The sequence below is a fragment of the Bos indicus x Bos taurus genome, chromosome 1, assembly GCF_003369695.1.
Source record: "Bos indicus x Bos taurus breed Angus x Brahman F1 hybrid chromosome 1, Bos_hybrid_MaternalHap_v2.0, whole genome shotgun sequence".
NCBI lineage: Eukaryota > Metazoa > Chordata > Mammalia > Artiodactyla > Bovidae > Bos > Bos indicus x Bos taurus.
The window spans coordinates 117,806,673-117,866,494 of record NC_040076.1 but is presented as its reverse complement, the minus strand read 5'-3'; the positions used below and the strand labels follow the sequence as shown (position 1 = coordinate 117,866,494).

Genomic DNA, 59,822 nt, shown 5'->3' with positions numbered 1-59,822 from the left:
AAGCAGGGTGACAATATACAGCCTTGACGTACTCCTTTTCCTATTTGGAACCAGTCTTTTTTTCCATGTCCAGTTCTAACTGTTGCTTCCTGACCTGCATACAGATTTCTCAAGAGGCAGATCAGGTGGTCTGGTATTCTCATCTCTTTTAGAATTTTCCACAGTTTATTGTGATCCCCACAGTCAAAGGCTTTGGCATAGTCAATAAAGCAGAAATAGATGTTTTTCTGGAACTCTCTTGCTTTTTCCATGATCCAGCGGATGTTGGCAATTTGATCTCTGGTTCCTCTGCCTTTTCTAAAATCAGCTTGAACATTAGGAAGTTCATGGTTCACGTATTGCTGAAGCCTGGCTTGGAGATGAGCATTACTTTACTAGCACATGAGATGAGTGCAATTGTGTGGTAGTTTGAGCATTCTTTGGCATTGGCTTTCTTTGGGATTGGAATGAAAAAAAACTGACCTTTTCCAGTCCTGTGGCCACTGCTGAGTTTTCCAAATTTGCTGGCATATTGAGTGCAGAACTTTCACAGCATCATCTTTCAGGATTTGAAAGAGCTCAACTGGAATTCCATCACCTCCACTAGCTTTGTTCATAGTGATGCTTTCTAAGGCCCACTTGACTTCACATTCCAGGATGTCTGGCTCTAGGTCAGTGATCACACCATCGTGTTTATCTGGGTCATGAAGCTCTTTTTTGTATAGCTCTCCTGTGTATTCTTGCCACCTCTTCTTAATATCTTCTGCTTCTGTTAGGTCCATACTATTTCTGTCCTTTATCGAGCCCATCTTTGCATGAACTATTCCCTTGGTATCTCTAATTTTCTTGAAAAGATCTCTAGTCTTTCCCATTCTGTTGTTTTCCTCTATTTCTTTGAATTGATCACTGAGGGAGGCTTTCTTATCTCTTCTTGCTATTCTTTGGAACTCTGCATTCAGATGCTTATATCTTTCCTTTTCTGCTTTGCTTTTCGCTTCTCTTCTTTTCACAGCTATTTGTAAGGCCTCCCCAGACAGCCATTTTGCTTTTTTGCATTTCTTTTCCATGGGGATGGTCTTGATCCCTGTCTCCTGTACAATGTCACGAACCTCATTCCATAGTTCATCAGGCACTCTGTCTATCAGATCTAGTCCCTTAAATCTATTTCTCACTTCCACTGTAGAATCATAAGGGATTTGATTTAGGTCATACCTGAATGGTCTAGTGGATTTCCCTACTTTCTTCAATTTAAGTCTGAATTTGGCAATAAGGAGCTCATGATCTGAGTCACAGTCAGCTCCCGGTCTTGTTTTTACTGACTGTATAGAGCTTCTCCATCTTTGGCTGCAAAGAATATACTCCATCTGATTTCCGTGTTGACCATCTGGTGATGTCCATGTGTAGAGTCTTCTCTTGTGTTGTTGGAAGAGGGTGTTTGCTATGACCAGTGCAATCTCTTGGCAAAACTCTATTAGTCTTTGCCCTGCTTCATTCTGTACTCCAAGGCCAAATTTGCCTGTTACTCCAGGTGTTTCTTGACTTCCTACTTTTGCATTCCAGTCCCCTATAATGAAAAGGACATCTTTTTTGGGTGTTAGTTCTAAAAGGTCTTGTAGGTCTTCGTAGAACCGTTCAACTTCAGCTTCTTCAGCATTCTGTTGTTCTGTCGTTTTTGAGATTGCATCCAAGTACTGCATTTCAAACTCTTTTGTTGACCACGATGGCTACTCCATTTCTCCTAAGGGATTCCTGCACACAGTAGTAGATATAATTGTCATCTGAGTTAAATTCACACATTCCAGTCCCTTTTAGTTCGTTGATTCCTAGAATGTTGATGTTACGTTCACTCTTGCCATCTCCTGTTTGACCACTTCCAATTTGCCTTGATTCATGGACCTGACATTCCAGGTTCCTATGCAATATTGCTCTTCACAGCATTGAACCTTGCTTCTATCACCAGTCACATCCACAACTGGGTACTGTTTTTGCTTTGGCTCCATCCCTTCATTCTTTCTGGAGTTATTTCTCCACTGATCTCCAGTAGCATATTGGGCACCTATCGACCCAGGGAGTTCCTCTTTCAGTATCCTATCATTTTGCCTTTTCATACTGTTCATGGGGTTCTCAAGGCAAGAATACTGAAGTGGTTTGCCATTCCCTTCTCCAGTGGACCACATTCTGTCAGACCTCTCCACCATGACCCGTCTGAGGAGCGGCGGCTGTGTGGGCACAGGAGGGCCGAGAGGAGCTACTCCATGTTCAAGGTCAGGAGGGGCGACTTCATCCAAGGTAAGGAGCAGCAGCTGTGCTTTGCTGGAGCAGCCATGAAGAGATACCCCACGTCCAAGGTAAGAGAAACCCAAGTAAGACGGTAGGTGTTGCGAGAGGGCATCAGAGGGCAGACAGACTGAAACCATAATCACAGAAAACTAGCCAATCTGATCACACAGACCACAGCCTTGTCTAACTCAATGAAACTAAGCCATGCCGTGTGGGGCCACCCAAGTCGGACAGGTCATGGTGGAGAGGTCTGACAGAATGTGGTCCACTGGAGTATATATTGTACAATTCTACTTATTTGAAACATCCAGAAGAGGCAAATCTGCAGGAAGTAGATTAGTGGTTGTCAGGGACTAGAGGGAGGAGGAAGTGGGGAGTGATTCCTCATGGATATGTGTTTCTTTCTGGAGGGGTGAAAATGTTCTGTGATCAGATAGTGGTGACCATGGCTGCACAACTTTGTGAATATTCCAAACCGCAGTGAACTGCACTTTGAAAGGGTGAATTTTATGTTATTTAAATTATTTCTCAAAAAAATAATTTTTAAAAGGAGGGAAGAACTTCTCTGGTCATCCAGAGGTTGAGAGTCCATGCTCCTAATGCAGGGGGCACAGGTTCAATTCCTGGTTGGGAATTGAACCACACCACATGGCCAAAGAAATAAAATTTAAATTAAAAAAAGGGGTGGGGAGGAGGCTTTCGAGGTTTGGCATGAAAAGAAATTGTTCCAAGTGCCTAAGAAAGGCATGGAATTTGGTATTTATGTCTAGGCAAAGAGTGGAAGAATAAAAGGCACGGGAAGGGATACCAAATAATTACACCCTTAAGGTCCTAAACATTAAAAAAAAATTTTTAATTATATTGCTCATATTGTGAAACAAATAATTTTCTCCTTTTGGAAAGTACATGGTGACTCGCTCATTTTTTTAAGTACGAAAAAAGTTATCTATGGCCTTTCTCAGTTCTTTTAGTTTATGTATTGTGGAACAGTCTTGCTGCAAATCAAGTAATTTTATTTTGCTGCAGGACTTACACTCACTTGAGCTTTGTAAGGGCTTTTTATTTATTTGGACTAAAAGCATATGGTTTGCAGACCATGCCAGAAAATCAAATCCTAACCATCTATACTTGCTCCAGTGAAACTCAAAGACTTCCCTGGATTTTCTTTTCCTCATTCTCTGAATTTTAATCTGTGTGATTTTAGCCTTTGAGTTAACTGAGAAGCCTTTTCGTTCTGTGCACTAAGCACATTCCTTCAAAGCCACAGGCATCCACTTCTCATTGGATTTATGACAATCACAACATCGGCACGCAGGTATTAAAAAAACTCCATTTGCTTTGCCCATCACACCTCTGGTTACCTCAGGAAACCCCTCTTCGGTAGAAAAGGAGTAAAGATAATTTCTGCCATCCAAACCATGTCCAAGCACTCCAGAGCATTCTGCAGTCATGTGCCTTTTCTTATGCACATTTCTGCAGCTCTAGCTATTGAATCATACTAGGAGTTTTGCTTTCCAGAAGAAGGTGGACTTCCAAGGAAAAATGGTTCCAACAGACAGCCACCCAAAGGAACTTCCCTTCGGCAGAATAGCCCCCTGCCCCCTAGGATACTCCTTTCTGTAGCCTGATGAGTTTATGAATTAAATGATTTTCAAGGATGGAATGGCCTGAGAGCATTCTAAACTTTACAACTTTACCCTTTGTTCAACACACAACACAGATCATTCCAAGTATTTAATATTTAACACAACGGAGGCACTGACTTTGTAAAAAGAGCTAGAAAAGGTTTTAAAATTTGCTTTGTTTTCCTATCAGCACAATGCCATACATAAATGGGTGGATCAGAGTTCAAAGTAAAAGAGTAAAGACTAAGAAAAATAAAGAATAAAAGAGGTAAAGGATCTCACGAAGTTTGTGAGAAAGGGCAAAAACCCTTCTCTGTGTTGCCTCTCTTTGTAGCTGGTCATTGGACAGACTGTTCTGTGAGACTAGAGATGATAATGGCAGGAGAGGAAGATGAAAATTGTGGTCTTTGCAACTAAAAAGCATCAATTTAGCTTCAAGTACAATAAAAGTGCATGGCCTCTCATTCTGACAGTTACACAATTATTTCTAATGAAACAATTTACACTACACTTAAAAAATTATCTTATAAAAAGTTGTAAATTGATTAATGCAGATATCTATATTCCTGATGTTCCTTTTTATTTTAGGCCCATTAAGAAAATGAAATGACTTTTCCCATGTTTCCCTATTATAGTAAGTAGACTCTTATGGACTCATGGCTACCAAACATAATTAAGTCATTTGAGTTCCTGGGCAGAGAAGACTAGAACTATATAAAGAGCCATTAATATTCAAGTGACAAAGCCACCCAATATATGTGTTTTACTGCCATAAAGCATATCATTGTTTTCTCATCTTGAAAGAGTATACACTATTTTGCAAAGCCGAGAAACAGTGGGTTTCTTCTGCTTTTATAATTAAAACATTGTTCTCAAAGTTTGCAAAGCTCACTGAAGTAACCACACTAATGGTGAAGCTCGGCTTGCTCGTTTTGCTGTAAAGGAAAGTATGTAGGTTTGAGCATAACTGTCACGGTGGTTTTAAAAACGAGTATGTTTAAACTAGAGGCAATATAGTACTACACCCTTGTACCAAAGTATTTTCTACTTGTAGGGAAAGAAAGGAAAAGAGATGACAGTTACCAATCACTGTGTAAACCATGGAAGGGTAAGCTAAAGCGAGATTTAAACATATATTAAAAAAAAAAAAAGTACAGAGAACAGTATGTAAAGTATAGTAGGAAGGCTTTAATATAACAGTGGACAGATCTTCCTAATCATGAAGGCTGTGAGAACTACAAAGAAGTATTATGTTTTCCTGTGGAGATTAAAAACTCCATTTAGATATAATATTACCGAGAAAAAAGAGAGCTGGCTTAGCTAGTGCCTTGAAATTCTCATGTTTCTTTCCCTAGCATGGAGGGAAAAGGACAGAAGAAAAAAAAAAAAAAAGGACTCTGGACCAAGCCTATCGGTAAAACCCTCAGCCTGTCTACCTGAGTCCTTTGGGGACTAGGCAGTTTTGAATAGCTGAGTTTTCTGGAGAGTTATGTGTGTATCATTCTGAGAATTAAAATTTTGTTTTAATTTTTTTAAACTTTTGGTTGTGCTGGGTCTCTGTTACTGAATGGGCTTTTCTTTAGTTTTGAAGAGTGGCGGCTACTCTCTAGTTGCCCTGTGTGGGCTTCTCATTGCAGTGGTTTCTCTTGCTGTGGAGCAAGAGCTCCAGGGCACTTGAGCTTCAGGATTTGGGGGTCCATAGGCTCAGTAGTTTCGGCTCCTGGGCTCTAGAGCACAGGCTCGATAACTGTGCACAGGCTTAAGTTGCTCCAAGGAATTTGGGATCTTCCTAGATCAGGGATTGAACCCGTGTCTCCTGAACTGGCAGGTGGATTCTTTATGACTGAGCCACAATGGAGGCCCCTAAGAATTAAAAATTTTTCAATAAAAGTACTACTAAAAATGTATTTAAGTTCCCTGATCTTTATTCTTCTTTAGACTTCAAAAAAATTTTTTTAATACAAGTTAAACTCAGTAAGAGAAACCCAAGTAAGACGGTAGGTGTTGCAAGAGGGCATTAGAGGGCAGACACACGGAAACCATACTCACAGGAAACTAGTCAATATAATCACGCTAGGACCACAGCCTTGTCTAGCTCAATGAAACTAAGCCATGCCCGTGGGGCAAGCCAAGATGGGCAGGTCATGGTGGAGAGGTCTGACAGAATGTGGTCCACTGGAGAAGGGAATGGCAAACCACTTCAGTATTCTTGCCTTGAGAACCCCATGAGCAGTATGAAAAGGCAAAATGATAGGATACTGAAAGAGGAACTCCCCAGGTCAGTAGGTGCCCAATATGCTACTGGAGATCAGTGGAGAAATAACTCCAGAAAGAATGAAGGGATGGAGCCAAAGCAAAAACAATACCCAGCTGTGGACGTGACTGGTGATAAAAGCAAGGTCCGATGCTGTAAAGAGCAATATTGCATAGGAACCTGGAATGTCAGGTCCATGAATCAAGGCAAATTGGAAGTGGTCAAACAAGAGATGGCAAGAGTGAATGTCAACATTCTAGGAATCAGCGAACTCAAATGGACTGCAACAGGTGAATTTAACTCAGATGACCATTATATCTACTACTACGGACAGGAATCCCTCAGAAGAAATGGAGTAGCCATCATGGTCAACAAGAGAGTTCAAAATGCAGTACTTGGATGCAATCTCAAAAATGACAGAATGATCTCTGTTTGTCTCCAAGGCAAACCATTCAATATCACGGTAATCCAAGTCTATGTCCCAACCAGCAACGCTGAAGAAGCTGAAGTTGAATGGTTCTGTGAAGACCTACAAGACCTTTTAGAACTAACACCCAAAAAAGATGTTCTTTTCATTATAGGGGACTGGAATGCAAAAGTAGGAAGTTAAGAAACACCTGGAGTAACATGCAAATTTGGCCTTGGAGTACAGAATGAAGCGGGGCAAAGACTAATATAGTTTTGCCAAGAAAATGCACTGGTCATAGCAAACACCCTCTTCCAACAACACAAGAGAAGACTCTACACATGGACATCACCAGATGGTCAACACCGAAATCAGATTGATTACGTTCCTTGCAGCCAAAGATGGAGAAGCTCTATACAGTCAACAAAAACTAGACTGGGAGCTGACTGTGGCTCAGACTATGAACTCCTTATTACCAAATTCAGACTGAAATTGAAGAAAGTAGGGAAAACCACTAGACCATTCAAGTATGACCTAAATCAAATCCCTTATGATTCTACAGTGGAAGTGAGAAATAGATTTAAGGGACTAGATCTGATAGACAGAGTGCCTGATGAACTATGGAATGAGGGTCGTGACATTGTGCACGAGACAGGGATCAAGACCATCCCCATGGAAAAGAAATGCAAAAAAGCAAAATGGCTGTCTGGGGAGGCCTTACAAATAGCTGTGAAAAGAAGAGAAGTGAAAAGCAAAGCAGAAAAGGAAAGATATAAGCATCTGAATGCAGAGTTCCAAAGAATAGCAAGAAGAGATAAGAAAGCCTCCCTCAGTGATCAATTCAAAGAAATAGAGGAAAACAACAGAATGGGAAAGACTAGAGATCTTTTCAAGAAAATTAGAGATACCAAGGGAACATTTCATGCAAAGATGGGCTCGATAAAGGACAGAAATGGTACAGACCTAACAGAAGCAGAAGATATTAAGAAGAGGTGGCAAGAATACACAGAAGAACTGTACAAAAAAGATTTTCACGACCCAGATAATCACGATGGTATGATCACTGACCTACAGCCAGACATCCTGGAATGTGAAGTCAAGTGGGCCTTAGAAAGCATCACTACAAACAAAGCTAGTGGAGGTGATGGCATTCCAGTTGAGCTCTTTCAAATCCTGAAAGATGATGCTGTGAAAGTGCTGCACTCAATGTGCCAGCAAATTTGGAAAACTCAGCAGTGGCCACAGGACTGGAAAAGGTCAGTTTCCATTCCAATCCCAAAGAAAGGCAATGACAAAGAATGCTCAAACTACCACACAATTGCACTCATCTCACATGCTAGTAAAATAATGCTCAAAATTCTCCAAGCCAGGCTTCAGCAATACGTGAACTGTGAACTTCCTGATGTTCAAGCTGGTTTTAGAAAAGGCAGAGGAACCAGAGATCAAATTGCCAACATCCGCTGGATCATGGAAAAAGCAAGAGAGTTCCAGAAAAACATCTATTTCTGCTTTCTTGACTATGCCAAAGCCTTTGACTGTGTGGATCACAATAAACTGTGGAAAATTCTGAAAGAGATGGGAATACCAGACCACCTGATCTGCCTCTTGAGAAATCTGTATGCAGGTAAGGAAGCAACAGTTAGAACTGAACATGGAAAAAAAGACTGGTTCCAAATAGGAAAAGGAGTACATCAAGGCTGTATATTGTCACTCTGCTTATTTAACTTCTATGCAGAGTAGATCATGAGAAACGCTGGACTGGAAGAAGCACAAGCTGGAATCAAGATTGCTGGGAGAAATATCAATAACCTCAGATATGCAGATGACACCACCCTTATGGCAGAAAATGAAGAGTAACTAAAAGCCTCTTGATGAAAGTGAAAGTGGAGAGTGAAAAAGTTGGCTTAAAGCTCAACATTCAGAAAACAAAGATCATGGCATCTGGTCCCATCATTTCATGGGAAATAGATGGGGAAACTGTGGAAACAGTGTCAGACTTTTATTTTTGGGGGCTCCAAAATCACTGTAGATGGTGACTGCAGCCATGAAATTAAAAGATGCTTACTCCTTGGAAGGAAAGTTATGACCAACCTAGATAGCATATTGAAAAGCAGAGACATTACTTTGCCAACAAAGGTCCGTCTAGTCACGGCCATGGTTTTTCCTGTGGTCATGTACGGATGTGAGAGTTGGACTGTGAACAAGGCTGAGTGCCGAAGAATTGATGCTTTTGAACTGTGGTGTTGGCGAAGACTCTTGAGAGTCCCTTGAACTGCAAGGAGATCCAAACAGTCCATTCTGAAGATCAGCCCTGGGATTTCTTTGGAAGGAATGATACTAAAGCTGAAACTCCAGTACTTTGGCCACCTCATGTGAAGAGTTGACTCATTGGAAAAGACTCTGATGCTGGGAGGGATTGGGGGCAAGAGGAGAAGGGGACGACAGAGGACGAGATGGCTGGATGGCATCAATGACTCGATGGACATGAGTCTGAGTGAACTCTGGGAGTTGGTGATGGACAGGGAGGCCTGGTGTGCTGAGATTCATGGAGTTGCAAAGAGTTGGATATGACTGAGCAACTGAACTAACTAACTAAACTCAGTACAGAAATTAAGAAGGCAAAGAAAGTCATAATCCTACCACCCAGAAACCACTAGGTAACATTTTCTCTCAGTTCCTTAAATAGAGTGTTTTAGACAGAATTCAGGTTATAAAATAATGAGACCCTCAGACCACATTAGTATATTCTAAAGTCCTATATTATACTGAACATTTTATATGCATGGTTTTATCTGGTCTCTACAAGCCAATGAGATAGGTGTTATAATTCCTATTTTAGAGATGAAGAAAACAAAGCTTTGAGAATTTATCAAGGATCTATAAGAAGCCAGAAAAACTAAATTTAAATCCTTTTGTCCATTCCCAAAGACTGATTTCTCATAGGATCATACCCTAAAGGGCAACATACTATTGTACATTTTAAAGGTTCCCACACAAGTATCTTTTACACACTTTTAAAAAAATTAATTTAATTGGAACTAACTACTTTACAATATTGCTTTACACACTGTTAATGATTTTTCAAACTTTCCTTAGTATCAGGTTCTCATTTTCCAGTTTTCACAAAAGTCTGTTTTCTTCTTATAGTATCCACATCACTTTCTAGTTTGCTGTTTTAAATTTACTCAAGCTTGGAAAATCAATAACAAAATAAACTCAAGGAAATTTGTGACACACAAAGGAGACTTCCAATGGGTGAAGTATATGTAGACTTTGTAATTACATATATTGATTATTCCCTACTCACAGAGCTGTTCTGAGAAATGACATGTTACCATTCTGGCTTTGAGACTTAAGAGCTATTATACTGAAGTCTAAACATGCACCAGCAAATCCTAAAAAATACACACACTCGTAATCCAAAATGTTTTAATAAACATTTAGATAGTTACGGATGGAAAGGCATATCCCAGAGTCAAGAAACTGGTCATATAGGAGAGTAGAATAGTGACTGCATCTGCAGAAAATATCTTCATATACAAACTACAAAAAAATAATTGTTCCATAAAACAAACAAGGCAGAGGACTGGGTAAGGGTGTGGAATGTTCAAACAAGAAAAGGAAGAGGCTCATTAGATGCTCTGTGGGGAAAAAAAAAAAAAAGGTGAGTCCCAGATTCAAAAGGAAGACTGCTCCCAACTCATTCTGGCCCCCAAAAGCAAAGAACATCAGAAAGAATAACAAAGCACAGAGACTGCGGACAAGGGGTTTTTGATCAGTTCACCAAGTCTTGTCTGACTCTTCATGACCCCATGGACTGCAGCATGTCAGGCCTCCCTGTCCCCCACCATCTCCTGGAGTTTGCCCAAATTCATGTCCATTGCATCAGTGATGCCATCCAACTATCTCACCCTCTGTCGTCCTCTTCTTCTCTGGAGAAGGGAACGGCAAACCACCCCAGTATATTTGCCATGAGAACCCCATAAAGTGTAATTTAAAAAAGGGGAGTTTGATACAAATAAGAAAAAGAGACTAACACATGCTTTGTCATTTTGCTTGGGATAAGAATAGTGGATATAGAGGAAGAATAAAAGTTGCCCTAAGAAGACACAAGGATATTATTTCAATTTTGGCTGGAGTCAGCCCTGCTTATCTTCACCCAATGTGGACAAATAAGAAGCCTCACAGAGCTATTTTTATTGTATAAGCTTGGCAGGCATGATGCTTTTAACCTGATGACATATGCTACAATTTCATGTAACATGTAAAGTTTCCTCTTATTTGTGAGGTTGTTAACATGAAAGCTTCATTAATCAAGTTATCACTATAACTAAAAATTATCTGAGTATAGTTTGCTTATAGCTACTTTGCAAGTGCATAACATGTTTTTTCCATGTTCTTAAGATAATTAAGAACTGATTACAGTATGCCTGCATCCATTGTTTATAAATGTCGAATGGCAGTGTGTCTCTTAGATGCTTTGGTAATAGGGAAAAAAATTAATCCTTGATAAACTACAATATATTCACACAAATTTGAGTACTATTTAAGCTTATTAGCATGGCAACTTAAACTTAAACAACAAGGTAAGTACTTAGTATATTCACAGCCAAATAAAATACATGAACTGCCTAAAAAATGTTGCCTTTAAAAAATTCATATTCACTTCCCACTATTCTGTGGCTATTAACATCATGGTGTGCTTTAAAGTCAAAAACATTAAATTGTCTAGAAATACTATGAATAGTAATAGAATTACACTGTGAACTTTAAGTTTAGATCAATAAGGAGGAAAACAATAAACTAGTCAGGAAAAGCATCAAAAAAATATAGTCATTTATATACACAGAGGATTTGAACAGTATAGATTCACTTTCAGTTGATTCAATCCTATTTACACATTTACGACACAAACTACATCTTAACTCAAGAAACTGACCATATTTAGCACCGAGAAAGAAACTTCACTTAGCCTGTGATCATGACCTCAGTATCTTGACATAGGAAAAGAAATTTTATGAAATCTCTATGCATTTATCACTATCAACTTAAAAAATTGTTTTGAAAAATAACTACTGCGTATCATCAATTCACAAGTGATTCCGGAGGAAGAAAACAAATTGGGACTACTTGATATTGCGCACGACTCTCCTACAGTGGTTTGTTTTCATCTCCTCCAAGGCTTGTTCCAACTGCTGAACCAAGTGCAGCAGGGTGGCTGGGTCTGTCTGCAGAACTTGGGTGTTGTGATCTCCATTCTGATTAAGGTGGAGCTTTATAGTCACTGATGGTTTAATCTGTTGCCTGAGGCTTCTGCTTGCAAGCTTAATTTTAAATGGAATAAAAGCATAATGACTATTTAACAATCATGCTGAACATATGAATAATGACATTATACCATACACAAAAATTGAATTTCAGATAAATCACAGACTTCAAAATGAACAGTAAACTTCAAAATCTTTGGGGGAAAAAAAAAAACTACAATGTATAGGTAGTCATACAGTATGCAAGGATTTCTTAAACATGATATAAAAACAAAAATCATAAATAAAAACTGATAAACTGAAATGAATTAAAATTATTAAAATTTCTTGGAAAGATATCTAAAAATAGTGGGAAAAAAACAAGCCACAACCTGAGAAAAGATACTGTGTAACACATAAAACCAAAAAAAAGTATCAAGAATGTATGAAGAAGTGTTCTGATTTAATAAAACCCCCACAAAACCAAGAAAATTGTACAGAAGATCTATGAAAGCACTTTGCAAAAGTAATAAAAATAGATAAACACAGGAAATACATTCAACTTTATTAGAAAATGGCCAATAAAATCATGCTGTTTTATCAGACTGGCAAGAATTAGAAACCTGCCCATAAGGAGCACTGTGAAGTGATGGTAATGAAAACTCATCCACTGCTGGTGAGAGTGATGAGAGAATTACTTTGGAAAACAGATAAATTACCAGCAATTCCACTCCTAGGTACATATCGTAAACTCTTACACATATACACATATTCATAACAGTATTTGTTTCCAAGAGCCAAAAGCTAGACATATCTCAAATATTCTTTACCAACAGAATGGATAAATTGAGAATATTCATACCATGAAATGCTTACTAAATGACGGGGAAAAGAAGTAAACTATAGCAACCTGAACTGTCATCAATAAATCTAAAAAGAAAATGTTTAATCAAAAAAGCAAGTTGCATATGCCTTCAAGGAGCCTGCTGCTGCTGCTGCTGCTGCTGCTAAGTTGCTTCAGTCGTGTCCGACTCTGTGCGATGCCATAGACGGCAGCCCACCAGGCTCCCCCGTCCCTGGGATTCTCCAGGCAAGAATTCTGGAGTGGGTTGCCATTTCCTCCTCCAATGCATGAAAGTGAAAAGTGAAAGTGAAGTCGCTTAGCCGTGTCTGACTTCTAGCGACCCCATGGACTGCAGCCCACCAGGCTCCTCCGTCCATGGGATTTTCCAGGCAAGAGTACTGGAGTGGGGTGCCATTGCCTTCTCCTTCAAGGAGCCTATAATCTGCTTTATACCTTCTCCTGTGTTAATATATATTCAAGCACTCAACACACTGGGATACAATTGCTAAGCTTGTCTAGCTGAATTTCTGTAACCTATTCGGACCACTCAAATCAGAAGAATCTACTATTACAGCGGTTTACAAACGTTATTACACATTAGAATTACCTGGGTGACAAGGGAGCTTTAAAAAATCCTGATGCCCAGGTAAAACTCTGTACCAATAAATCAGAACCTCTGGGGCAGAACACAAATATCAGAATTTTTTTAAAGCTCCCTAAATCATTTCAATGTGCAGTCAAGTTTGGGAACTAGGGGGCTATCCCACATATTCATGTGTTCACTCTCAGATTCATGTGGGCCTTTACAACTTATGCTGTCTCCTCTCTCAATAATATTACCCTGGTTTTCTCCATTCATTTCTTTTTCTGAAATTTACCCTTCTTTTATTGATGCTTTTCTGGAACATGCCAGTGTACACTGAACTACATGAGATACAGCTTTTCTGAAATACTCAGAAGTACCTTTATTTATACAATTATATTCTTTTTTCCTCTCCAGAACCTTATTTCACAACTATCTTTAATTACTAGTTATTTTGAGACATCTAATATGACTAAACAAATAATATCTTTTCTAGCTGAGAAAGTATCTTACAATTCTGGTTCCCAAAGCATTCAGCACAGTCCTAATCAGTGATTGGATGGCATTCAATAAACACTTCTTAACTAGCTTATCTGTCACTGCTTGAGAAAGGGCTGCATGCAATGTCTGAAAATTCCTTTTTGGTTGTGTACGTGGCTTTAAAAACAACCCAATCTCATAAAAAGAAGGCAGACATAGAAGAATATTTATTGAATCATTTCATGAATAGAAAGTTAAAGAACAGAAAAAAATAATCTGTGCATTAAGAGTCAGGATGCTGGTTACCTTTGAAAAGAAGGATGGGGAAGTAACTTGTAAGGCAAGAAGGATGCTTCTGAAGTGCTGATCATGGGTGCTGGTTTCATAGGTGTTTTTACCACATGATAATTCATTGGGCTATATACTGACCTGTGTACTTTTCTATAAATGTGTTTTATTTAGACAGAAAAAAGGTTTTCTAAAAGTTAAGCACCACTTTAAAAATATAGATAACCATCTGCTTTTCCAAAATAACCTATTTCTTACAAAGTTCACAAATTAAACCAATGTGAACATATTAAAAATATAAGAAAATGGGGAATTCCCTGACGGTCCAGTGGTTAGAACCCACCACTCTCACTGCCAAGAGCCTGGGTTCAATCCTTGGTTGGGGAACTAAAAAATCCCACAAATCTTGTGGTGTGGTTAGAAAAAAAAAAAAAAAAAGAAAATGAACTATTTGTGAAATGGTCTAAAAACGGACATTAAAAAACTGAAGTTTCAAACCAGAATTTGGTTAAGGTGGTAAAGAATACAATAAGTGTGAAGACATAGCCTAAAATAAATCTTATATTCTATGTCAGATTTTTTTTAAAAAGTCATACCTGTACATCCAGTCGCCATTCAAGGCTGTGGTAACTGGGAAGGTCTGGTGCCAATTCACTCAGGATAGTTCTGATCTCCTTTCTGTTGTCTAGATAAAGCTGAAGCAACAATTTGTTCAATTCTTCAGGAAATCCCAGAATAAAAACAGAGTCTTGGAAATCCAGTTCAGAAATCTAAAAATGAATCAAGTTTATCAAAATTTATGTGTCTAATAAATGCTGAAATACTGGATATACACAAAAAAATATGAATTCTATTCTGTCTAGTAAAAGAAACAACACTCCTTAGTAAAAGGCAACCTCTGTCCACTATTCCGAGTTTTTGATACATGAAAATAAAAATAAGCAACAAAAGCAAAAACAAACTAATGGGACAACTTCGGATAAAAGTCTTCTGCACAGCATAGGAAAGCATCAACAAAATGAAAAGGCAACCTACTGAATGAAAGAAAAATCTGCAAATCACCTATCTAATACACAATAGCAAAATAAATAAGTAAATAAACCCATAAACAATCTGATTAAAACATGGGCAGAAGATCTGAATTCACATTTTCCAAAGAACACATATAGAAGGCCAACAGGCACATGAAAAGATGCTCAACATCACTCATCACCAGGGAAATGTAAATCAAAATGATGAGATATCACTTCACATCCACTGGAATGGAGAGTATCAAAATGACAAGAAACAAGCGTTGGTAAGGCTGTGGAGAAAAGGGAACTCCTGTACACTGTTGGCAGGAACATAAACTGGGGCAGTCACTATGTAAAACAGTATGGAGGGTCTTCAAAAAATTAAAAATAGAACTACCGTATGATCTAGTGATTCTACTTCTGCATATTTATCCAAAAAAAGCAAAAACACAAATTCGAACAGACATATGCACCCCCATGTTCCTGAAGCATCTATTTACAATGGATAAAACATGGAAACAAACTAAGTATCCATTGAACGATGAATGCATAGGGAAGTTGTGGCACACATACACAGTGGAATATTACCCAGCCATAAAGAAATGGAATCTTGCCATTTGCAACAACATGGATGGAACTTGAGGGCATTATGCTAAGTGAATTAAGTCAGACAGAAAAAGAAATACTGTACGATCTCTCTTACATGTCAAGTCTAAGACAAACAAAAAACAAAAAAAGCCCCTCAAACTCACAGATACAGAGAACAGACTGGTGGTTGCCAGAGGCAGGGGGTAGGTGGAAGAAAACGGTTTAGGTAAATCTTAGTGCGATATTCCGATGCTGACCGGACAGAGGAAAGTCATGTATTTGGTCAGCAAAGGGAGTGGGAGAGAAGGACATGGAGTCACAGATTTTGGCTATCCAATGGAACAACATTATTAGGGACCAAGCAACCCTAACATTGGCAATGACTCTCAGTAGGAAAAAAGGAAACTGCTAACAGCAGGCTTGCTTTTACTCCCTTACTGGATGCCCAACATGAGGAGGGATAAACAGGCGGAGAAAAAGTAGAGGAAGCACAATTTTTTTGTCTCTCTTCCCTTAATTGTATTTACCTCAGCCACTTTAATACTCTACTTTCCTTGTTCTTTTCCAGTTTCTGCATGCCACCCTTTTTGGGAGGGGATGTCACTGTCATTAGACTTGTTTCTATTTGTAATAGCATAGGCTTAGGTTATCTTGTCCCTTTAGCAAGTATCTCCTGAGATCCTACTATGGGATAGGTCCCATGCTAGGCATACAGAACTGAATAAATCAAATGGGCTCATTGCTGGTGAGGAGGGCTTATAGTCTTTTGGGCCAGGTGGGTTAGGTTTGTTGACCAATCACATCAGGTAGTCTGTCAGAAGATTCAACTCGACTAAATCGAAGAGCAAGAGGCTAGAGATCGATTTCGAGGAGAACAGCCAGGAAAGCTCTGAAGAGGGCCAGAAAAGATCACCTCGGGAAGCAAAAATGAGTTCCCCATATCAACTAATGGAACACAGATTTATGTGACAGAGCATTTGCTGTCAAACACCTCTAAGTGTAACATTTTAGGGAGTCTGACAAAAGGAATCTATAAAATATATTTTTATGTAGTTAACCACTCAAATAATCTAATTATTTCACCCTAATTATTAGGGTGAAACACCATAACTCAATAAGCCACACTCTGTCTTTCATCACTTCCAGCGTGACGATTTGCTATCAAAATGTTAAGCCTTTAGGGCAGTTTCCCAAATTTACCTGATCTTAAGAATCATTTAAAGCACCTTGAAAATATATTCTCAAGCCCATCTTCTGGAAAACCTGATTCAACAGGTTTGAGACAGAAACCAGGAATTTGGTTTAAAACGGTCACACAACATTCTCACTAAAAGGTAAGTCTGAGAAACAGGAGAATGGACAATATGTAAATTAAGCCCTGTGTGTGTGTGTGTGTGTGTGTGTGTGTGTGAAGTCACTTCAGTCCTGCTTGATTCTTTGCGACCCTTTGGACTGTAGCCCACCAGGCTCCTCTGTCCATGGGATTCTCCAGGCAAGAAAACTGGAGTAGATTGCCATGCCCTCCGCCAGGGGATCCTCCTGACCCAGGGATTGAACCTGAGTTTCTTATGTCTCCTGCATTGGCAGGTGGGTTCTTTACCACTAGCACCATCTGGGAAATCCCATGTAGCCAGTTGTAATTTTTCAAATATTTTTTCTATTAAGAGCATGGAGAAACAACAACTGGTACAAGATTCCCAGCCAGTATTAAAAAGGGAAAAATGTGGGAAAAAAGGAAAAAAATACTTTATTAAAATACAAAAAGAACTGCTAAAATGCCCAGTTTGCTCAATTCTCCAACAAGCTGCTGCTGCTGCTAAGTCACTTCAGTCATGTCCGACTCTGTGGGACCCCACAGACAGCAGCCCACTAGACTCCTCCATCTCTGGGATTCTCCAGGCAAGAACACTGGAGTGGGCTGCCATTTCCTGCTCCAATGCATGAAAGTGAAAAGTGAAAGTGAAGTCACTCAGTCGTGTCCAACTCGCAGTGACCCCATGGACTGACCCCACCAGGCTCCTCCGTCCATGGGACTCTCCAGGCAAGAGTACTGGAGTGGGGTGCCATTGCCTTCTCCGCTCCAATAAGCTAGATACTACTAATACACAAAAAGTTAAATCATTTCATTCTCCCTCTTCTTAGGATACACATAGTAACATGTGGAATTACAGGCAATTCTAATTTATACTAACAAGAGGTATTCATGCCAGCAGGTCACATTATAGTCAGATTATGTATGCATGGCTTCACTCAATCAATTATAAATCAGTAACATTACTGAAATGAGAAGATCCTAGCAGGACTGATATATAGAGTATATGCACTGGTTATAACAAACACCCTCTTCCAACAACACAAGAGAAGACTCTACACATGGACATCATCAGATGGTCAACACCGAAATCAGACTGATTATATTCTTTGCAGCCAAAGATGGAGAAGCTCTATACAGTCAACAAAAACAAGACAGGGAGCTGACTGTGGCTATGATCATGAACTCCTTATTGCCATATTCAGACTTAAACTGAAGAAAGTAGGGAAAACCACTAGACCATTCAAATATGACCTAAATCAAATCCCTTATGATTCTACAGTGGAAGTGAGAAATAGATTTAAGGGCCTAGATCTGATAGATAGAGTGCCTGATGAACTATGGAATGAGGTTCGTGACGTTGTACAGGAGACAGGGATCAAGACCATCCCCATGGAAAAGAAATGCAAAAAAGCAAAATGGCTGTCTGGGGAGGCCTTACAAATAGCTGTGAAAAGAGAAGCGAAAAGCAAAGGAGAAAAGGAAAGATATAAGCATCTGAATGCAGAGTTCCAAAGAATAGCAAGAAGAGATAAGAAAGCCTTCTTCAGCGATCAATGCAAAGATATAAAGGAAAACAACAGAATGGGAAAGACTAGAGACCTCTTCAAGAAAATTAGAGATACCAAGGGAACATTTCATGCAAAGATGCACTCGATAAAGGACAGAAATGGTATGGACCTAACAGAAGCAGAAGATATTAAGAAGAGATGGCAAGAATACACAGAAGAACTGTACAAAAAAGATCTTCACAACCCAGATAATCACAATGGTGTGATCACTGACCTAGAGCCAGACATCCTGGAATGTGAAGTCAAGTGGGCCTTAGAAAGCATCACTACGAACAAAGCTAGTGGAGGTGATGGAATTCCAGTTGAGCTCTTTCAAATCCTGAAAGATGATGCTGTGAAAGTGCTGCACTCAATGTGCCAGCAAATTTGGAAAACTCAGCAGTGGCCACAGGACTGGAAAAGGTCAGTTTTCATTCCAATCCCAAAGAAAGCCAATGCCAAAGAATGCTCAAACTACTGCACAATTGCACTCATCTCACATGCTAGTAAAGTAATGCTCAAAATTCTCCACTCCAGGCTTCAGCAATACGTGAACCGTGAACTTCCTGATGTTCAAGCTGGTTTTAGAAAAGGCAGAGGAACCAGAGATCAAATTGCCAACATCCGCTGGATCATGGAAAAAGCAAGAGAGTTCCAGAAAAACATCTATTTCTGCTTTCCTGACTATGCCAAAGCCTTTGACTGTGTGGATCACAATAAACTGTGGAAAATTCTGAAAGAGATGGGAATACCAGACCACCTGATCTGCCTCTTGAGAAACCTATATGCAGGTCAGGAAGCAACCGTTAGAACTGGACATGGAACAACAGACTGGTTCCAAATAGGAAAAGGAGTACGTCAAGGCTGTATATTGTCACCCTGCTTATTTAACTTCTATGCAGAGTACATCATGAGAAACGCTGGACTGGAAGAAGCACAAGCTGGAATCAAGATTGCCGGGAGAAATATCAATAGCCTCAGATATGCAGATGACACCACCCTTATGGCAGAAAGTGAAGAGGAACTCAAAAGCCTCTTGATGAAAGTGAAAGTGGAGAGTGAAAAAGTTGGCTTAAAGCTCAACATTCAGAAAACGAAGATCATGGCTCCGGTCCCATCACTTCATGGGAAATAGATGGGGAAACAGTGTCAGACTTTATTTTTCTGGGCTCCAAAATCACTGCAGATGGTGATTGCAGCCATGAAATTAAAAGACGCTTACTCCTTGGAAGGAAAGTTATGACCAACCTAGATAGCATATTGAAAAGCAGAGACATTACTTTGCCAACAAAGATCCGTCTAGTCAAGGCTATGGTTTTTCCTGTGGTCATGTATGGATGTGAGAGTTGGACTGTGAAGAAGGCTGAGCGCCGAAGAATTGATGCTTTTTAACTGTGGTGTTGGAGAAGACTCTTGAGAGTCCCTTGGACTGCAAGGAGATCCAACCAGTCCATTCTGAAGGAGATCAGCCCTGGGATTTCTTTGGAAGGAATGATGCTAAAGCTAAAACTCCAGTACTTTGGCCACCTCATGCGAGGAGCTGACTCATTGGAAAAGACTCTGATGCTGGGAGGGCTTGGGGTCAGGAGGAGAAGGGGACGACAGAGGATGAGATGGCTGGATGGCATCACTGACTCGATGGATGTGAGTCTGAGTGAACTCCGGGAGTTGGTGATGGACAGGGAGGCCTGGCGTGCTGCGATTCATGGGGTCGCAAAGAGTCGGACATCACTGAGCGACTGAACTGAACTGAAACCTCCTTAAGGTTCTGGTAATACAAAACTACCCACAAAAGCCCTTACCATGAGCTTCGAACTTTCAGTGAGGAGGTATATTAATCCTTCCACACCATGTTGGACAGTGTCACTACTCACACTGAGTTTTCCTGAAAAAGAGTAAATATTATCCATTACTCCATGTTTTCAAACACTGCAATAAAAAATAATTTTGGTAATAACCTCCTGTTCATTCGCCATTCCCAGGCAAATGCCTTCAGTTATTTCCCACCATGTAATCTGCTTTACAAAACACAGATGCGTGGAGACAATACCAGGTGTACTATCTCTCTCCTGAGCGCGCAGCTACTTCCAGCCTAACAGAAGAGACAATATCGAAAACCTCCCCTCGTCCATTGGGGGAAAAATAGTTCAGTAAAAGCAGATGTCTGAGCAACGAACAACAGCCAAACAGTTGCGTATTTATGGTTCACCGAACTATTCCACACACTTGGATGCATATAACCATCATAGTGTATCTGGCAGATGGTGTTATGTCCATTACACGCCAAAAACCACAAGCTTTAAAAAAACTCAGTATTTAGAGCACGGGCAGGATCTGCGCCCTGACTTAAGACCCCTTCTGCTTTTATTATGCCACAACGGGGGGGGGGGGGGGCGGATAAAAAACCCTTGTCCCAAGAACCCCGTCCTCTCCAGGGACATAGAGAACGGCCCACACTTCCCCGAGAAGATTGCACCGCTGTGCCTCCCCGTTTCTTACTGGCAGCGCCTTCGTAGATCTTGGGGTTCGAGCCACGCCTCAGGAACTCCACCGCAATTCGCCCAAACTCTGCGACCACTGCAACGGAAGCCAGGAGACCCTGAGCGCCAGGCGCTCCCCCGATCCCCTCCCCAGACCGCAAGGAACCACCCTCCGCCGCCGCGTGCCCTGACCCGCGCTGTCCACTTTCGGCAGGAAGGCCAGGTGCTCCTTATGCTCCTCCGACAGGTCCAGCAGCATCTTCCCTGGGTAGCCAATTTCACTGTGCAGCGACAACCCCACCCTCGCGACTTCCGGGGCCTGAGTCCAAGCGTAAAGAGGCTCCGGCGCTTCAGCGCCCGGAGGTTTGGGTTCCGGCTGAAAGCCGTCCTACACTCAAATGCCTTCCTAGGAGCAGACTGGGAGCAGGAGATCTTTCAGTTTGTAAATCAGATGTCGCCTGCGGGGCTCAGAATGCCTTGATCTGAGGAAGATGAAAATAAGTTTAAAATTCGACTCGCCCCCTTGCGGAGCTTACATTAATAATGTTGCTGCTGCTGCTGCTGCTGCTAAGTCGCTTCAGTGGTGTCCGACTCTGTGCGACCCCAGAGACGGCAGCCCACGAGGCTCCCCTGTCCCTGGGATTCTCCAGGCAAGAACACTGGAGTGGGTTGCCATTTCCTTCTCCAATGCATGAAAGGGAAAAGTGGAAGTGAAGTCGCTCAGTCGTGTCCGACTCTTAGCGACCCCATGGACTGCAGCCTACCAGGCTCCTCTGTCCATGGGATTTTCCAGGCAAGAGTACTGGAGTGGGGTGCCATTGCCTTCTCCGTACATTAATAATGTAAGTAGCTAACATTTATGAAGCACTATGTCAAGAACTGTTCTTAGGTTTATTAACTTGTTTAGAGCTCATAAGAACCTTATGAGGTAGGTACCCTTACTGTCCCCGATAGAGATAAGTAAACTGAGACAGGTCAAGCAACTGAAAGTAACTTTTTTTAGAGCTAAGTAGTTTGCACAGAGCTTCTGTATATATTATCTTACTTGATTTATCTCAATTACCATGCCATCGTTTGTACAGACAGGCCATTTGTACGGCGCTGGTCATCATTTGTGCATGAAGAATCCAAAGCTCCAGACACTGTGTTATCAGCCAGTGATAGAGCTGGAAGAAGGTCAGAGCCCTTGACCACCTGCTCCGAAATACATCATTCTGCACAGCATCCTGAAAGATGAAGGTTTGTAACAAGTTCCGTGAGTGATTATAAATTAGGATAAAGATGAGGAGGAAGACAATGACCCATGCTTGTCTTTATTTTTTATGTGTTAAGGGCAGTGGGAGAATTTGGTTCCTTTACTAACTCATTCTTCTCACCTGCTGCGATTCAAATATAAGAGACTATTAAACAGCTTATTAATAAGAATATGACTCCTTAATTCTCACTCATAGTGAAGGAAAGGGTTGGGGAAAAGACAAATTTCACATCTATGGTTGTTATATCTAGGGATATAGATAAAAAGCTAACTATAGAAGACTCTTGAGAGTCCCTTGGACTGCAAGGAGATCCAACCAGTCCATTCTGAAGGAGATCAGTCCTGGGTGTTCACTGGGAGGACTGATGCTAAAGCTGAAACTCCAATACTTTGGCCACCTCATGCGAAGAGTTGACTCATTGGAAAAGACCCTGATGCTGGGAGGGATTGGGGGCAGGAGGAGAAGGGGACGACAGAGGATGAGATTGCTGGATGGCATCACCGACTTGATGGACGTGAGTTTGAGTGAACTCCGGGAGTTGGTGATGGAAAGGGAGGCCTGGCGTGCTGCAATTCATGGGGTCACAAGAGTTGGACATGACTGAGCGACTGAACTGAACTGATGCTCCAAGATATCTATATGCCATCTCCTGAGCAGAACTGAATATTGGAAATGTTTTTCAGCTCTCCTCTCTGCGTCTCCCTCATCCCTTACATATGACTGAAACTGAAATTGTTTCCTATTGTTGTTGTTCAGTCACTGAGTCATGTCCAACTTTTTTGCTTCCCCATGGACTGCAGCATGCCAGGCTTCACTGTTTCCTACGTGGGGGCACAGAAAGGCAGATCCTTAAACTTGTTAGGTCTTGAAGCAGCATTTGCAGAGAGAATACAATTTTTACTTAGGACTATTTTGCAGATCAGCAAAAATGGTATGTTCTGAAGATTTTATTCATACATTATTGAGAGAATGTCCATTATGGAGGGAATAAGGAATGCTGAAATGAATTTACGAATAGGTATACTATTATGCCAATATAATATAGCATTTCTTCTCTCTGATCTCAGGGACTTCAGCAGGAGAGATGATGGGGGTTGGGGGTGAAGATGGGAAATAAGGATGAACAGAATGGGGTGGTCAAGGAAGGTGGTCAAAAAGCCAAGTTATAGCTGGGGAAACCAGCCTGGGAGTTAGAACTTGCTAGGATAATGTATAGAGTGACTTTCTGGTACCAAGTGTCTTATGGTTGTTTAGAAGTAATTACCTGATTGAAAAATCAAAACTCTGGATTCCAGATCTGAATCTGACACTTAACTACTTGTAGGACCTCCACCAAGTTGTTTTTATATGTTACCAATTTAGCCTCTTCATCTGTAAAAACGTGTGCTTTAATGCTGACTGTCCTTAGTGTGCCATGCAGGGCTGCTATGATGCTCAGGCGAATTAACAAATTCATATCAAGAAATTGATCTTGATGATCAAATTAAATAAATCAGCATTAAGCAAGTGATTTGAAAGTGGAAGTATTTATATTTTATGAGCAGATGTTGTGTGCACATGTCATTGAGAATGTCTTGTACATGATTATCATAAAATTCATTTATTTAATTTAACAAATATTTATAGAGCAGTTATTCAAAGCTCAAGCATATGCTATTCCTTGGCAATTTAGAGATGAATAAAACACTGTCCTTGCCTAAGAGAAGATAGTAAAGGAGTCAGTCAAGTAATTTCAATACAGTGTGAAAGTGGTAATACCTGAGGAAAGAACAGAATGACCCAGAGCAAAGAGAAGGTGACGCTTAACTTTGATTTCAGTAAGATTTAGGTTTGGAATAAATGTCCTATGGTATCCTGTCTATGCTAATATACTGCTTGACAACTGTTTAATATTGTAAAAAAGTAAGACCTTAATATCACTTCATACTATCTTACTTCTAGAGCTAAAGTGAATAAAGAATAAAAACTCAACAGTTTTTCAGTTGATTCTGGCAGGGAATCAATTGTGCTGTCACATTCTTTTCTTATCATCCTCCCCTTCATCTACCTTCCTTTCCCCTCATATTTCTTCATATTTCTTTCTTCTTCATAGGCATTCCCGCCCCAGGAACTTTGTACCAGGCATCTCCTTGGTTATGTTTCAGTAATAGGTAAATAGTTTTCTTTCCAATCCCAAAGACAGGCAATGCCAAAGAATATTCAAACTACCCCACAATTGCATTCATTTCACACGCTAGCAAAGTAATGCTCAAAATTCTCCAAGCAAGGCTCCAGCAGTATGTGAACTGAGAACTTCTAGATGTTCAAGCTGGATTTAGAAAAGGCAGAGAAACCAGAGATCAAATTGCCAACATACATTGGATCATAGGAAAAGCAAGAGAATTCCAGAAAAACACCTACTTCTGCTTTGTTGCCTACACTACTTTAGTTGCTACGCTCCTTTGACTATGTGGATCACGACGAACTGTGCAACATTCTTAAAGAGATGAGAATACCAGACCACCTTACCTGCCTCCTGAGAAATCTGTATACAGGTCAAGAAGCAGCAGTTAGAACCGGACATGGAAAAACAGACCAGTTCCCAATTGGGAAAGGAGTACATCAAGGCTATATATTGTCCCCCTGCTTATTTAACTTATATGCAGAGTACATCATGTGAAATCCTAAGCTGGATGAAGCACAAGCTAGCATCAAGATTGCCAGGAGAAATATCAGTAACCTCAGACATGCAGATGACACCACCCTTATGGCAGAAAGAAAAGAGGAATTGAAGAGCCTCTTCATGAAAATGAAAGAGGAGTGTGAAAAAGCTGGCTTAAAACTCAACATTCCAAAAATGAAGATCATGGCATCTGATCCCATCACTTCATGGCAAATAAATGGGGAAGCAATGGAAATGGTGACAGACTGTCTTTTTGGGGGCTCCAAAATCATTGCAGATGGTGACTGCAGCCATGAAATTAAAAGATGCTTGCTCCTTGGAAGAAAAGCTATGACCAACCTAGACAGCATATAAAAAGCAGAGACATTACTTTGCCAACAAAGGTCCATCTAGTCAACACTACGGTTTTTCCTGTAGTCATGTATGAATGTGAGAGTTGGACCATAAAGAGGGCTGAGCATCAAAGAATTGATGCTTTTGAACTGTGGTGTTGGAGAAGACTCTTGAGAGTCCCTTGGACTGCAAGGAGGTCAAACCAGTCAATCCTAAAGGAAATCAGTTCTGAATATTCATTGGAAGGACTGATGCTGAAGCTGAAACTCCAATACCTTGGCCACCTGATGGGAAGAACTCATTGGAAAAGACCCTGATGCTGGGAAAGATTTAAGACAGGAGGAGAAGGGAATGACAGAGGATGAGATAGTCGGATGGTATCACCGACTCTCTGGACATGAGTTTGAGCAAGTTCCAGGAGGTGGTAATGGACAGGAAAGCCTGGCATGCTACAGTCCATGGGGTGACAAAGAGTCGGACATGAATGATTGACTGAACTGAACTGAACTGATTATCTCCTGCAAGGAATTGCAGTTCAGTTCAGCACATAGTCAAGGGGAAGGTAACATGGTGGCATCCATCACATGAACTGCCCTCTCATGAGTCTGAGGCTGGCATCAAGTAGTTTATTAATTAGCTCCTAAAATTTTTCTCATTATTTTAGTTAACTTTTTTTAACTGGATGATAAAATTCATTCAGAAAAGGGTACAGAGCTGGGGGGTGGGGATGGGAACCACTTCTTGTCGAATTTTCTCAAATTGAACACATCTATTAACCCAGATCAAGAAATAGAATGTTACCAGTACCCCAGAACCTGTGCTGTGCTCTCTTCCAGTTACAATCCCCTCTTACTGTCTTTGCAATGACTAACACTTCTGTACATGCTGCCTACATTTCTTCAGCATCATCTTTCCTTTTTTTGGTATCAACTTTCTATATGCCCAACCCTATAATATCAAACTAGAAGCCTATTTTTAGATGGTTTTAGATTTTAGGTGTCTCTGACTATTATAAGGATCTACCTTATAAACTTTTCTAGCAAATAGAATCAAAAATTTAAAATATTTAAAAAAACATTTAATAAGTGATTTGTAAGACTTCTACACTAAAAAACTTTGATGAGTGAAATCAAGGAAGACTTAAATAAATGGGGACATATACCATGGATGGTGAAATATATGGTGGGTTGTAAGATTCACTATTATTAAGAAGTTAGTTTCGAACAATCAAAATCCCAATAGGCTTTTTTTAAAAATAGAGGATAGCAAGTTTATTTTATTTTTATTATTTTTTACACATTTATTTTAAAATCTTTTTGGAAATGCAAGTGGCTAAGAATAGCCAAAACAAACAAGGAAAAAGAACAAATCAATTGTAAATTGATTTTTGACAAGGGTGCCAAGGTCCTAGGGCTTCCCTGGTGCCTCAGTGGTAAAGTCACCTACTAGTGCAGGAGACACAGTATAGATTTCTGGGTCAGGAAGATCTCCTGGAGAAGGAAATGGTGACCCACTCCAGCATGCTTGCCTAGGAAATCCTATCGACAGAGCAGCATGGAGATCTACAGTCTGTGGGGTCACAAAGAGATGGACATCACTTAGCGACTAAACACACATAGACCTGAAGAACTCTGAAACTTCTAGAAGAAAACATTTGAGAATATCTTCATGGCTTTGGGGTAGGCAAAGATTTCTTAGAGAGGAAGCAGAAAGCATGAACTATAAAAGAAAAAAACGATAAACTGTACTTCATTGGAGTTAAAAAATTTTCATTCATCAAAAGACACCATTAATAAAATGAAAGAGCCCACAGATTAGGAAAAAATGCTTACAGTACATACATCTGACAAGGAACTTGTATCATGAATATATAAAACTCTCCAATAAACCAATAATTAAAAGATAAACAACAGAATTTTTTAAATGGACAAAAACTTAATTGACACTTCACAAAATAAATGGTACAAATAGCCAAGAATCACATGAAAAAGCATTCAATATTATTAGTCATCAAGGAAATGCAAATTAAAACCACAATGAGAAGTCATTTCAAACCTACTAGAATAAAAATCAGAAGTACTAATGACACCAAATTTTGGTGAGTCTGTAAAGTGACCAGAACACTTGTTACTAGAGGTGTAAAACTATAATACTGCTTTGGAGAACTGTTAGGTAGGTTCTTATAATGTTACTATATATTTACTGTATTATCACACAGTTCCATACCTAGATGTTTGCCCCCAAATAAATGAAAGGATATGTCCAGAAAAAGACCTTTACCATAAAGTTTAAAGCAGCTTTATTCACAATATTGCAAAACTGGAGACACCCAATGTCATACATCTGAATACATTGTGATGTGACCACATAGTGAAATACTACTCAATAGTAAAAAAAGATTCAAGGAAGACTTGTATAGAGGAAGTGCAAATATTGGAGTTGTTAGACCTGGACTGGAAAATAGCTATGAATAACATGTCCAAAATATTAGAAGACTAGTAAAGTATTTAATCAGCGCAGCAGAAACTGTAAAAAAAAAATTAACAAGTTAGAAAACAAATATACAATATAAAGAGTAAACAAAAGGAGCAGTCCATTGTGGAAAACTAGTAAAATTGACAAAACCATTACAAGACTGACTATCCATGGCAAAAATAAAAATAGGGCAAAAGATACTAGTAATGATATCAGCAATTAATAAAGGAATATTACTACATAGAGAAAAAGAAAAGAATGTACTACTAATAATGCAACAATGTTAATGAGCCTCAATAGATTAAGTTGAGAAAAATAACCCAGACACAAAGTGAACAGCTGTATGATTCCTTTAATTGGAAAGTGTTATACATGGAGATATATCAGGAAATCAGAATAGCAGTCGTCTATATGGATTAAGATAAATTTAGGAGTTTGAAGGAACTTTCTGAGGTAATGGAAGTCTTTATGTCTTGACTAGGTTATTAGTTACACAGATGTATATGTTTGTTCAATCTGTTGAATCTTACATTTAAGATCTTTGTAATTCACTGTAGGTAAACTCTACATCAGTTTTAAAAAATTAATAGCAAGCAGTGTCTTAGCAGAAATTCAAAAGATATCTGAGACCAGTATTAGACGTAGATGGTGTTTATAACCCTACCAGGGACTTTCCCTGTATCAGTTCAGTTCAGTCGCTCAGTCATGTCTGACTCTTTGCCACCCCATGGACTGCAGCACGCCAGGTTCCCCGTCCATCACCAACTCCTGGAACTTGCTCAAACTCATGTGCATCGAGTTGGTGATGCCATCCAGCCATCTCATCCCTATATAGAATATTTTTCCTATATAGAATTTTTTGAATTAATATTCTACTGTGTACTGCAATCATATGTTTAAAAAACAAAAATCATTTTTAAAAGTCCCAGGAAAGCAAATAATAATAAAAGAGGCAGAGAGAGGGAGAAAATAAACATTCTTGCTCATGTCCTTGTTTCTCACCTTCCCAGTTGCCCTACTACCATAGGCAACTGCTCTTCTCAGTTTCTTATGAATTATACCTCAGACTCTTTGTGTAAAAACAAATGCCCTAAATTTTCACTTAGGGTGATGGAGTTTTTGAAAACATGGTATTGAACTTTAAATATTCATGTAGCATCAGAACTGTTATCAGAAGCCCCAAAATTAAAACAGGTATTAGAAACTTTAGCATTAGAATTAGAAGTTCTGTCTGACCAGGTCTTCATACAAACTGGGGTTGTTGTGACTTTTCAAAGCACAATTTCTGGAGGATTTTCACATGCTGTCAAGCCTCCTTGGGTAGTCAGATTAGAAATGCTCTTTTTCGCTAGGACTCTTGCTATTCCTAACTGCTGAAGCCATCGTTTCTCTTTAAAGGCACTGCAAGAAAACAGGGCATAATTTATAAGGAGGTCCATTCTTGTCCCCATTTATAGCTAAAGTGATGGAAATCTCGGGCTTATTTTGTTGTTTCTGTGGCTGGTTTGTCTTATCCTATGAGGAAGTAAACAGGAAAAAGGAATCTTTCTAAAACCATTTCCTTGTGAAGCAGTGGGAATAAAATCATCCCAAGGCAATACCAAAAGGTGAGCACTCACAGCTAGAAACAGAAAGCCACTCAATGTCATAGAATTTGCTGGGTTGAAGCTTCTTTTTTTTTTTTTTTTTGGCCGTGCTATGCAACTTGCAGGAACCTTAGTTTCTGAACTAGGGATTGAACCCACTTCCTTGGCAGCAAAAACCTGGGGTGCTAACCACTGGACAACAGGGAATTCCCTCCTTTGTACTTTTTATCAAAATGAAACAAAACAAAGCAACATAGAGAGATCTGCTTTTATCAGGAGCATAAGAGCCCATCAGAAACATCTTTGGGGATTGCCATCTATTCTCAGTGCACCCTGAACCTTCTGGACCAGTCCTCCACATTTGGATCTTCACTAAGCTGGATTTCCAGGTTACATCAAGTTCACTGGAATCAGAAAATAAGCTGTAAGGAAGACAGTTTTCTAGGCACACCTTGGCAATATTCTTTGATGTGTATAAAGCTGACACTGTCTTCTGAGGAATGAGACAGTCACTGTCAGCTCCATACCAGCCACCTGCACACACCACCCAAGACCCACATTATCATTGGATCTGAGTTAACTCAATACTCTGAGTCAACCCTCACAAGTATATTTTTGTGAAGCTAAAGATGGCATTCCTAGAGACTTCCCTGGTGGGCTCATGGCTAACTCTCTGTCCTCCCAATGCAGGGGGCCCAGGTTCAATCCCTGGTCAGGGAACTAGATCCCACAGGCCACAACTAAAAGACTGAAGATTCTGTGTACTGCAACTAAGACCGAGCACAGCCAAATAAATAAATAATAATAAATATTAAAATAAATAAATGAATGAATAATGTTAAAAAAAATGTGGAGTTCCTGAATGACACATAGTCCAGCAAATGCTCTCATATGATGCCAGATGAAATGTCTGGGGTCCTGGTTTGGGAGATCACATTTATCACATAGTTGGGAACATCTAATGGACTGTCCCTGACCCGGTTCTCCTGGGTCACCACCACAAAGGATTAGTTAGGCTCTTTCCCATCTCCTGGCTATGATACTAGCTTGATGATGGTGGACCCCACCATCAAGATGGAACGTGTCCATTTCTCACATTTTGGCCCAAGAGCTATAACTGATCCTTCAGCGCAAAGTGCTCAGACCACCTGGCTGCCAGGCTTAACTGCCAGCTTCAGATGGACATGAGTGCTTTCATGACTCCTGTGAGGGGGGACATGAGTCAAACCAGAGAGAGATTTTCAGGGGCAAAAGGTGTGCAGGTTCCCCCGTGCCCTCTGCAACACACCAACAGGGGAATGTGGGATACATCCTGGGAAAGATGCTGTGGGAAAGGGAGAAGACAGATGGGAAGGCAGTCAAGAGTACAAATGCAAGGAAGAGGAAAATATTGGGAAATGAGAAACAATAAGTTTGGAAATAAGATTTCTATTCTCAACCTCATTGTGCTCAGTTTAGTTCAGTCATTCAGTCGAGTCTGACTCTTTGTGACCCCATGGTCTGCAGCACACCAGGCTTCCCATCCATCACCAACTCCCAGAGCTTGCTCAAACTCATATCCATTGAATCGGTGATGCCATCCAACCATCTCATCCTCTGTTGTCCTCTTATCCTCCTGCCTTCAATCTTTCCCAGCATTAGGGTCTTTTCCAGTGAGTTCTTCCCATCAGGTGGCCAAAGTATTGGAGCTTCAGTATCAGTTCTTCCAATGAATATTCAGAACTGATTTCCTTTAGGATTGACTGGTTTGATCTTGCAGTCCAAGGGACTCTCAAGAGTCTTCTCCAACACCACAGTTCAAAAGCATCAGTTCTTTGATGCTCAGCCTTCTTTATGGTCCAACTCTCACATCCATACATGACTATTGGAAAAACCATAGCTTTGACTAGACGGACCTTTGTCAGCAAAGTAATGTCTCTGCTTTTTAATATGCTGTCTAGATTGGTCATAGCTTTTCTTTCAAGGAGCAAGCGTCTTTTAATTTCATGGATGCAGTCATCATCTGCAGTGATTTTGGAGCCCCCCCAAATAAAGTCTGTCACTGTTTCCATTGTTTCCCCATCTATCTGCCATGAAGTGATGGGATCAGATGCCATGATCTTCATTTTTTGAATGTTGAGTTTTTAGCCAGCTTTTTCACACTCCTCTTTCACTTTCATGAAGAGGCTCTTCAATTCCTCTTTTCTTTCTGCCGTAAGGGTGATGTCATCTGCATATCTGAGGTTATTGATGTTTCTCCTGGCAATCTTGATTCCAGCTTGTGCTTCATCCAGCTTGGGATTTCACATGATGTACTTTGCATATAAGTTAAATAAGCAGGGAGACAATATACAGCCTTGATGTACTCCTTTCCCAATTTGGAACTGGTCTGTTTTTCCATGTCCGGTTCTAACTGTTGCTTCTTGACCTGTATATAGATTTCTCAGGAGGCAGGTAAGGTGGTCTGGTATTCCCATTTCTTTAAGAATTTTCCATTTTTTTGTTGTGATCCACATAGTCAAAGGCTTTAGTGTAGTCAATGAAACAGAAGTAGATGTTTGTCTGGAATTCTCTTGCTTTTTCTATGATCCAATGTATGTTGGCAATTTGATCTCTGGTTCCTCTGGCTTTTCTAAATCCAGCTTGAACATCTGGAAATTCTTGGTTCATGTACTGTTGGAGCCCCGCTTGGAGAATTTTGAGCATTACTTTGCAAGTGTGTGCTACTGCTAAGTCACTTCAGTCGTGTCCGACTCTGTGCGACCCCACAGACAGCAGCCCACCAGGCTCCCCCGTCCCTGGGATCTCCAGGCAATAACACTGGAGTGGGTTGCCATTTCCTTCTCCAATGCATGAAAGTGAAAAGTGAAAGTGAAGTCACTCAGTCATGTCCGACTCTTAGCGACCCCATGGACTGCGGCCTACCAGGCTCCTCCCTCCGTCTATGGGATTTTCCAGGCAAGAGTACTGGAGTGGGGTGCCATTGCCTTCTCTGGCAAGTGTGTGAGATGAGTGCAATTGTGCAGTAGTTTGAGCATTCTTTGGCATTGCCTTTCTTTGGGATTGGAATGAAAACTGACCTTTTCCAGTCCTGTGGCCACTGCTGAGTTTTCCAAATTTGCTGGCATATTGAGTGCAGCACTTTCACAGCGTCATCTTTTAGGAATTGAAATAGCTCAGCTGGAATTCCATCACCTCCACTAGCTTTGTTTGAAGTGATGGTTCTGAAGGCCCACTTGATTTCTCATTCCAGGATGTCTGGCTCTAGGTGAGTGGTCACACCATCGTGGTTATCTGGGTTATTAAGATCTTTTTTTGTGTAGTTCTTCTGTGTATTCTTGCCACCTCTTCTTAATATCTTCTGTTTCTGTTAGGTCCATATGGTTTCTGTCCTTTATCGAGCCCATCTTTGCATGAAATGTTCCCTTGGTATCTCTAATTTTCTTGAAGAGATCTCTAGTCTTTCCCATTCTATTGTTTTCCTCTCTTTCTTTGCATTGATCGCTGAGGTTTCTTATCTCTCCTTGCTATTATTTGGAACTCTGCATTCAAATGGGTAAATCTTTCCCTTTCTCCTTTGCCTTTGGCTTCTCTTCTTTTCTCAGCTATTTGTAAGGCCTTCTCAGACAACCATTTTGCCTTTTTGCATTTCTTTTTCTTGGGGATGGTCTTGATCACCAGCTCCTGTACAGTGTCCTGAACCTCCGTCCATAGTTCTTCAGGCACTCTGTCTATAAAATCTCATCTCTTGAATCTATTTGTCACTTCCACTCTATAATCGTAAGGGATTTGATTTTGGTCATACTTGAGTGGTCTAGTGGTTTTCTCTACTTTCTTCAATTTAAGTCTGAATTTTGCAATAAGGATTTCATGTTCTGAGTCACAGTCAGCTCCCAGTCTTCTTTTGCTGACTGTATAGAGCTTCTCCATCTTCAGCTGCAAAAAATATAATCAATCTCGTTTTGGTATTGACCATCTGGTGATGTCCATGTGTGGTATCTTCTTTTGTGTTGTTGGAAGATGGTATTTGCTATGACCAGTGTGTTCTCTTGGCAAAACTCTGTTAGCCTTTGCCCTGCTTCATTTTGTACTCCAAGGCCAAACTTGCCTGTTACACCAAGTATCTCTTGACTTCCTACTTTTGCATTCAAGTCCCCTGTGATGAAAAGGACATCTTTTTTGGGTGTTAGAACTAGAAGGTCTTGTAGGTCATCATAGAACTGTTTAATTTCAGCTTCTTCAGCATTGGTGGTTGGAGCATAGACTTGGATTACTGTGATATTGAATGATTTGCCTTGGAAATGAAGAGAGATCATTCTGTCATTTTTGGGATTGCACCCAAGTACTCCATTTTGGATTTTTTTGTTGACTACGAGGTCTACTGCATTTTCCTGTGGGATTCGTGCCCACAGTAGTAGATATAATGGTCATCTGTATTAAATTCGCCCATTCTAGTCCATTTTAGTTCACTGATTCCTAAAATGTCAATGTTCACTCTTGCCATCTCCTATTTGACCACTTCCAATTTACCTTGATTCATGGACCTAACATTCCAGATTGCTATGCAATATTGTTCTTTACAGCATCGGATCTTGCTTCCGTCACCAGTCACATCCACAGTTTTAGGGCTAAAATTATTCTCACCAGTAGGTGGCAACAATCTAGCTGATATAAAGACAAATACAGAGAGGCCACTAAAACAGTCTAGCTTTGTTTTTTCTTTCCTTCTCATGATATTGAGTAAGGGGGAAAGCCATTCATAAATCTATATTTCCACTGTAATCATGGCACCCAAGAATGCCTCATAAGTCGTGGATGGGTCCTGAGATCTAATTAGAGTTCTGTTTTCAGTGTAAAGTGATGACCCACATATAAAATTTTATCTTATGAAATGAATGTGCCTGAAAAATTTGCTTCTGACACACTTTTTTATGTCTTTAAATGTCATAATGGATTACTTTTTAAACTTACCTTAAATGTTAATGTCAATTCTATTCTCTTATCCAGTATAGTTCTCCCCCAGCCTGTATATCTTATCTGTAAGTCAACTGAAGTCTTATGACTCAGTTTGTCATTAAATTGTTCTTTTCTTCCCTTCCACTTTCACTACCATCTAGGCTTCCATTGACACTTTTGATATCTCCCAGATTGCAAGTTTCCCCCTTCTCCCTTTAATTATAATTAGCAATTCCTTTTAGTTCAAAGAAAATGCAGCAGCAGCAGCAAGGGAACTTGTTCATTGATACAACTCTTCTCTTCATGAAAATTTGGTGAGTAGAATACTACACAGATGGGCCAATAAAATCAGTTCATTTTGTCCTGAATATGAGGTTAGGCTGAGGACCTTGAAGCTGGGGACTGATGCATTGGAACAACCTGTATTACACCATATGGCATGTTAGGGCCTCATGGACCATTTGTTCCCTGTGTGTGTGTGTATTAGCCACTCAGTCGTGTCCTACTCTGTGGGACCCCATGGACTGTAACCCACCAGGCTTCTCTGCCCATGGGATTCTCCAGGCATGCATACTGGAGTGGATTGCCATGCCCTCCTCCAGAGGAGCTTCCCAACCTAGGGATCAAACTCAGATCTCCTGCATTGCAGGCAGACTCTTTTCCATCTGAACCACAAGATTGTTCCCTAGAGCTGCCCAATTAAAGTTCACCTTTGTTTGAAGAGAAAAGCTTACCTGGCCACAGCTAAGCAGTAGATGGCGTTCTGCCTTGGAGTCCTCCCACTATGCTCTGAGAAAGATGCAAAGGAAGATCTGAGTAAAAAGTCAGCACTGGGAGTTGCATAGTAAAAAGATGGGTGTGAATAGCCCACTCTTGAAATTGGAGGGAGAGGGACTTGGGGCATATATGTATTTTTAATGAGCTTTTCTTTTTTCCTAGTTGTGGCAGTAGTTTTTTTCTGGCTTTGTTGTCTTTTTTGTAATTCAGAGAATGTGTTTGCATCTACCAGTGGAGGAAATCTGACTATCTCTTCTCTTGTGTCCTGCTGTGCAACTGCCAAAGGACAGGCAAGTTTCCTGCTCACAGTTTGCTCCCTGAGGGGCGGCAGTTTGCTCTCAATGCCTCCTTGTGAGTCCTTGTCCATAGCCTTCTGCCAGCTCTTGGAGGTCATTTTGGGTTTGGTGAAACCGTCCACCATCACAACATCTCCAACTTTTGCCCCCAAGACCCTTGCCCCGCAAAGCTGGCCTTTATTCAGGTTGTGACTCTGAGCTCTGAGTACCCATTGTTTTATTTTAATATAAATCCTCATGGAGACTGAGATTTTCAGAAAAGAAACCGTGGACCACATTTTACTCAGTAAATACAACACGCAGTCTTTATGCTTGTGTTTGCACGCAATGGTCAGAGGAGTTTGTCCTGCTGCGTTTTTGCAATCCAGGCACAGCACGCTGCAATTGACAAAGGCCTTCAGAATCAACAGTTGGCCAGCTTCCGCAGCTGCATGAATGGGGCATTTAGAGACGTCTGTGTGCAGGGCTTCCTGGCACCATGCTCGGTAGGGGTGCACGCCGACTGTCTCGTGGGGCCGCACACCCTGTTTCAGGGCCCATTCAGTGAGCTCAATGTACCCATAAAAGGCGGCGATGTACAGGGCGACCCTTTTCTGATACCTGAATGAATGAAACAAGCCAGAGCAAACAGACAAATGTAGTTTCACTAAATACCCCTGAAGCATTCTAGTTAAAATATTTATTTCTTCCTAACTTTTACCTACAATGTTTTCAGAAAAGGCCTATAGTAATATACAGGCTTCCCAGATGGGGCTAGTGGTAAAGAACCCACCTGTCAATGCAAAAGACACAAGAGATACGGGTTCGGTCCCTGGGTGGGGAAGATCCCCTGGAGGATGAAATGGCAACCCACTCCAGTGTTCTTGCTTGGAGAATCCCATGGGCAGAGGAGCCTGGAGAGCTACAATCCATGGGGTCACAAAGAGTCAGGACACAACTGAAGTGACTTAGCACACAATATGCAGGTTCAATCACACAGGCCTTGCTTATACACATCGTCCTACTGTGCATATGTAAATAATTCAAACTGGTTTCTTTGGAGCAGTTTTCTTTTTTATGAAAATCAAATGTTCAAGAAAAATATTAAGCTTTGTATTAACTGGGAAAGTACAGGAAGAGATTCAGTACATTTTTAGAAATTTGAACGTTTTGTATGTTTGTTTGCTTTGTCCTTATTTTCTGGCTTCTCAGAGTCTCCACTGCTATTCTGATCTAAACCACTAGATTGCCTCCCACCAGCATGACCACCAGTGCCACAGTCTCCTAACTGGTCTCCCACTTCCTTCTTATCCTGCTATGGGCTTTTCCTCACATAGTGCTTAGCAATCTTCTTTTTCCTTAAGTTGGTGGTGGCCTATGCCCTGTTCTAAACAATAGCTTAGCTTGTTCTAATAGCTTCCTGCTGCAACTGAAATTCTAATGCTTCACTTTGGCCTACAAGGCCCCTGTCACCAGGACCCTGCCCGTCTCTAACATCACTTCCCACCAACTCCCCTTCTCTTCCACTGTATTATACCCTTACTGGCCTTCCTGACATCTCTATCCTTCCAATACCCCATCAGGCACAAATCAAATGATTGGTGAAGAGCGTTCAGAGAAATAAGAATTAGGGAGGCAAGGCTAGGCAGGGCCCTGCCAGGTATTGTCCAGATCCACTTGGACAAGGCTTATCAGAGCCCATTATAGAGATGGAAGCAAGCTAGCCTGGTATCATCCAAAATCTACTGCATAGAACTAACTTTTGTTTCTGATTACATGCTCACCACAGCATCTGTTCCTGTCTATTGGCTTCCCATGGAATTCTCCTGAATGAGAAAGATGATCTTCCCAGAACATGTGAGCTTCTAGGGCCCTATGACAGTTAGAGTCTAACTAACTAGAGTTATACATGAATGCACTGGTGTTTTGGTTCATATATCAATTTATTTTGAAATTCATTAGTGTAAGCCGGCAACTCTGAATTTGATCAGTTTTCCTGATTCGGGGAGAAAAGCCTCTCCTGGGTCAACCAACTGGCCTTCGCTTTCATCCTTAATACCCATGTTGTTGGAACTAGAGCTCTCTTGTTGCTGAGCCTAGTTGATTCTGCCTCCTAAACGATCTTTTCACTATCTATCTGTTCTCCTAGACCCACCTCTGCTACATAAGCCTAGCTCAGGCCGCCAGTGTCTTTTGACTGTCTGCCTCTATTCCCCATACTGCAGCCAGAGCCAAAATTCTAAAATGCAGATTGCATCATGGTCTTTCTCTACCTTCCATGTCTTCCCACCATTCAAAAGATAAAGTCCAAATTCCTTCACATTCCTACAAGAACCTTCATGAGCTGGCCTCTTCTAACCTTTCCAGCCTCTGGCCACTAGCTTCCTCTTGTTCTATAATCTACCATGTGGAACTTCTTTCAGTTTTTTAAATCTGTTCTTGCCCCTGGGTCTTTATACATGTGGTTCCATCTGTTTTGAAAGTGTTAGTTAATCGATCGTGTCTGACTCTTTGCTACCCTGTGGACTGTAGCCCTCCAGGCTCCTCTGTCCATGGGATTTCCCAGGCAAGAATACTGGAGTGGGTAGCCATTCCCTTCTCCAGGAGATCTTCCCAACCCAGGGATCAAACCCAGGTCTCCTGTATTGCAGGCAGATTCTTTACCCTCTGAGCCACCAGGAAAGCCCTCATTGGAACGTTTTAATTCTTCTCCCAATCATTTACCTGAGTATCAGCCCTTCAAGTTCCTTTTTAAGGATGCTTTATCTGCTCCTGTAAGTCTAGTTGTCCCTACTATATAGTCCCTTATCTTCTTGCACAATGCCCATGTCATCATACTTTTCAGGCTGAATGGTAACAGCAGTGACACCTAACATTTATATCCTCCTTACCATGTGCCAGGCTGATCTCTAAGTTCCTTCTGATGTTAGCTCAGTTAATCTCTAAAGTAGTTCTATAAGATAGGTGCTATTATTATTCACATTTTACAGAAGAGGAAACTGAGGTACAGGATGACTACTTGCTCAAGTGTACACAATTAAACACTGAGGGAGTAGGGCTATGAATCTAGGTAGATTGTCACTGGAGTTTGTACCCCTGAACATTTTGCAATTCTGTTCTTCCAAGAATTAGTTACTTATTTTGTGTGTCTTCTACTGGACTATAAACTTGCTAAAGGCAGGAATCATATCTTGTTTATTGCTCATGCTGCTGCTAAGTCACTTCAGTCGTGTCTGACTCTGTGCGACCCCATAGCCGGCAGCCCACCAGGCTCCCCCATCCCTGGGATTCTCCAGGCAAGAACACTGGAGTGGGTTGCCATTTCCTTCTCCAATGCATGAAAGTGAAGAGTGAAAGTGAAGTTGCTCAGTCGTGTCAGACCCCCAGCGACCCCATGGACTGCAGCCTACCAGGCTCCTCCGTCCATGGGATTCTCCAGGCAAGAGCACTGGAGTGGGTTGCCATTGCCTTCTCCTTATTGCTCATAGTACATAGTAAACGCTCAATAGATGTTTGTTGATTGGGTGAATGAATTGCAATAGGAGTTTTTCAGTCTTATTATGCATATTCTCTGAGCTCTTAGATTTTATTTAAAGATTAAATGGAAATGGTTAAGTACATGTGCACTGGAGTAAGTTGTTGGGATCCAAAACTTAATTGGGCCCTTTGCTAGCTGTGTGATGTTGGGCAGACTTCCTAAATCAGTTTCCTTACCTGTAAAATAAGATAAAGAATAAGATTTTTATGGGTAATCTCATAGAAATGTTCTAAGTATAAAATAAGGTAATAAGTATAACACAATGTCTGCTACAAAGTATTCAACAAATAGGCATTGTTGAAAGCAATGAAATGTTTCTTTGCATTCAGAGCATGCAAAGAGAGCATCATAATTATCCCCAAATAGAAATTAATTTAAATTATTTTAATATCTTAGAAAATTTCAAAAACTGGCTTTCCAGTCTGTCACCTCACAGCCTCCTGTGTGTGGGCATCTGTAAAGTATGATTAAACCACCACAAGGGGGCACTGTTCAAAAATACCACTGCATTAAAACCTAAAAGGTAGTTTATGCCCCTGGCAAGCTACTGGCTGCAGAGATAAGTTAAAATGTCCACCTGCTTCTCTGAGCCTACCCTCCTCCATTGCTCCAGCAGCACAGGCAACACTTCATGTGCGGCAAAAGTTTAAAAGCATGCGTTAAAAGTAATTTGATAAGTTACATGATAGCTTAGGAAGAGATCACAGATATTTTCAGCCAATCAATTAGCAATCAGTGGTTTTTAGAACAATTGAATAGAAGAGTAGCAAGGCACTTATTCTGGTAGCCTTTAAAAAGTGCTGTTAAAAGTCTAATATCCAAACCAAAGTGAAGTCTCCCATTTAGATTGTTAGTATAAGGAAAGCCTTCCTGAATTGCAATTCATCACCAAAGACTCTCAGCCCTGGTGGCATCCTTGCTGTCTTATTCTAGAATATATTGCAATAAAAATGTCTAAGGGGAACTTTCATGGAGCAACACCCCAGCTAAAGAGGTCCTATGAGAGTTTAGAAAAAATTGATTAGTTTAGCATTTGCTTTATCTCGTACTTGAGGACTGGTCCTTCATTTGATAAATAGCGTTGGACTTGAAGTTTTTGTCCAAGGAGACAACCCATCAGAAACTCCTTCCATCCGTCCCAGACATCCAAGCGAAGTGTTGTGCCTGTGGATAAAGAGAGGTGGAGACGGTTAGAGTCACCAGGGTTAGGTGATCAAAAAACATCTGATGATAGCTTTCTCCAAACTGGCCTGAACTGGGTGCCAAACGAAAAGTAGCCCTTGAATAAGGAGAGGAGGATGCCTAAAAGTGAGAGAGAAAGAGAGATGCTGTCTTTAGCTTGGGCCTACATTAACTTGGAAAAACTTTTTAACTTCTGTATACTTGCATTTTCTCATCTGCACAGTGAAAGCATACAATGCTGGACTTCTTTCTGCAGCTATCTTAAAGTAGTCCTGTGGACACTGATTCCTTGCTGATCTATACATCACCATGGAAATGTAAGCTGTTATGTTGAAAGAGAAACTCAATGGTGGCAGGACATATGTACTTCTTGGCCTTTAGCTTATGTTGTGGGCTATGGGTGAAGATGAACAATCCTTGCATTGTATCCTTCACAAAACAGGAGCCATTCTGCGTTATGAACATAATTGCATTGCAGCTGGAGGATTTATCACTTGTTCCGAAAAAGCCTGCCTGCTCCTGGCTTTGTGACTACATTCCCTTTGTCCTTCAGGCTGGTGTTTCCCAAGAATCTTTCCTCAGGCTTCTGCTCTTACTCTACATGTTCCCTCAGGATAAAACCCAGTCTTGGGAACTTTCTTGAAAGTCCAGAGGTTAAAACTCCATGCTTCCAACTGCAGGGGGCATGGGTGTGATCCCTGGTTGGGAAACTAAGATCCCCTGGCTGGAGTCCAGACTCCAGCCAGGCCCCTGCTCCAGCTGCAGATTCCTCCTGCTGGGGACATCACCAGACAAAGGATCATGCTAGAACCCTACTGTTGTGAAAGACAACCTTTGCGGTGCGACCAGAAAGAGAAAAAAACAAAAACGGGCTCCTCCCCATCTGACCCACTCAGACCTTTCTCCCTCCGGCCTGCCTCCCTCACTCTGTTCTGGCCATTCTGGCCTTTCACCTGTTCTTCAGATACATCAAGTCCACTCCCATCCTAGGATGGAAAGACCTACAATTTCTTTTGCTTCAAAGGGGCTTTATCCAGGTCCACAGGGCAGTGTCCTTCTTACTCAGCTTTGCCTTCAACATTGTATCCTCACAGAAGATCGTCTCAGTCACTATGGCTAAAGCAATCTCTGCCACAACCCACCCTCCCCGAAACCCCTTATGCTGTGACCTTACTTTTACTTCTGCATAGTCCCTATCATCAGTACTTGAAATCATTTTACTTGTTTGGACATTTTTTTTTCACAGCCTACTAAAGAGGAAGATCCTTTAGGACTCGCCTCACCACCTGCCACTTGCTGAGTGCTCACAGATGGTCCTGTGTGAGGATACAAGTGCCCACTCCAAGTTTGTTGGCTGACTCACAGGCCACCTCAGTGCCACTGATGGCATCATTGATCACCCCTGTGCCCTCACCCCTGAGTCTGCAAACTCCAGGCAGGCCTCTGCTCCAGCTGCAGATTGCTTCTGCCGGGGACATCACCAGCCAAGGGATCATGCTAGAACCTACTGTTGTGAAAGACAACCTTTCCCCCACAGCCTGCTTTTCCTCCTGTCCCGTGTCTCAGTTTGTGTTACCACCATCTTCCTTCCTTGCTGCCTGAACTGGAAACCTGGGAGTTGTTCTCCATCCCTTCCTTTCTCTCATGCCCCCAACATCTATACAATCACTTGTTTTTCTTTAGTCACTCAGTCATGTCCAGCTGTTTGTGACCCCATAGACTGTAGCCCACCATGCTCCTCTGTCCATGGGATTCTCCAGGCAAGAATACTGAAATGGGTTGCCATTTCCGTTTCCAGGGGATCTCCCCGACCCTGGGATTAAAGCTATGTGTCCTGCCTGGCAGGCAGATTCTTTACCACTGAGCCACCTGGGAAGCTCATACAATGACTAAGACCTGACAGTTTTACTCTTGTTTTCTCACCTCCATCTCAACCAGCTCTATCCTATTTCAGGCCTAGATAATCTCTCACCTAAATCTACCTTGAGAAGCTCCCCACAGCCTCCCCGTCTTTATTCAATTCTCTGCTCAGATGTCATCTCCTGGTCTAGCCAAACATCTACAATAACCTCTCCCCACCTTACCATGCCACTCTCTATTCCCTTCTGCTTTCTTTTATAGTTCTTCATTCTATTTAAAATTGGATATTTTTCTGCTTACTGGATGATGCATGCCTTCCCCACTGAAAAGCAAGCTTGAAGACAGTAGAAACTTTGTTACTTAAAAAAAAAAAAAAAAGACTTTTATTTATTTGGCTTTGGTCTTAATTGCAGCATGCAAGACCTTTAGATGTGGCATGTGGAATCTAGTCTCATGACCAGGGATCGAACCTGTGCCCCCTGCATTGGGTCTTAGCCACTGGACCACCAGGGAAGTCCCTGGAAACTTGCTACTCTTGCTCACAACTCTGTGCTTGTTTTCCCAAAACGTGCCTGGCTCATGGTGGATGATCTAATACTGGGCTCTATTTTAATTATGCTCTTGGGTTGCAAGGAGACCCTCAAGAAAATGGGGCTTATTATATCGAGACAATGACAACATCTTGATTTCTAAGGAACCAAGACACCTCTCAAAATGGGCCATCTCTCCCATGGGTCCCAGGATCTCTCTCTCATGCCCTCTAGGTCTCTTTGTGTGCCTTCCTTTCTCCACTGACAGGCTGCCCTGCTTATTCCTGGAGTTTCTGTCATATCACAACTTTGGCATGCATGCCACGTGGATTTGCTGTAACCCAACCTTACTTCTTGGTGCTTTTCATTTTTCACCCCTACCGATAACCAGTTTTATCTCTCTACATTTCCCAGTTTGAATTCACAAGAATGATAATTAATAATAATAATAACAGTAATATATTGAATATGAATAGCTAATATTCACTGAATGCTTATTATATGTTCTAAGTACATGAATAATTTCACAGTTTAAAATTCACAACAATCCTAAGTGATGGGTTGTATTATTTTCTCCATTTGACAGCTGAGGAAATTGAGGCACTGTAAGATGAAGTGACCCCCAGGTTTTACATAACCAGTAAGTAGTGGAACCAGGTGTTGGACTTGGACAATCTGGCTCGTGGGCCCTTGCTCCTGTCCTCTATGTTATGCTTGTCTCCAAGCGAGACTGTAATTGCCTCAGCTAGGAGAGCTGAGGTCGCTGGACAGCAGATGGATTGATTGCTTTTGACTCAATATGATGGCCCCAGAAGTTGCATGCCAAAGTGATGATGAGACAGTGTGTGACTAGGCTCATCCATGCACATCCTCAGGCTCAGACAGTTCACCATAAATACTTGTAGGTGAGAAAGAAGGAAGGTAGAATATTCATAACGCAGTAATCTTAGAGTCACAGAAGGCTGAAGATAAGAAGATCCACCAGGGCTTCCCTGGTGGCCCAGAGGTATAGAATTTGCAGGGGACATGGGTTCAATCTCTGACCAGGGAACCAAGATCCCACATGCCTCAGGGCATCTCCTGAGCCCTTGCTCTCTGCAACTAGAGAAAGCCCTCTCAAATACCCAGCACAGCCAAAAAAAAAAAAAAAAGGATCCTAAAAGACTAGCCCATGGAGAATTGCCTGAATTACTCAGTGAGCTGGGAGTAGAACTTGGCTTGGAATTCATGTCTCTAGGATTCTTTTGAATGCTTAGAAAGCCTCCTTTTTTCAATTACCTTTCTTCTCTTTCTTTCCTTCTTGCTTCCCTGCTCTTGCCCTTCTTGCCTCCACTTCACAGGTAGACACCCACACAAGTATATGTTCTTCCTACTGATGCCTCTCATGTGGTTTTGTTGTTGTTGTTTGTTTTGTTTTTGATCTCTCCCTTTTGAATGTTACAATCTGTAGTCTTGAAGTGGGGCTCTTCTTCCCTTACTCTTGGCTCTAGGATTTCTTGACCTTGGCCTCATTGTCCTTTGTGGGTTGATTTCTAGTTGACGACGTGTTTACTCACAGAGCCTGATCTGCATTAATACCCTCAAAGCTCCTAGCCTACCTTAACCCTCACAAGTCTGGCCTCAGCTAGGAGAACTCACTCTCTTACTGGAGAATTATGGAATCATTCTGTAGAGATTGAGTAGAAGTTCTACAAATACACTCTAAAAATGCCTTAATAAACATTTTCCAAAACACAGATCATCCCCGACATAATAGATTTGTTTCTCTAAAGCTTCTTGCTGTATTTAAACTTCCTTGTTAAATATTTGAGGACTTTCCTGACAGTCCAGTGGTTAAGACTTCACCTTCCAATGCGGAGAGTATAGGCTTGATCCCTGGTCAGGGAGCTAAGATTCCACATACATTGTGGCCAAAACATAAAAATCAGCAGCAGTATGGTAACAAATTCAATAAAGACTTTTAAAATGGTCCACATCAAGAGAAAATCTTAAAATATTGGATTTCTATGACTAGCACTAGAAACAAGAGACTTTAAACACGGTTCCAAGTGCATTGATATCATCTCCTGACTTAAGTGACTTACTATGTTTTTAATTTCTGAAAATCACTCACACATGAGCATTGAAAGGCTTTAGCTTAGCAGTCTACCCCAGGCCCCTTGGTCCTCCACAGTGAGGCCACATAGTCTCCATTTGAATGACTAGAACAGTCTGAATTTCAGTAGCAGAGGATTTGTTAAGATTGCCGACCAGCAGCTCAGAAGTTTGGTGGAAAGTTGCTCTTCCTGTTTATCCTGCTCAGATGTTGTCCTGTTTTAGTAACTTGCCTTATTCCTCCAGGAATAAGAGACCAAGCCCCCATCTTATGCCTCAGAGCACAAGTCTCATTATTCTACTCTACCTTTGGGGTTTCAGAACTGAGATCCCATCTCTGTTCTCTGAGCTTGGAACTTGGAGAATTCTTATTCTGAATCCCAGTCTCTGGGGTTAGATTTCTCTTACATGTTGACAGAGGCTCCAGTGTCAGCAACCAGCTTGTCTCATTTCCTACCTGTTATGTCATTCATTCATTGATTCCTGGTGGCTCAGACGCAGGGGACATAGGTTGGATCTCTGGGTGGGGAAGATCCCCCAGAGAAGGAAATGACAACCCACTCCAGTATTTTTGCCTGGGAAATTCCATGGACAGAGGAGCTTGGCATGCTATAGTCCACAGGGTCTCAAAGAGTCCGACAGGACTTGACAACTAAATACCAAACAACAAAACAAAAAAAATTCCTGGTGCTATGATTCACCTACCAGGGCCCTGTTGGATCTCCCTAAGGTTCACCTTCTGTCTTCTTCCATCTTACCAATTGTTAATCCAGACTTACCTGCCTATTCCAGGACCCTCACCAGCAGAGTATTTTTCATGAACAAATGTTACAGGTATTCTAACTATTAATTTCAGTTTTTTGTAGTAAAGCAGTTCTAATTTCTCAAAGATCAAAGGTGACAATGGATAGTTTTTCTCTTAATGCTTAACTTTGGCATTTCTAGCAAATTTCTAGGAGAGTTAATAAGTACCATTTATTAGATAATCTTTCCATCCCAATTGAGCTGTAATGCCTCCTTTGTCACACATTAAATTCCTTCATAAGCTTAGGAATTCTGTTAGAAAATAGCTACTTATTTTTAAAGTGCTCTGTTGCTCCAGAAAGTACAACTAAAATTTATAACCAAAAGTAAAACTAATGAGACTTAAACTTAAAGGACTCTTCCTACGTGAACTGTCTAATTCTTTACTCTTAATTTTTTTAAGTGGATTCCCCAACTTGTATATATTTACAAAACCTGGATCCACCCACTCTCTACTTCCAAACCCATCTACCATGCCTCAGCTACGCAGGAAAGCAAGTGCAAGCAACAGTGCCCGTTCTAGGGAATGTCTCCATGCTCTCCCTGTGTGGTCCCTCTATCCCAAGTTCCTGGATTCCTCATGCATACTCTGGGGACAGTATTTGCCTGTCTGATTTGGGCTTTTTCTTTCTGAACGTGGAAACCATGTCTCTGGCTTGGGTTTCCCTTAATGGAAATCAAAACAGAACACTGATCAGAACTTAAAGAGCACAAATAAAATAGGTATCAGTAAAGACACTGGGTTGACAGTAGAAGTTGTTGGAAAGAGCCCAACCCTGAATGTAAGATGACTATTCATTACCCATATGACCTTGAACAAGGTCACTTAACTTTTCTGAGCCTCACTTTTCTCATATATAAAAGGAATTAAAATGGCACAGTAGGTCTCTGACTGGCCTAAAGTCTGGCTGAGGGGCCCTGGAGCCCACCTAGATTTTGAGGCCTGAGCTGACGGGAGCCTTTTCTTGGCATAGTCTCTCAGATGTGATATGCTCAGTCTGGGCCATGAATACATGCCATGAGGTGTTCACAGTGAGAAGTACCAAATGGCGTCATTCTGTCCTGTATAGGTTGATTCAAGAAAAGGTGTATGTGTGTGTGTGTGTGTGTGCATGTTTGTGTCTATTGGACCTATATAACGTGTCACTAAACCTGAAGTCATAAAATTATAAAATCACAAACATTAGGAAATGATTAGCTTTGATCAATGCTTGATAAGTTAATTCTCAGACATTCTATCACCAAAAGAGCCCTTTATCCCTGTATTACTTATCTTCTTCTTAATGCCTGCAACCTTTCTGTCTCCATCCGGTTTATTGGAAATGCTCTCTCTGAGCTCACCAATGACCTTTAAGCCAGAACAAAAGGTTTTTAATCATACACTATCTTTGGTCTTTTACCAGCATCCAGCAGTCTCTTCTTCATCATCTGTGACAATGCGGAATCCCTGTTCTGCTTCCGACTCTGACAGTTTTCTGTATCATTTTCTGACTCCTGTCTACTTATGTCAACTTCAGCACCTCCTTCTTTGAGGATCATTTTAAAGTGTGTTATCCTTGACATACCCTGAGCAAGTAATTTAAGCATATAGAATCTTTTTGTTTTCTTTAAATCTATAAAAATTAGGGGTTGGGGGAATTCCCCGGTGGTCCCATGATTAGGATCCCATAATTCCATTGCAGGTGGCACAGGTTTGATCCTTCATGGGGAAGTAAGATCCTGCATTCCACATGGTGCAACCCAAAAAAAAAAAAAAACAAACAAAAATAGAGGTTGGACCAGGCCATTTCTGAATTCTCCTCAATCTCTAAAGTGTCTCATCATGACCTGAGCAGCACAAGCCTGAAGAAAAGTCACCCTGGTTTTCTCATTTATCCATTGTCATTTCATTAAATAACTAGGTCATAAGCTGCTTGAAGACAAATGCCACTTCTGTAGTGTGGTACGTGCGTGCTCAGTCATGTCCGACTCTTTGCGACCCCATGGACTGTAGCCTTTCAGGCTCCTCTGTCCACAGGGTTCTTCAGGCAAGAATACTGGAGTGGGTTACCATGCCCTCCTCCAGGGGATCTTCCCAACCCAGGGATTGAACCTGCATTTCCTGCATCTCCTGCATTGCAGGGGGATTCTTTACCGCTGAGCCACTGGGGAATCTCTTGAGACTGTGAGAAGGTTCTTATTTCTTAGTCTACAGACCCAGACAACAAAGAGGGGTGTGTTGGTTTTTTTTTCGCTGTGCTGGGTCTTCAGTGTGGCGTGCAGGGTTCTCTAGTTGTGGTGAGCAGGTTTACTTAGTTGCCCCAAAGCATGTGGGGCTCTTAGTTCCTTGCACAGGAATGGAACCCGTGTCCCTGCATTGGAAGGTGGATTCTTTATCTCTGGACCACCAGGGGTACCCCCCCAAAGAAGTGGGGTAATTTACATAAATTTGATAATTTACATCCACACTGCACCTATAGAGGTTTTAGTTTAGAAACAACCCCTGCTCCTGTTGTGCATCTGGTATCAAAGAACCCGAGTGCTGAGCAGTAGGTGCTATCACACGTCGTGGGGGGTACCGAGTTCTGTCTGGTAGTCCCTGAGCAGGTTGCAGTCGTACATCTCCAGTCCCTCTGGAGTCCGAAGACAGAAGACACTCACGGGGAAGCCACATCTCAGAGCTATCAGTGTTCTCAGATCAGACACTTTTTTACCAAGAAGGGAAATGTCCTCCCTGATGGCCATGGTCTCTTGGGTCACAGCGTTGAACACACAGAGAGTGGGCTTATCTTCCTCCTAAGGGAAGAGAAAAGGAGAGAACTCAGGAATACGTCTTATCTGGGGGTTGGGATGAGGGACAAGCATCTTGGAGTGTTGCTGTCAGTGCCTCTAGCTCCTACAGCATGGGTACTAAGGTTGCAAGCAAGAGCCATTGAGGTGCCTTGACTTCTGGCCTGAGTCTCACGCTTCTGTCTGAAGATATTTGTGAGCCCTGCTGGAGTAGGATATAGCAACTCACTCCAGTATTCTTGCCTGGAGAATCCCATGGATAGAGGAGCCTAGTCCATGGGGTCACAAAGAAGCGACTTAGCATGGCTTTGAGAAAAGTGAAGGAGACTTGGCAGGGCTTTGAGTCCCTTCTTACTTTTTACCTATGGGCCCAGATACCAAGAGGAGTGGTGATCATATATCCCATGCTCTGCTTCTGGAGGTGTTAGTTTAGTAACAGTTCCTCCATCATGATGTACTTTAATATGGAAATACTGTAGATTCTAAACCTCAGCCAATTAAATTCTTTCTAGGAGGTTGTCTCTGGGGAGTGGGACTGAGCTCAGGGTAGGAGTAGAATTTTGCTTATCATTTTATGCTCTTCCTCTTCTGTATGGTTTGACTTTTTTTTTTTTTTGTTTCCAAATAACTGCATGTATTTACTTTTACTGCTTTAAAAAGGGAAGTACTCGGGAAGATCCCCTGGAGAAGGAAATGGCAACCCACTCCAGTATTCTTGCCTGGAAAATCCCATGGATGGAGGAGCGTGGCAGGCTACATATCATGGGGTCGAAAAGAGTCCAATACGACTAAACGACTTCACTTTCACTTTTCACTAAATAAAAGTGACAAAAGTTTCCTTTGCTCCTTTTGTTTTGTAATCTAAGATGGAACTCAGATATCTGAGAGTTAAGAAGGAATGTTTAGGAGAATATTAATCTGTTAAGACAGTTAAATCAATCAGACCAGAACTAAAAAAATGTAGCAATAGGGGCCAATGGGGAAAGGGTGGGAAGGAAAGGTTACTAAAATTTTCGTTTTACAACCACCACAACAAAAAAGAAACTGGCTTTACTTTCTCTTTAGCGGATTCAGGAAGATCTTGTTTTTCTTTAGCGTGATGCTGCCACAGCAGGTGTCAGCTCACGGAGCTGCCACCCAGGGTCCCAGTAACTGGTTTCACAGGGCCTTGAACAAAACTGGGAAGCTGGCCTGCCTCCAGGTTCCTCAAGGGACTGCTCCAACGTCACTGCTCCCTTGCCCAACTCCTGCTCCCCTCCCCCTTCTTCCTATCAGAACTGTCTTGGGTTTCTGCAGGAACCCCTCCCTGCTTCAGGTTTGTAATACCTGAAATTCGTTGTGCGCCTCCCAGATAACACATTGCCACAATGTGAGCAACATGCAGATATCTCTGAAAGAGCCTTTAAGGAGTAGTGTTATTGAGGATCACTTAGGCTGTGGTGCTCTTATCTGAGGTCCATTTCAGGGACTCAGATCACCAGGAGCAGTTCAGCTCTCTTCTGCTGAGCTAATCTGCAGGCAGAGCTGCTCGCTGAATTTTAAGTGCTTAGAACCATTTTCCTCAACAGCTCCTCATAAACTCCCTCAGTAAACACTGAAAGGACACAGAGTCACCCTTTGTCTTTCATCATGCTCCTGTTTTCCTATAGCTCCATCAAGGCTCCTAACCCATATGACGTTTATAGCCAGGAAGAAATTCCTATGAAATCTGAATAAAAAGATAGGGAGGAAGAGAGAAAAATTCTATTTTATGTGATAGTTATTTCTTATTTCTTTTATGATTACTCTGATTTCCCTAAAGTTAGCCCTTGATCTGGGTTTTAATTTATATTTAGAATTAAATGCAGAATGTACCAACAAAACAGCAAAGCCCCAAATCACCCTTAATAACTAACTAACTGCTATTGGATGTTAGAAAAATAAGTTTAAAAGGTACTTTTCAGAATATGAATAAATATTTGCCTCCTTCATGCTAACCTGGGTATTTTGGAAACTGTCACTTGAGTTTTGTTCATTGTTGTCACCAGCGCCTAGACTAGTACCCAGTACAGAGTGGACTGTCCATAAATATGTATTGAATAAATAATTCATAACACATCTGGAACACAGTTCTCATTGCACTATTTTAACTCTGTATTTTTACCATTTTATAGCTTTGTTTTTGTAGGAAACCCATATTAAGTTCACTAACCCATTTTAGTTCACTAACCCATTTTAGAAGGATACAGAAACCAGGTGTGCTGTAGTCCATAGGGTCACAAAGAACTGGACATGACTTTATTGGAAGGACTGATGCTGAGGCTGAAACTCCAATACTTTGGCCACCTCATTCGAAGAGTTGACTCATTGGAAAAGACCCTGATGCTGGGAGGGATTGGGGGCAAGAGGAGAAGGGGACGACAGAGGATGAGATGGCTGGATGGCATCACCTGAGTTTGGGTGAATTCTGGGAGTTGGTGATGGACAGGGAGGCCTGGTGTGCTGCGATTCATGGGGTGGCAAAGAGTCAGACACGACTGAGCGACTGAACTGAACTAACTAAACTAGCAACTGAACAACAGTTTAAGTTCTACTGAGGCATACCAATTGGTGATGCTTCTTCATATTGGTTTTACAGAGAAGGAGCAGGTAACCGTTGATTAACAGCAACTTGATGACTCACCTTATCTATTTATAAAAAAGGCATTTATCTATATAATATCCCTCCCTGAATGTTCTGAACATTGAAACACTGGTAGTTATACCCAAGAAAGTCAGATGCTGTTAAATAAGCAATTCCATAAACAAACCATTATTGACAAATGTAAAATTAGATTTTCCACTTTACAAGCAAACCAAGGCACCATGGTAAGAGGTACATACAAAGTGTCTTACTTTTCAGTAAAGAAAATACATAGATCTATTTCATGCATGCGTTCACGCTCAGTTGCTCAGTTACTCTTTGCAACCGTATGGACTGTAGCCCACCAGGCTCCTCTGTCCATGGGATTCTCCAGGCAAGAATACTGGAGTGGGTTGCCATGCCCTCCTCTAGGGGATCTTCCTGACCCAGGAATCAAACCTACATTGCAGGCTAATTCTTTACTGCTAAGCCACAGGGGAAATTCTCTAAATATAATTCTGCCAGAGAAGGAGAAAATAAAGATCATTAAGCATCTGTGGAACTTGGGTTTTTAACTAAACCCTTCATGTTGGCCAGTCCTGTGACTTGTAATCCTATTCTTCCTGGACTCTCTGGAAGAGTCTTCTACCTCTACATTTGATTCTTGTCATTAGTAGTTTAGAACTTTAGGGAAGGTTTAGAGTTCAGTGCAAAGGCAGCTTGTATCACTGTGATGGATGATGCTTAATTGGCAGAAGATATGAAATATTTTTGTAAGTAAAATTATGAACATTGGTTGCTTTGGGGAGGGAAACTGGGGGCCAAAGGTAAGAGAGAGACTTTTTATTGTATATCCTTCTGTAACATTTGAATTGAGCACCATGTGAATGTACTACCTGGTCAAAAATAAATAAAAATTTTAAATAAGGAAAATAAAGTCAGTGCTTAGCTAAGTAAAAGTTTATACTATATAGTATATATATACTTAGTTGATACTGTGGCTGCTGCTGCTAAGTTGCTTCAGTTGTGTCCAACTCTATGCGACCCCATAGACAGCAGCCCACCAGGCTCCCCTGTCCCTGGGATTCTCCAGGCAAGAACACTGGAGTGGGTTGCCATTTCCTTCTCCAATGCATGAAAGTGAAGAGTGAAAGTGAAGTCGCTCAGTCGTGTCTGACTCTTAGCGACCCCATGGACTGTAGCCCACCAGGCTCCTCCATCCATGGGATTTTCCAGGCAAGAGTACTGCAGTGGGGTGCCATTGCCTTCCCTGTAGTTTATATTGCTGCTGCTAAGTCGCTTGAAAGACATTTAAGAAATAACATGGAATTTAATCTGCTTAAATGTATTATACTACTATTTTCTGAATATTAGAGGGAGAAAAGCAGAAGAAATTGTTTTTATTTCCTTTTCTGATGATTAGGTATCTTTCAAAAACATAAAAACAATACCTCTAAAATAAGAAACAAGAAAAGGATGCCCGCTCTTGCCACTCTTATGCAATGTATTGGAAGCTCTAGTCAGAGCAATTAAGCAAAAAAAAAAAAAAAAGAGAGAGAGAGAGAGAGATGAAAGGCATTCAAATTGGAAAGGAAGATGTAAAGCTGTCACAATTTATGGATGACTTGATTTTGTATAGAGAAAAGCCTGAAGACTCTACAAAAAAAGCTATTAGAAATAATAAACAAAGTTACAGAGTACAAAATCAACTTTCAAAAATCAACTCTACAAAAAAAGCTATTAGAAATAATAAACAAAGTTACAGAGTACAAAATCAACTTTCAAAGATCTAGGGACTTCCTTGATGGTCCAGTGGTTGAGAATCCACTTTGCAATTCAGGGGATGCAAGTTCGATCCCTAGTTGGGGAACTAAGATCCCACATGCCCTGAGGCACCTAAGCTCACGTGCCACAATAAGAGAACCCAAACGCCACAGTGAAGATCCGCTGTGCCACAACTAAAGACCCAATGCATCCAAATAAGTCAGTTCAGTTCAGCCGCTCAGTCGTGTCTGACTCTTTGCAACCACATGGACTGCAGCATGCCAGGCCTCCCTATTCATCACCAATTCCTGGAGTTTACTCAAACTCATGTCCATTGAGTCAGTGATGCAATCCAACCATCTCATCCTCTGTCATCCCCTTCCCCTCCTGCCCCCAATCTTCCCCAGCATCAGAGTCTTTTCAAATGAGTCAGCTCTTCACATCAGGTGGCCAAAGTATTGGAGTTTCAGCTTCAACATCAGTCCTTCCAATGAACACCCAGGACTGATCCCCTTTAGAATGGACTGGTTGGATGTCCTTGCAGTCCAAGGGACTCTCAAGAGTCTTCTCCAGCACCACAGTTCACAAGCATCAATTGTTCGGCATTCAGCTTTCTTCACAGTCCAACTCTCACATCCATACCTGACCACTGGAAAAACCATAGCCTTAACTAGACAGACCTTTGTTGGCAAAGTAATGTCTCTGTGTAATGCCAAATAAGTAAGTAAATATTAAAATGCTACTCTCTCAATTCATCCCACCCTCTCCTTGCCCTTTAAGAGGGAGGAGATATATATATACTTATGGCTGATTCATGTTGTATGGCAGAAACCAGCAGAACAATTACCATCCAAAGGGAAAAAAAAAGAACAAATAAAAGACAAAAAATCTGTTGCATTTCTAAATGCTAACAATGAATTAGCAGAAAGAGAAATTAAGAAAGCAATCCCATTTATAATCACAATGAAAAGGATAAAATACCTAGGAACAAATTTAACCAAGGAGGTGAAAGACTTGTACACTGAAAGCTCTAAAACTGTTGAATGAAACTGAAGACAACACAAAGAAATAGAAAGATAATCCATTAATTCTAAGAATCAGTATGATCAGACACCTGAAACTAACACAACATTGTAAATCAACTGTACGCCAATAAAGTTTTTTTTAAAGTTGACTGGTTGTGACAGAGAGTATATGGCCTACAAATCCTAAAATATTTACTATCTAACCTTCTGCAAAGAAAAAAAAAACAAAACTTTGCCAATTCTTATGTTAGATAATTATATCTCAGCAATGTTGAAAATCCTGGCTTGAGTATTACCATAGTTTTGTAAGAGAATGTTGTTCTTGCTTCATAATACACACTTAAGTATTTAGAAAAAAAGTCAACATTATTAAAATGTTCATAATAACTAAAACAGTCTACAGAGTCAATGCAATCTCCATCGAGGTCCCAAGGACATTTCTCATAGAACTGGAACAACAATAACAAAAAAATCCTAAAACTTATATGGAACTACGGAAGATACTGAATAGCCAAAGCAGTTTGGAGACAAAAAGAACAAAAAAGTTGAAGATATCACACATTCTGGTTTCAAACTATACTACAAAGCTATATTAATAAAAATGGCATGGTATTGACAAAAATAGATTCATGGAATAGAATCGAGAGCTCCAAAATAAACCCACACATATATGGACAATTAATTTACACGAAAGGAGTAAAGAATATAAAATGGAGAAAGGATGGTCTCTTCAATAAATGTTGAGAAAACTGGAAAACCACATGCAAAAAAAGAAGAAAGAAAAAAGAAAGAAACTACATCAATATCTCCTACCACGCACAAAAGTCAACTCAAAATAGATTAAAGACTTAAATGTAGGACCTGAAACCATAAAATGGAATAGAAGAGAACATAGGCAGTATGCTCTTGGACATTAGTCTTAGTAATATCTTTCTAGGTATGTCTCCTCAGGCAAGAGAAACAAAAAGAAAACAGTACTACATCAAACTATCGAACTAAAAAGCCTCTGCACAGCAAAACAGTAATTCAAAAACATATAGGTACCCCTGCCCGTGTTCATTGCAGCATCATTTACCATAGCCAAGATATGGAAACAAGCCTAACTGCCCATCAACAAAAGAATGGATAAAGAAGATGTGGTGTTGTGTGTGTGTATATATGTGTATATATATATATATATATGTATGTGTATATATATATGTATGTATATATATTTATGTGTGTGTGTGTGTGTGTGTACAATGGAACTACTTGGCCATAAAATTATTAAATCTTGCCATTTACAACAACATGATGGACCCAGAGGATTTTATGCTAAGTAAAATCAGACAGATGGAGAAAGACAAATATCATATGATATTTGTCCATGTGGAATACAAAAAGCAAACTAGCGACACCAAAAAAATGAACAAATCAAACCAAAGACATAGATACAGTGAACAGAGTAGTGGTTAGCAGACAGGAAGAAGTGGAGGTAAAGGGGTGTGACATGGGTAAAGGGGATCAGTGGTACAGAGATGAATGGAAACTAAATTTCTAGTGACAAGCATGTTATAGAGTTTACAAAAGTAGAAATATAATATTGTATGCATTAAAATTATATAATATTATAAACAAATGTTGTGGCAATGAAAAATAAACTTTAAAGATATATGAACAAATGCTTATAAGATATTACAAACACATATAAAAATATGGTCTTTTTATTTACCTAAATGGGGATCAAACAATGTTTATTTTTCTGTGACTTATCTTTACTACATAATAGTAGATATTTTAGAATATTCCTTTTAAAAATAGACTTCCCAGTTAGTCTATCAGTAAAATACATGAAACCAAAGAGTTAGCTTTAGCTACCATTAACATTTTCTAAATGCTAAATATGAGAAAATTAGTGCCCTGTTTAGCCAAGAATATGTACCTTACTATGTTCCTTGAGGTTGGTGTTTTCATATGGAGTAGAGAACTAGTACTGAATACTATTTCTATCTTAGAGAGCAACTCTTATATTGCTTGTCTCTTTGAGAAATTGTTAAAAGTTAAGGATCCTTTGCCCTAAAAGTCTCCAGGTACATAGTTTTGCATATTTTGCCATTTTAGGATTTTGTTCTTAAAGCCCAGCCATGGATCCCAAATTAAGCACCACTGATTATGGACAGTATAAATGGAAAATGCTGTCTCCGTTTGTACGTACAGCTAATTCATGAATGGCTGTGCTGATGAATTTGAGTGTAGAAACTGCCCCTTCATTTTTATTGTTACGGAGAATTTCTTCCCTTTCCTCATTCCCATAATCCATTGTAAGCCCAAAGAAGTGACTTAACCTTCTTTCTCTCACATCAGTATTCTAGATCTGCTCCTCGGTCTTGCTTCCATATTGGTTTAGGGGTTGCTCTGTGATGACTATTTTGGGGCAGGCAACTTATGGGGAAAGAGGAGGGAAAGGAAAAAAGGGGTCAATGAGGGAACTCTATCCAGTCTCCATGCCTTGTTTGCCTTACTGCATGGATTTTTGCCTAAGACTAGTTTTACAAGTGGAAGAGAGGGCAAAGCAAGAAGAGAAAACCTCTTCCTAAGTTATGAAATCACTTTGGTTGTATTATCCATAAGAAAGGGAAATCACTCAGTCATGTCCAACTCTTTGCGACCCCATGGACTGTAGCCCACCAGGCTCCTCTGTCCATGGGATTTTCCAGGCAGGAGTACTGGAGTGGGTTGTCATTTCCTTCTCCAGGGGATCAAGGGATCTTCTCCACCCAGGAATCGAACCCAGGTCTCCTGCATCGTAGGCAGACGCTTTACCATCTGAGCCACGAGGGAAGTCCGTAAGTTTATTCAAAATGAGGTAGACATCTTGGACAAATGTTACTCTGTTCATCCATCATACCTTAACAAAGCATTTGAGAGTTGAACAAAAAGATATTCCAACATCAGCAAGACTCCAGCTGTCCTTTAGAGCTGCTCCAGCATACGTCAGCTCCAGATACCTCCTGCCTTGTTCATCTTCAGAGAGAGGAATGTGGAAATAATCCTTTAAAATCAATAGCATATTATGAAAACAGCACATCTCTACATTACTAGACCAGCCATGTAATCTCTTTTCTTTTACATTTTCCACTGAGTATTATAAAATTGTTTAGGAGAGAAGGAAGAAGTCTTAGACAGGGGTTCTTAACTTAGAGTCTTTAGATATTCCCAAAAGTTTATGGATAGAATTTAGATGGGAAAAACTGTATTTGGGTTTTATTAACTCCAAATAAAATTGGAATTTTCCTTATGTATATAGGCAACAAACTAAAGTAGCCATAATTGCCTGTTCCTGTGACTTTGTCACCAATAGAAATCACAGATAGCTTCATATCCCATTATAGTTGCTGCAGATATCTCAAAATACTTATACTGATCTCCTTTGAAAGTATAATAGTTATGAGACACACTTCAAACACTTGCTGTGTTAATAAGGAAACCCACATGTCACCAATTTGTTTTCTAATTTTTGAAAATTGTATTTCAATATAACCGGTTTCCTTTTTGTGGATATGCATTTTATTTTATGCATTTAAAAAGGAGTCCATAGGCTTCACCAGACTGCCTAAGGGATCCATGACACATAAAGGTTAAGAGCCTCTATGTTAGAAGATCTAGATTTTAGAGCTCATAGTAATTACTAAATATCATATAACTATGATTCAATAAATGCTCCTCAGCAAGTGGGAATAAATCATCTCCAGTTAAATACCATTTGATGGTCAGTTCCTAAATATTTGTCTTAATTTCCCACTTTAGAGTGAGTATTTATAAGAAACTTTTAAGAAAAGTACTGCACCCAAATTATTTCTTATTCTGGCTCTGTGATCCTAGGTTAAATGGTCAACCTCTCTGAACTGCAGTTATTCCTGGATGCAAAGTGAGACTGTAGCCCCAAAGTCCCCTCTGCATCCCAAGTCCTTTGGTTCTTTATAGTTGTTTGCTCTACACACAAGCCATTGTCTGATAACTGGCATGTTCTACTTACCTAGCCTAGAGGTAGTGTTTTGTTTTTCTCCTTTTATGAAGAATTGCAGTACTACTATCTGGCCAATGCACAAACTTATGAATCTTATAAAGAGAAGTTAAACTTTTCCCCCCCCTGAGAATTTTCCTGTCTAGCATATTTACAGTTAACATTATCTAACAAATGATTATGTAAGCAAACAATGATATTTTCAAGTAGTTTTACTTCCCTGTTTGCTGAAAATGTACCCAATAATATCTTTACCCCACATACAGTTTAAACTTCACTGCGTAGTTAAAATTAATACACATCTTAGTGGCTCAGGGACAAAATACGTACCTTTATCATCAGCTTGACAGCCTCCACAGTTTTGTCTGTTGAAACATCAAACGGTTCAAAAGATCCCTCAAAGGCTATGAAAATTCTCATTTTCTCAAAAGAAGAAGCTTTTCCCCAAAATTCTATTGTATAGCTGGGAGAATCTCAATTCACAATTAAAAATGATGGCCGGGGCCACTGTTACTGTCCAGCCTCAAAGGCGAGCTGAGAGAACGTGGAGAGAGCAGTCGTGCAGTGCCGCAGTCTCGGGTGACACTCGCAGCAGCTCCGGTGGAGGAAATTAATCTCTGCAGATGGCATTAGTCAACAGGCACCTGTTCCTCTATTAGGGAAACCAGCATGCTTGACAATGGTTGAGGCAAGTGTGAACAGGTGTCAAGCATGTAACACAAAAATGCCACATGTGAATTATAATTTGTGATGTGACCACCATCCACTGACCCTTGAATCCACAGTCGCCCAAGTACAACTGACCAAATGACCTTTTGAAAGAGGTATTTGATTGGGATGCCTTGACACAGAGTAAAGCAAAACAGAGTTGATTTTCTTGAATGTGACCATCCTGGAAGTTCTCTGTAAATAACTCTGAGCTGAAGCATTCTGGTTTCCATAACAACTTTGTGTACTTGCTCCCCGGCGGTATTTCTAATCCTGCCACGGGGTACAGAACAATACCCACTTGCACCAGGGAGATGAATGTGTAGGCAAATGACTCTGTGGTTTCCCCTTCTCTGCATAATAGGATCTGCCCAATAACAACACAATACAGTTGGTATTTCTTTTAGTCCTTGCCCTTATGTTATTTAGAACAATTTACCATTGTTATCTCCTTCAACTTCCCTTAGTGTTGGTGGAAAATATTTCAAACCCCTCTCAAAAAAATGAGCAAACATATTAAGCACTATTACTCAAGTTTATAGAGTAAGCATTTTACTGGAGCTTAATTCTGACTCTCCTTTGAAATCCACAGTATTATACACCGTGTTTAATGTTATTATGTCTGATCATTTTTTCATATACATAAATCCTGTTTTCTTCCTGAAATTCCTCCCAATCTGGGAGAGAATCCCTATCTTACATTTCTTTTTATTCTTAACAGCACTTAGCATAATGTCAGTCACATGATAGGTGCTCAGTAAATTTAACTCTTGATTAATTCTATTCTGATTCCCAGTCTGAGTTCCAATTATAAGAAACTTGAGAAAACGGAAAACATAAAATGGTAAAGGATTTCATCCCCAAACTGATTATTTTGCCTCATATGTTTCAAGTGTTGCAATGTGATGATACCTTCTTATGCTTTCAACATTTTGATTGAAAGAATATTAAGACAGGAAGTAGTTTTAACACTGTTTTGGTGTCTTGCTTACCCTCCCTCACCCCCTCCAGCTGCAGTTACTGTTGACTGCTAAAGGCTTATAGCTACACCATGTTTTCCAAAGAATTGCCCACAGTTGATGGGAGCTGTCTTGCCAGGAAAGCTAAGCACTCCCTTCAATAATTGACCTCAGAAGTCATTTTGTAGCCCACTGTCTTACATCAAGGGGTGAAAATTCTGCAAAGAATCCCTGCGGAACAGGCCATAGCTGGACTTTAACTGAAATTACATTTTTCCTTCGCTCTTTGTTTTTTCCCAATCCTGCATAATTCTCTTCCTTTCTAAGGTTTTCTTTTCTTTTTATTTATTTATTTATCTTTGGCTTCTCTGAGTCTTTGTTGCTTTGCATGGAGTTTTCTCTAATTGCACTTCCCTGGTGGTCTAGACAGTAAAGAATATGCCTACAATGCAGGAGACCCAGGTTCACTCCCTGAGTTGGGAAGATCCCCCAGAGAAGGGAATGGCAACCCACTTCAGTATTCTTGCCTGGAGAATTCCATGGATAGATGGGCCTGGAGGGCTATAGTCTGTGGGGTCACAAATCGTCAGAGCAGACTAAGTGACTAACACTTTCACTTTTCTCTAGTTGCTGCAAGTGGAGGCTACTCTTTGTTGTGGTGCCCATTGCATTGCGCAGGCTTCTCGTTGTGAAGCTCAAGTTCTAGGCCCACAGGCTTCAGTATTTGGAGCACATAGGCTCAGTAGTTGTGGCTCAC

At 40.7% G+C, this 59,822-nt stretch overlaps 2 protein-coding genes across 4 annotated transcripts; both read right to left on the bottom strand.

Annotated features, from left to right (window-relative positions):
• Window positions 1-9,956: 9,956 nt before the first annotated feature.
• Window positions 9,957-21,257, bottom strand: COMMD2 (COMM domain containing 2). The gene is made up of 5 exons (XM_027543668.1): window positions 21,121-21,257; window positions 20,948-21,025; window positions 20,251-20,333; window positions 14,582-14,755; window positions 9,957-11,868 (listed from the first exon to the last, which is right to left on the bottom strand). Exons 1-5 carry the CDS (start codon window positions 21,185-21,187, stop codon window positions 11,671-11,673), a joined length of 600 nt encoding a protein of 199 aa, XP_027399469.1. The 5' UTR covers window positions 21,188-21,257; the 3' UTR covers window positions 9,957-11,670.
• Window positions 21,258-28,734: 7,477 nt separating this feature from the next.
• On the bottom strand, window positions 28,735-59,408 carry ANKUB1 (ankyrin repeat and ubiquitin domain containing 1). 3 transcript variants are annotated; one of them, XM_027543665.1, is made up of 6 exons: window positions 57,729-59,408; window positions 56,283-56,426; window positions 47,794-48,010; window positions 39,815-39,929; window positions 34,910-35,848; window positions 28,735-29,055 (listed from the first exon to the last, which is right to left on the bottom strand). In XM_027543665.1, the coding sequence occupies exons 1-6, from the start codon at window positions 57,816-57,818 to the stop codon at window positions 28,926-28,928; spliced, it is 1,635 nt and encodes a 544-aa protein (XP_027399466.1). In that variant the 5' UTR covers window positions 57,819-59,408; the 3' UTR covers window positions 28,735-28,925. The 3 variants fall into 3 exon arrangements, with proteins under 3 accessions (XP_027399466.1, XP_027399467.1, XP_027399468.1); XM_027543666.1 differs by having other exon boundaries at window positions 47,929-48,010; XM_027543667.1 differs by having other exon boundaries at window positions 56,283-56,398; window positions 57,729-57,817.
• Between the last annotated feature and the right edge of the window lie 414 nt (window positions 59,409-59,822).

Coding starts and splice junctions, on each gene's coding strand:
- COMMD2 (XM_027543668.1), bottom strand. CDS start 21,187: ATGCTGCTGGACCTGTCGGAGGAGCATAAGGAGCACCTGGCCTTCCTG. Junction 20,334..20,947: donor GATCTACGAAGGCGCTGCCA/GTAAGAAACGGG, acceptor ACTCTTTTTCAG/GAAAACTCAGTGTGAGTAGT. Junction 11,869..14,581: donor AATGGCGACTGGATGTACAG/GTATGACTTTTT, acceptor TTTAAAATTAAG/CTTGCAAGCAGAAGCCTCAG.
- ANKUB1 (XM_027543665.1), bottom strand. CDS start 57,818: ATGAGAATTTTCATAGCCTTTGAGGGATCTTTTGAACCGTTTGATGTT. Junction 48,011..56,282: donor CTCTCAAATGCTTTGTTAAG/GTATGATGGATG, acceptor CTCTTCCCTTAG/GAGGAAGATAAGCCCACTCT. Junction 39,930..47,793: donor GGACTACCAGACAGAACTCG/GTACCCCCCACG, acceptor CTTTATCCACAG/GCACAACACTTCGCTTGGAT.